Source organism: Amphiura filiformis, chromosome 2 (assembly GCF_039555335.1).
Source record: "Amphiura filiformis chromosome 2, Afil_fr2py, whole genome shotgun sequence".
Classification (NCBI taxonomy): domain Eukaryota; kingdom Metazoa; phylum Echinodermata; class Ophiuroidea; order Amphilepidida; family Amphiuridae; genus Amphiura; species Amphiura filiformis.
This window is the reverse complement of record NC_092629.1, coordinates 59810111-59880165: the sequence shown is the minus strand read 5'-3', so window position 1 is coordinate 59880165 and position 70055 is coordinate 59810111. Positions and strand designations below refer to the sequence as shown.

Here is a 70055-nt window from a genome sequence, read left to right as displayed (position 1 = left end):
AGACAATTTATGCAACCCTTTGAATAGGTTGACATCGAGCATAGTTAATTGATTCTCATACAACCCTAGCTCAGTGAGATTGCCTAACCCATCAAATATAACAGGTTCCAATGCTTTGATTTGATTTGTATGCAGGTATAATATAGACAATTTATGCAACCCTTTGAATAGGTTGACATTGAGCACAGTCAACTGATTCTCATACAACGATAACTCAGAGATATTGCCTAGCCCATCAAATATACCAGGTTCTAATGCTTTGATATGATTTGTATGCAGGTATAATATAGACAATTTATGCAACCCTTTGAATAGGTTGATATTGAGCACAGTCAACTGATTCTCATACAACCGTAGCTCAGTAAGATTGCCTAACCCATCAAATATACCAGGTTGTAATGTGTTAATTTGATTTTTGTACTGTGGCAATATAGACAATTTATGCAACCCATTGAATAGGGTGGCATTGAGCACAGTCAACTGATTCTCATACAACCATAGCTCAGTGAGATTGCCTAACCCATAAAATATACCAGGTTGCAATGCTTTGATATGATTTGTATGCAGGTATAATATAGACAATTTATGCAGCCCTCTGAATAGGTTGACATCGAGCACACTTAACTGGTTTTCATACAACCATAGCTCAGTGAGATTGCCTAACCCATCAAATATACCAGGTTCCAATGCTTTGATTTGATTTTTAGCCAGTGACAATAAAGACAATGTATGCAACCCTTTCAATATGGTGCCTTTCAGCACAGTCAACTGATTCTCATGCAACCATAGGTCAATGAGATTGCCTAGCCCATCAAACATACCAGGTTGTAATGTTTTAATTTGATTTTTGTGCAGTGGCAATATAGAACATTTATGCAACCCTTTGAATAGGGTGGCATTGAGCACAGTCAACTGGTTTTTATACAACTCTAGTTTAGTAAGATTGCCTAACCCATCAAATATACCAGGTGGCAATGCTTTGATTTGATTTGTATGCACTGACAATATAGACAATTTGTGCAACCCTTTAAACAGGGTGGCATTGAGCACAGTCAAATGATTCTCATACAACCATAGCTCAGTGAGATTGCCTAACCCATCAAATATACCAGGTTGTAATGTGTTAATTTGATTTTTGTACAGTGGCAATATAGACAATTTATGCAACCCTTTGAATAGGGTGGCATTGAGCACAGTCAACTTGTTTTTATACAACTCTAGCTTAGTAAGATTGCCTAACCCATCCAATATACCAGGTTCCAATGCTTTGATTTGATTTGTATGCAGGTATAATATAGACAATTTATGCAACCCTTTGAATAGGTTGACATCGAGCATAGTTAACTGATTCTCATACAACCCTAGCTCAGTGAGATTGCCTAACCCATCAAATATAACAGGTTCCAATGCTTTGATTTGATTTGTATGCAGGTATAATATAGACAATTTATGCAACCCTTTGAATAGGTTGACATTGAGCACAGTCAACTGATTCTCATACAACGATAACTCAGAGATATTGCCTAGCCCATCAAATATACCAGGTTCTAATGCTTTGATATGATTTGTATGCAGGTATAATATAGACAATTTATGCAACCCTTTGAATAGGTTGATATTGAGCACAGTCAACTGATTCTCATACAACCGTAGCTCAGTAAGATTGCCTAACCCATCAAATATACCAGGTTGAAATGTGTTAATTTGATTTTTGTCAAACTTAACTTAACTGTTATTTGAGCACAGTCAACTGATTCTCATACAACCATAGCTCAGTGAGATTGCCTAACCCATAAAATATACCAGGTTGCAATGCTTTGATATGATTTGTATGCAGGTATAATATAGACAATTTATGCAGCCCTCTGAATAGGTTGACATCGAGCACACTTAACTGGTTTTCATACAACCATAGCTCAGTGAGATTGCCTAACCCATCAAATATACCAGGTTCCAATGCTTTGATTTGATTTTTAGCCAGTGACAATAAAGACAATGTATGCAACCCTTTCAATATGATGCCTTTCAGCACAGTCAACTGATTCTCATGCAACCATAGGTCAATGAGATTGCCTAGCCCATCAAACATACCAGGTTGTAATGTTTTAATTTGATTTTGTGCAGTGGCAATATAGAACATTTATGCAACCCTTTGAATAGGGTGGCATTGAGCACAGTCAACTGGTTTTTATACAACTCTAGCTTAGTAAGATTGCCTAACCCATCAAATATACCAGGTGGCAATGATTTGATTTGATTTGTATGCACTGACAATATAGACAATTTGTGCAACCCTTTAAACAGGGTGGCATTGAGCACAGTCAAATGATTCTCATACAACCATAGCTCAGTGAGATTGCCTAACCCATCAAATATACCAGGTTCCAATGCTTTGATTTGATTTGTATGCAGTGACAATATGGACAATTTATGCAGCCCTTTGAATAGGTTGACATTGAGCACAGTCAACTGATTCTCATACAACCATAGCTCAGTAAGATTGCCTAACCCATCAAATATACCAGGTTGTAATGTTTTGATTTGATTTGTACGCAGTGACAATATAGACAATAATTATAGACAATATATGCAGCCCTTTGAATAGGTTGACTTTGAGCACAGTCAGCTGATTCTCATGCAACCATAGCTCAGTGAGATTGCCTAACCCATCAAATATACCAGGTTGTAATGCTTTGATTTGATTTGTACGCAGTGCTAATAAAGACAATTTACGCAGCCCTTTTAATAGGGTGACATTGAGCACAGTCAACTGATTCTCATACAACCATAGCTCAGTAAGATTGCCTAACCCATCAAATATACCAGGTTCCAATGCTTTGATTTGATTTGTATGCAGTGACAATATAGACAGCTTATGCAAATTGCTGAATATGGTGACATCAAGCTCAGCTATATCATTTTCATGCAAATATAATGTTGATAAATTTGGAAGATCTCCAAACAAATCAGGGTGTAGACATTTTAATTGGTTTGAACTCAGTTTCAGTTTGGACAGTTTGCTTAATCCCATGAATATGTTTCGTGGCAAATTGGTCAACATATTACTATCGAGGGACAGTTCTGTCACGTTTTTGAGACTGGCAAAGACATCAGAATGTAAATCTTGAAGGCGGTTAGAACTCAATTTCAGGACAGATAAATGACCAAGTTGGTCAAATATACCGGAATTGATGTCCAGTAAGTAATTTTTATCGAGCCATAGACCCTTCAAATTGAACAGACTATCAAATACTCCTGATTGTAATGTCGTTAGTTGGTTTTTTTGTAGGTCTAAGAATGACAGTTGGTTTAAAGTTTGAAATACATCCTTGCTAAGTACAGATAATCTATTTCCAAGTAGACTTAGGAAACGCACATTTTGAAGAAATTTGAGCGCAGAAATATGTTCAATTGAACTCAGCTGATTTTCTTTTAAATTCAATACTTTCAAATTCCATAATGGACAAAACATCTTATATGTTAGAGTATCCAATAAATTTCCTCCCAAATAAAGCTGCTGCAAAGAATTGAGACCTAAAAAGGCATCACTTGACACATTTTGCAGTCTGTTTTTTGAGAGATCTAGCACTTGTAATCCCTCAAGACCTGTAAATGTTCCATTTTGAATGGTTGTCATTTTGTTATTCGGGAGAAGTAGATACGTGTATTGGGACATACCTGCAAAGGATCCAGGGGAGATACTCAATATATCCCTTCCTGAACCATATAGAACAGAAGGTAAGGGCCATGATGCGTCTATTTCATCATGAATGAGGAACGCACTTACACTATCATGTGAATATGGACAGTTACTGTAATATTTCTTGAAACGAATATGGATTGAGCAATCTGCAGCTGAAGATAGGTAGGGCAATCCAGCAATGTAGACATACGCGGGTTGCGACAATATGGACGTTGATGCATCTGTATCAAGAGTTTTGATGTAACTATTTGAATGCATTTCATTCAGAGCTTCGTTATAATAACTTACAAGTACAGCAAACCGCATGATCTCATCTCAGCTTTCCAAATCAGTACATTGTTTTAGGCTAGAGTTTGATAGAGTTACGTTACAATTCATCCCACCTACATTATCTACTACATTTACATACGATAATTTAACCACTGCCGATGCCGTAATAGTTATCTCTAGATTATGACTGGTGAATTGGGCACTACAAGGTTCTTCTGGCTGTCTGGTGAATACCACTATATCCGTATCCCAGCATTCGTCTTCAGAACTCATCTTGATGAGCAAGTATTGGTATGCGGACCAGTTCGATACTTTAAGGACATCAAGATGTATTCCGTTTCCAGGCGGTGCGGTGACGTTAAGGTAGCAGGGTTCAGTACCATCGGTTAAAAGGAATGCTGGAGAAGAGGTGCCTAAGTCAAGATGAACTTCGCTTTCACAAGAAATGGTAGAGTTCTGCGTTTCATCGTGGCTATTCCTAAAGGATTATGAGAGCAGGAAACGTATTACGTTTGAAACTTCTCTACTTTAACCCGCATTGAACTCAATGGAAACGCCGATACCAACCGAACTTGTACAATACAAAGCTATATTTTATAGGCTGTGACACATACTGGCTGACCATATGAAACGTCGAGAAAATCGAGCCGGTTCAATTGTAAAATCAGAATAGCGCAAAAATCGGAAGATCTGAACATTATAGATGGACCTTCAGTATAAAGTCACACAATATTCAGCTAGCCGAATTTACCAGAGCCGGTCAACTGATATTTCCTAAGCCGTCATGTACGGTGAGCCAGTCCGAGTCTTGCCCTCTCTCTTTCATATCTAAATGTAGATTTGGAAGTATCAGAAATATAAGGTATATGGGAATATCCGAATATAATAAATATTTAAAATTGCGCACATACAAGTAGAATGATTTTGACAAAAGTCTAGCTTGGTGATAATCCCGGTTCCGGCATTCCTGTATCCGCGGGTACTCATGCTCGTCGGCGATCTTTGAAAACACCCCTTTTGCATCTGATTTCACGAAGTTTTCAGGATAAATACACCCCTACTTTTAACGATTTCCCGAATTGTTTAGCCTTCACTAATGCCCGCTAAAACGCGAACGATATTTCTAATATACCGTACCCCTTTCTGACGGAAACGCGTATAGGGTATATAATGCACGGCACTGAAGAATAATGAAACTGAGATGATTTATATACATGCATGTGATTCGTAAATGAAGATCACCTTTTTTCCATTGAGAACAAGTGATATGAAAAATTGCCCTTTTTGGTGTTTCGCGAATCGCTTTTTCTTTTTCCGAAAATACTCCTAATTTCGTAAAATTTTCGACGAGCATGAGTACCCGCGGATACACGGAGTGCCGGAACCGGGGTGATAATTAACCGCATATTATATTGAAATAAAATTACAACATTTTTATTCATTTCCAGAAATAACAGGTGATTCTGGTTTTATTACTGGAAATCAACAAAGAACGTATGAAATTATAATATTAATTGTTAAAACAAAACACTCACGCGCGCCCATCTCAACAAATACACAGTTTACAATTATAAAGCCATAACGTACGATCTTATAATATGAAATTAATTTTTTGTTTTCAAACCTGATATGGAATCAGCCAAATTCGTCAACAGATCTATTTCGACATAAAGTCGTATTACTTCATTAAAAGTCCTCCATAGAACCTCACGTTAAACGGTCAAAATAGCCAGTGGAGTTTTTTTCACTTTACCCCATTATTTCGGCTTAGAATGGGCAGGAAAAAGCCCAGTAATTTATAGTGCGCTACGCACAGGCTAAACGCCTAGATGTTGATCCACAGGCATCAGCACTGGCGCTGACCACTACGACTCCACATCATTTTGTATACCATTTAAAGCCATATTGTAACATTTCTATAAAAATAGATTCGAATTTTCCATAAAATTTTAGTTTTTATTATCAGATATGTCCCATTTTAACTTTGAGCCGAACAAGTGCGGTAAAGCAAAGAAAATTGGAATTGGAATTTACCGGGGAATTTACTACAAGCGCCAATGCGTGTTACTCGTAATAAGATACGATCCATTGATGCGTGTGTATTACCGTCCCGTACGCCGTGTACGTAATAGAGAGATTGCGATTTCCAAACGTACGTATCGAGCGTACGTGGAATCTATTTTCACTCTCATGTGACGGGAGTTTGAATAGATTCCACGTACGTTCGATGCTACGTTTGTAAATCGCAATCTTTCTACTGTGTTATGAACATCGCATACGTGTTCGACTAATATTTCCATCACCGTCTTATTGAGACGGTTTATTCAAAATATCGGATTTTGACAAAACTACGGCACCTAAAGTCTTGATTTGTACAAGGTATCCTTGTTTACTAAAGTACTTTGCAATCGTGTAAAAACCAGAATTCAAATTAAAAGAGCGTACACCCTAGACATTCCACAAATAACCTTCGCAACCAGGATCAGCTCCCCGAGTTTCGTACGGGTTACAACGAGGCATTTAGCAGTAAGTTCCTTGCATGGGAATTTTAAGCTAACTCAATTGACCCCGAAAGTTATTACTAATATTAATTTACGATTTGGGGTAAAGAATAACCAAATCAAAACCGATATCGTACATTATGGCTTTAACTAAAAGAATGACAAAACAAACAATGTATTGCAGCAATTAGTGAGAGAATGAATGATACGCAGCGAGCTCCAACTCGCTAAATTGATAAGTCAAAACTTAAAGCACTCCCAAGCATGATAAAATGCCATCCGTGACGCTAAATGGTAGAGTACATAGAAAATGATTTTTAAGAAGGACAAAATAAAGAAGAATAAAAAACCAATATAAATAAATTTAGATTGAGAAAATAGAAAAGAATAATATAAGAAGGAAAAAACAATAGAAGAATGAAATAAAGAATTAAAGAAAGAATCAGCGGGAAAGAAAGAAAGAAAGAAAGAAAGAAAGAAAGAAAGAAAAAAAGAAAGAAAGAAAAAAAAAGAAAGAAAAAAAAAGAAAGAAAAGAAAGAAAGAAAGAAAGAAAAAAAAAAGAAAAAAAGAAAAAAGAAAAAGAAAGAAAGAAAAGAAAAAAGAAAAGAAAAGAAAAGAAAAGAAAAGAAAAGAAAAGAAAAGAAAAGAAAAGAAAAGAAAAGAAATAAATAAATAAAGGAAGATTGATACAAGCAAGGAAACGAAAGATAATGAAGCTAAACGTTCCAGTGGAAAATAAAATGAAACTATCAGAATGAAAAATGAAGGTAAAAAAGAAAAATGCAAAGAAAGAAAAAAAAGAAAGAACGAAAGGAGAAAGACAAAATGAAACAAAAAAGGAAAAAAAGAGAGTATACAATAAGCAAACAACCAAGCAAGCCAAAAAAGTACAGAAACGAAGGAAAATAATAAAATTAATAAAGAAGAAAGAACAAAAAATGAAAGAAACAAAGAAAGAAAGAAACAAAGAATGAAAGAAAAGGAAAGAAAGAAGAAAAAAGAAAAGAAAAGAAAAAAGAAAAGAAATGAAAGAAAGAAATAAGGAAAGAAGGAAAGAAAGAAAAGAAAAGAAAAGAAAAGAAAGAAAGAACAAAAGAAAGAAAAAGGAAAAGAAAAGAAAGAAAGAAAGCAAGAAAGAAAGAAAAGAAAGACAAACAGACAGACAGACAGAAAGAAAGAAAGGAAAGAAAGAAAAAAGAAAAGAAAGAAGGAATGAAGGAAGGAAAGAAGGAAAGAAATGAAAAGAAAAAAAGAACGAAAAATGGAAAGAAAGAAAGAAAGAATGAAGGAAAGAAAAGAAACGAAAAGAAAAAAAAAGAAAGAAAGAAAGAAAATTAAGAAATAAAGGAAGAACGAAAGGAGAAAGAAAAAAGGAAACAAAAACGGAAAGAAAAGAGAGTATACAATAAGCAAACAACCAAGCAAGCCAAAAAAGTACAGAAACGAAGGAAAATAATAAAATTAATAAAGAAGAAAGAACAAAAAAATGAAAGAAACAAAGAAACAAAGAAAGAAACAAAGAATGAAAGAAAAGGAAAGAAAGAAGAAAAAAGAAAAGAAAAGAAAAGAAATGAAAGAAAGAAATAAGGAAAGAAGGAAAGAAAGAAAAGAAAAGAATGAAAGAACAAAAGAAAGAAAAAGGAAAAGAAAAGAAAGAAAGAAAGAAAAGAAAGACAAACAGACAGAAAGAAAGAAAGGAAAGAAAGAAAAAAGAAAAGAAAGAAGGAATGAAGGAAGAAAAGAAGGAAAGAAAGAAAGAAATGAAAAGAAAAAAGAACGAAAAATGGAAAGAAAGAAAGAAAGAATGAAGGAAAGAAAAGAAAAGAAAAGAAAAGAAAAGAAAAGAAAAGAAAAGAAAAAAGAAAGAAGGAAGAAAGAAAGAAAGAAAGAAAGAAAGAAAGAAAGAAAGAAAGAAAGAAAGAAAGAAAGAAAGAAAGAAAGAAAGAAAGAAAGAAAAAGAAAGAAAGAAAGAAAGAAAGAAAGAAAATGAAAAGAAAGGAAAAAAACCGAAACTAAGAAAGCCAACAGAACATATCGATTGAACAAACAAAGAATATAACCAGCACATGACTCCTCCAGAACTAAGATCGCTACAAAATTGAATACAAAAATATAGGCCTACTCACCCAGAAAGTGCGAAAGCAGTATCCGATCTTAAAGTAGACTGAAGAAAAAACACAACTAAAAGATCCAAAAACAGCAGCGTAAATTCGCTGATTCTACCGCCTTTCCGCGTCATTTTGAGTTATCTCTTATAGGCCAGAGTCTCATACAAGTGTGGCGTTCTGAAATTTAAAATAATCATCAAAATTAAAAACCTATTTTGTTGATACATTAATACGTTAAACATTTTCCGTTAAATATGATTTCAACGAAACTCATCTCGGTTTAACATTGACTAAAGTGATTAAAATTAAAATGGAGCAGCGATTAATAATATGAGCTACATCTGACTAAAGTGATTAAAATTAAAATGGAGCAGCGATTCATAATATGAGCTACATCTGACTAAAGTGATTAAAATTAAAATGGAGCAGCGATTAATAATATGAGCCACAGCCGTTTTCGCCAAACGTTTGTCAAACAATTGCCGAGCACAAACGTTTGTCAAACATTTTCGTAAACGCCCGTAAACGTTTGGCAAACGTTTTGATCGCTAAATGTTTGTCAAACGTTTGGCGAAAGCGGCTATGATACTGATTAGTATTCTGTAGAGTAGACAATATAATTTCTTTCGGCATGCATACTACATATGTACTATATCATGATATGGCGATTATATTATAAATACACTATGAGGATTAAGAGTTACTTATTACGAGTTTATGCATATATTTTGTGGAAACATGTTTTTGAAATACATGTTTAATGGGCCGCTGACATTACATTATTTTCAATAAAATGTGGTGAAAAATGGAGTACCACCGAGCTAGCTTTATTATCAAAATAGTGAAAAAATTATTTCTTAAAACAATCACACTTTCGTAAAAGAATGTGCTATTCCCATGATCTACAAATTTTATAAATAAGATTCAAAACGATACAAACTTATTATTGCCAGGAGCAAGTAAACAAAATGAGGGAAATGTTTTAATTTTAACAGGTATTAGTCATTTGATTTAGTTTGAAAGCATTTAATTGAACAAATTATATGAAAACATCCAATGAGTCAGTATTATACATCAGGTTGTAAAAAGAAAACTTTACTTACACAAGATCAGTGAAGTTGTAGAACAGGTCTACAGCAACTAAGGCAGAATCCACTCCTGTTTTGCAGTGTAGAAGCACAGATGGTAGAAGTTAGACTAAAATTATTCAGAATTATTGCATATTATACCAAGACATGCAGACGTACAGAGAGCTGTATACAGAATGAATCTAAGCAATTAAAAAAACCCTTTTATTCATGTTGATTGTTTTCTCATCCTCCTTACGCCGTTCGTATAAACACCTCGGTTGGTAATACATGTTATTTTTACCAATTCCGTGGGATGCGATCATCGAGATACCTGGATGCCATAGTGCCTGGATGCCTGGAAAATTGAGTAGGCCTATTGGGCTATTCCATTAAAAATCCACACTACCCCTGTGGAAGATTTAGTCTTCCACAGTGGGAGTATGGGTTTCAAATAGAATAGACAATTGGGTAACTTTAACTTAAAATACCCACCCCAGTTGTGAAAGATATATGTTATCAAGACAAGGGGGTGGTAGAGGTTTCAAAGTGATTAATTCTGACTAATTACATTTGCAAAACTTAGGCCTACTCCCGATATTTTCAAAATCTTCAACAGGGGTAGTGTTGATTTCAACTGGAATAGCCCAATTCTTATTTGTCTTCCTCCATTAGGAATCATGCGCACTAATTATAATGACCTGACTGTGATGGGCGTGTCTGATTATATACTGGTAGTTCGAAATGAAAGAAAGAAAGAAAGAAAGAAAGAAAGAAAGAAAGAAAGAAAGAAAGAAAGAAAGAAAGAAAGAAAGAAAGAAAGAAAGAAAGAAAGAAAGAAGAAAGAAAGAAAGAAAGAAAGAAAGAAAGAAAGAAAGAAAGAAAGAAAGAAAGAAAGAAAGACAGAAAGAAAGAAAGAAAGAAAGAAAGAAAGACAGAAAGAAAGAAAGAAAGAAAGAAAAAAAAAAAAAAAGAAAGAAAAAAAAAAGAAAGAAAGAAAGAAAGAAAGAAAGAAAGAAAGAAAGAAAGAAAAGAAAGAAAAAAAGAAAGAAAGAAAGAAAGAAAGAAAGAAAGAAAGAAAGAAAGAAAGAAAGAAAGAAAGAAAGAAAGAAAGAAAGAAAGAAAGAAAGAAAGAAAGAAAGAAAGAAAGAAAGAAAGAAAGAAAGAAAGAAAGAAAGAAAGAAAGAAAGAAAGAAAGAAAGAAAGAAAGAAAGAAAGAAAGAAAGACACAGAAAAAGTTTATACATGTGCCAGGTTTTGGGGTACATCACCGGCGTGTCTAGGATCTGTTCCTGCGGGGGGCTCAGAGGGGCTTTCAGAGTTATGCGGGGTCTTAATGATTTTACAAGATTTTTAACAAAATGCGGGGGCTTCAGCCCCCAAAGCATCCCCGGACACGCTACTGAACATGCCAGAAATGGGTGTGGGAAAGGTTATTGTCATACAATGGCCATTTTATTGACTAAAATTGTGCAAAAAATCCCGCCAAAACTTATTTTTCTCACCCAAATTGCGCAACCACCTACTTCCACCTATTCTGTAAAATGATGTAGGCGATATGGTATACATATTAGTAGTTTGTGTGTGACTAAAGAGTCGTATTTTGAATTGACCAATCATACTGCAGTTACTGTCCGTTTTCCTATACACAATACACAGTGCTCTCACCATTGACGCGTGACCCCTACAAATGATGTATGTTGGGAGAATGGACACTTGCCTAGTTAACATCACTGTGTGAAAAATAACCAGCCAATATTTTATTTATTCTCCAAAACTTCTAGCAAATATATTTCTCTAACATGACCTAAAATTACAGCTAGGTTAGATGTTCAGAAATGGTCGTACTTTTGTAAAATATGAGTGAGGGCAAGGCATAGCTAGCCAACTCCCCGTGTTATTTGAATGGAGATTTGACCGAAAATATTGGTATCGGACCGCTCACTTCTGAAGGATGAAACAAAAAAACCGGTAAAAGCTACATTTAAATTATTCTAAATAGGTTCTAGAAAATAAAGTTTTGTAACATGTCCTAAATTTTTAGCTAATTTAGGTGTTTGGAGAGGGTCGTACTTTTGTGTTTTAGGAAGGACATGTAAACGACAGATAACACCAAAAATATGAAGAAATTATTTCTAAACCGTGTTAAGTCAAAAATCATTATGTTGCTCATTTTCAAGAATGCTGGTTTACAAAAAGCACGACATTGTCTGATTTCGTGAACAAAGCCACACATAACATTGTTTCCTTTCGTTTCCTTTATAATCGGTTACCCAACTGAAGCTATGAATACCAGCTTTATTGCGATATCGCACATGAAAACAGTCACTTGTGCACAACCAGAGAAGATCCGATTTAATCAGTTGAGCTGTTTCAATGAGTGTTATCTTGGTTTAATAGCTTTTAATGGGGTTAAGTCCTGCAAAGGTCGAGATGAATTCTACTGTAGACATGACTGCATCATGTTCGATTCCACTTCACTCCGCTTATATGAGAAGGTTAACTAGTTATTTCCTCCTCACGCTACAAATGTATAAGTTTGATAACGGATTTTTTTGTTTATACATTAAAAACAAAATGGTAACCTGACTATATTTCCTCATATCGCGTGGAGTACTATGACATGTTGTTTGCTTTAACCTACTTGCTTTTTTGCAAGGCGGGGGGAGGGGGGGGGGCTTGAATATAGTTTGCATTTGCGTTCGAAAGGCCCTCACGGTTACTTGATGGGCTCATTTATTATTTTTTCTAACAAAACATTATAATGTTCAATTCTAGACATGATTTAATAGAGATATCACACTAATAAACTGTATACGCATATATTTTGTAGCAATTTTTAACATAGATTTTCGTTTCTATATCAAATTATTCATCCTTTTCTGCTTTTTTGTGGTTATTTTAATTCTATAAACTGTACATTTGTGTGCAAATTGAGGACGCTATTTACATATATTTAAAATTTAAATTAGCCAAATAATATGAGTTATCAGTGTATACCTTACATTAAATACATTTCATGATACAAAATTCCCTTGACATTTGCTAGTCTGTTTGCTGATGTTCTAATTTTTTTTACAAGAGTCTGCCCCTTGTAAAGATGTAAACACGTTCAACATTGAACATTGTTCAACTTTTAAAATGACTCAGTTTTACATGCCATCAAACAACCGTGCCCTTGATAGAGGGTTTCCTATTAAAAAGAATTAGGTACGATGAGTCTTTTCCGACGCTTTTTGAGAAAAAAATACCCATTTCCTTAACTATACTAAAATTCGCCAAAGTGACACCACACGCATCTTGGTTATTATTTTTTTAAATTCAAATAATTATGTGAGAATTGTAAATTTACATGACCATATTTGGAATCAGCATGAAAAATGCATTGAAATGAGTACAAACTCTATGAAGTCTATATTGCTACCACGAAGAGTATTAAATTATGTAGGTCTAGCTTTCTATTTCAGTTGCGTATCCAGGGGTAGCTGCCCCCTGTGGAACATCTTTGTCAAATTGTTGACCACTTTCGTCAACCCCTCGAAATCCCAAGGGCCTGTTTAATGGACCCATATTTATAGCTGACAAAAAATAATTCGTACCTTTTTCATGTCCCGGGGGGCACTTCAATTTAAAATGGATATAGGTGTAGGGCTGGCGCTTTCGCACTAAGGGGCATTCGGTGAGAGCAACATGTAAAAAATATGGGGTCATTGGGTGAGAGCATGATTTTGGCATTCGGTGAGAGCAAAATGTAAAAAATATGGGGTCATTGGGTGAGAACATGACCTTTTTATAAATGGAATCTTTGGGTGAGAACCAAAACAGCGCCACAAAAACCTCGAAAATCAAATTTCTAGTTCTAAATGGCTTCAAATTTCTTTATTTTTTCAAAATGAGTAACAAAATCAGTGATAAATGAAAGTTGCTGTTCAAATTGAACTTGTAAGAGTCTTTGGGTGACAGATCAAATAGAAAAATAGGGGGTCTTCGGGTGACAGAGCGCTGAGCGAGCATGTGTCACCTCCAAAGTTGGAGTGCCCCCCCCCCCCGGGTTTCATGTTTCCTATAGTCCTTTGCAATAAGCATTAAAACTTTCAGCCAATAATGTTTTTCAATACCTCTTTTAAAACGTTTAATGCAATTTTGACTGGGGAGTTTAATATCCTTAAAAAATGACAAGTTATGACACCGTTTTTAGTGGAATACTGCAAGTTTCATTCCACGTGTTGTCCCATTTTTAACACCAACGGCGCGTTACTTTTTGTACGAACCATCCCTGTGCCAGGTACGAGTAGACGAAGCCCGGGCATACAACACCCTTGGATTATTTCCCTGGATTGCAATCAAATATCCCCAACACCTACATGAAGCTGTTGTTACAATAATCAGAATTAATACTCTCAAAAATAAAACAGGGATTTTTGCAAGATTTTGTTACATTAATGAAAACACATTGATTCAATCTGACATAGACACTATTATGTTTGTATACCAATGATACATTAATATTGTGCTATACGTGGCGTACGTTTGGCGGTGTATTATTGGCTGAAAGTTTTAATACAGTTGGAAAGAAATAACAAATATTTCAAGCCAATTTATCTGGGTAAGGTCAAACTAGTCCTTCAAGAATGACCTCGGCTATGTGGGGGGGGCTCGGACAAGCCGAGCATGTTCGGCGAAGCCGAACAACGAGGCCGAAGGCCGAGTTTTGCCTCAATACTAGTATACCGTAGAAACCCGTCTATACGGAATAGAAGCGACTGTGATGATAGCATATTTCACGCTAGCGCCCTCCACAATATTATATCATTATGGAATTTGAGCAAATCATTTACCGACACAAGCAGGTATACAATGTATTATTTTATCTTTATTTCGCATCTCACGAGCATAGCTCACTTGGCAAGGCATAAGACTTTGGTTCTTTAGATCGGAAGATGGTGAGTTCGAGCCTCATCACGGTCACACAAACTTTTATAAACAAAATATTGTTCAAACTTTTCATTTATATTTTCTTGCATTTTCTAAAGACTCCTTTCGTGATCATTTTTTTTCATATTTAGTTTAATTTATTCTATTGTTTTTCTTTCATTGTTTTTTTTTTTTTTTTTTTTCTTGTTTAATTTTATTTTTTCTTTATTTTTCTTTGATTCATATAATATTGGCAGGATAAGGAGAGGAGGGAACTAAAGAACCATTCAGTGATTTTCTCATCCGGACGATCGAAAAAATCATCAAAATTCACCTTTGTCATTGTCATAGATGTGGTACCATAGCCTGCTAGTGGTTCAGCAGAAAACCGTGTGACACATAATATACATTTGGCTACATTTTATTATACGATAAATACGAATTTATTAAGGGCTGGGGTATGAACGTTTGGACAGTATTTATTTTGGGACATTAGAGCACATCAGACATATCGAATTGCATTCTGAATGCGAAGAATGTCATTCTGATATCAAATAATTTTGATTTTTGAAATTCGCAATTTAATACACATTTTATGGCAAATCATTAAAATTGATATTTTTGATATTTAACAGTACTTGAAGTAAACTTTATAAATCTGATGATTTATACTTAAAGTGTATGTAGGTGGGATGAAAAGCCGACGGTCAATTGAAAATTTTGACCTTTCATATTGAAGATATGGATTTTTCTCCCAAAACACCAAAACAAATTAGGTCTTTTTGGGAAAAAAATCCATATCTTCAATATGAAAGGTCAAAATTTTCAATTGACCGTCGGCTTTTCCTCCCAGCTACATACACTTTAAGAATATATCATTCGATTTATATAATTTACTTCGAGGACTGTTATATATCAAAAATTTGAAAAATATCAAATTTTTATAATTTGTCATAAAATAGGTATTATATTGTGATTTTAAAAAAATGAAAATTATTTGATATCATAAAGACATGCTTCGTATTCAGAATGCAATTCGATAGGTCTGAGGTGCTCTCATGTCCCACAAAAAATACTGTCGAAACGCAATAAACGCTCATTTTGGATCCCTTAAACATGGTAACAAATATTCTCTAGCAGATCGGTTATACGATGGAACTGGTAGGCATAGGCCTATTATAAATTCGGGATATTAAATATCTTCCTGACGAGACAGATCTGCGCATGTGGTCAAAGACGATTCATTACTAGCCACAGACCGTCCGCTGGAATTAGTTGAATCGCTATGGCTGTTGGTCGGACCTCTCATCTCTCCACATCGATTGTGACCTATCCCCGACATTGCCCTTATGAACTCACATCCTCCTGTTTTATTCCAATACGCTGGCGAAGTTACGTAATAATCGGATTAACTACCATAGCAATAGGTGAAAACAATTTTTGAATATACCGCGTTATACACTGATACGTTCAGGCGGTACCTCTTCATTGAACCATATCATGCTGCACCTGTAAGATCTTTGAAAAGACCAGTATTGTATTCAATCTATGATTGCAGACATACACAGTACAGGTGATGAGTGTAACCTGCTTGTAGCGCAGCGCGATATGTTCAAAATTGTTTTCACCTATTGCTATGGTAATTAATCCGATTAATTACGCAACTTCACCAGCGTATAATGGCCGAATAAATTCTGACCATCACTTGGCTTGTTGGATTCGTCTATACTACAATTCGCTGTCGAAGTGACGTAATAATCGCAATAACTACCATCAAGCAGATTGCACCAATCACCCGCGTATGTCACCAAACATAGATTGAATACCACTCTTTTCATAAATACTAATCTTACATGGCGAGTGATTAGCATTTCTTTGACAACTATGGTTTAATAGGTCTGTCACACTACGACGGACTGGATCAACGTACATCACCGAATACAACAATATTTTATTCGGTGGAAAAATCACCAGTCCGGCAGAAGATTCGGTGGGATTTTGGGTCCGATTCCCGTTCGTCTCTCTATGCGTTGTGGCCGCTAATAATCCTGCAGGCGTCTTATATCCGATCGTTCAACGTCCGACAAATGACCGGATTTGGGGTCCGATTCCCGTTCGTTTCTTTATGCGTTGTGGCCGCTAATAATCCTGCAGGCGTCTTATTTTCGATCGTTCAACGTCCGACAAATGACCGGATTTGGGGGTCAACGGCCGACAAATGTCCGGATTTGGGGGTCCGATTCCCGTTCGTCTCTCTAAGCGTTGTGGCCGCTAATAATCCTGCAGGCGTTTTATATTCAATCGTTCAACGTCCGACAAATGACCGGCGAATCCGTGGCATGTGGCACCAACAGGGGCGTCCACCCTATCAGAAAAGTGGGGAGGAGGGGGGGTTTGAGAGGGTTTTGACCCCTTAGAGGCAGTGACGTAGCAAGCACTTTTTCAGAAGGTGAACAAAGTGGGGAAAGACAACTTTTAAGGGGGAAAACTTTGACGAAAATGTCCAAATATTGGCTAATAAGTACAAAAGGGCTATAAATCTGATATATCAGGGCAACCAGCGTCTGGGGGCAATAGAGGTGAGAAACCTTTGGACAATGAAGGCCCAATTGAAGCCATTTGTCATTTTTTGGATCAATTTTAGCACTATTATTGGGTACTATTTTAGTTTGAAACAGCCGCAAATTGGTGAAACGAAAGCCTAATTGAAGCCATTGAAAAGTTTTCACCATTATTGTATAATATAAACAATTGTTTTAAAAATAACACGTGGATGTCCATAGCAGAAGCAAAAAGGAAGACTTGTCCATTTAAAAAAATGAAGGTCCAACTGAAGCCATTTGCATGGGGACTGTAGGGCCTATTTACATTATTAGGCCTAGGCCTATTGTATAAAATTTAGTTTTAAAAATGGAAAATTTGGAAAATTGTTTTTGGTGCATCATTTTTACACTATTATTGCCTTAAACAAAAAGCAAAGAAGGCCCGAACTGAATTTGCAAAATTTAAAATGTTACACTGATCCACTGACACTTAGATATAAGACTTCAGACTCGTAATTTCAGGTAAAGCATGCATGGATTGATATGTTAAAGTCAGTAATAGACCTAAGTCTTTGGTGACAAAATGTCACGGGCCCTACATATCGACGGGCCGGTAGTAATTTTCACAGGCTTTTGGGCCAAGGAACCACATTTAAGCACTGCCTATAATAATCACAGGCCTATACTTAGGCTTACTATAGGCCTATACTATCCTGGGCCTACTCAATAACGTACAATTTAACCTTTTCCATGTTTTCTCTTCTTTTTTCTTTCTTGTCAATCACTAAAACTGGTAGGAATTTGATATTGCGTCCTCTACCCTTCAGAAAGTGCCCCTCCCTCAATAGTACTTACATGCACAGGCCTACTTAATTACGTGCAATTTAACTTTTTCTCTTCTCTTCTCTCTTCAATTTTTCTCACTTTCTTTTCTTTTTTCTCTCCTTTCCCCCTTTTTTCTACTTGTCAGTCACTAAAGTACTGGGGGAAATATGATATTGCGTCACACACCCTTCAGAAAGCCCCCCCCCCTCCATGATCGATGCACATGTTCACCATAGGCCTACATCCGGCACAAGCGCCTGCGAAACCTTGCAAACACCTGCGGTATATAAACGAAAGAATAACGAACAAACCCAGGGTATATATACAGAACAGTACGAACACACATCGGACAACTTCCGAACATGTGTACTCGGCACACTCCGTTTCAAGTTTTGTGCATGCACAAAACTTGAAACGTATTGTCGACGGACTAAACAAACATCACCTAACACGAAACGCATTTGGCGGATAATAGCAGGACATGTGAAGAACATAAAACGAATATTGACGAACACTAACGGATTTGCTAAAATACCATCCGTTTCTTATACGGAAGACCGATCCGGTGTAGTGTGACACTAACACGGTCTGGGTCAACGGACATCACCGAATGCAAAAATATGCTATCCGGTGGTGAAGGCCTCACAGGAACGTATTTGCAACGAACACGGGCCGAGTGCAACGAACAAAGAACGAACATGAACGAAAGGAGAGCGAACAAACTCCGGCAATATGCAGCACCATACGAACACACATCGGATTAATACCGAACATGTGTATTCGGTACACTCCGTTTCAAGTTTTGTGCATGCACAAAACTTGCCGACGGACTTAACGAACATCACCTAACACGAAACGCATTTGGCGGATGATAGCAGGACATAAAAAGAACATAAAACGATCATTGACGAACAACAACGGATTTACTAAAATACCATCCGTTTCTTGTACGGAAGACCTATTCGGTGTAGTGTGACAGACCTATAATGCATAGGTGCCACGTGAACGATGAAGTGCAGGGCTATATATTCGAAATTGTATTCATCAATTGCTATGGTAGTTAATCCGATTAATTACGTCACATCGACAGCGAATAGCCTATAGTATGGGTTCAAGTGGAACAAAAAATAGTGTATGTCCATTGCTAGCTATGGTAATTAATCATGTTAGTGTTTACATCACTACTTCGGTGAAGACAAGAGAAGTGTGCCTTCTCTACCAACGCCTGTGATATAACAGGTGCAAGCGAAACAAAATTGAATGACCAGAATAGTTTCCTTTGTCAGATGAATTGATTGAAGTTTTTGAAGACACTCTATTCTTGATGGGAAAATAGATTCAAATATGGAATAATTATTATTCCTCGTCTATTTTTTTTTATTGAAAAAACTGCAATTGTGGCAACAGAACAATATTTATTTTGATTTCATTTCAAGTAGAAACAAAATCGTGCTTAAGCCAAAAACGCACCCAACCTCAAGAATTGGGATGGCACAAAGGTGCAACATAGGTTTTTATTGCAAAGACGAGGACAGACAAGTAGTTACAACACATCTGTCTAACCGTGGGTTTCGCTATTATTTAGAATAAATGCTTTTACTAGTTTCTATAAAACCACAAAATTACTAAAAAAAACTATAAAAAAAAATATTAAAAAAAAACACGCACCTAAAATTAAAAGTAAAAAGGTAGATTTGAAGAAAGATAAAAAGAACATGTCAAAAGTTAAAATTAAACGAGAATGAAAAACGGAACCGGTGCCCGGACCATGCTCTCTTCAGCATGTCTTCAGTTCCAAAGTCTGACGCTCTATCAATTGAGCTATACGATCCTGATATACGAAACAGTCGTTATTATGTCAATACAATTGATTGGTGTTACAACATACTTAGATGGAATGCATATATTTGCTCAAACTCCAAATACAACAAGCAACCAATTTTATTGAGGGCGTTTCTTAGGTATATCCTTGTAGACGGGGTTTTACGGTATAGTACTAGTAGTTTTAAACTTCTCAAGCCGAGAGTCATTCTTGAAGGACTAGGTCAAACCTCTGAATCCCATTAAATTTTGTATTTCACATTGGTACTGCCGATCGATAATAAATATCAATGACAAGAAAAGAAAAGAAAAGAGAAAGAAGAAGAAGGAGAGAAAGGAGAAAAATGAAAAAATTAGAAGAAAGACGACGAAGAAGAAGAACAATGAAGCAACACTGCTTGGAATTCAATTTTTGATTAACTACGGTACCTGATATTGATGTGAGCATTGATACACTACCTGATATCGGCAACATAATGTGAATATTGTTAAACTACCTGATATCAGTAGGCACATTCTCCGATAAAGTGTTCAAAATGCCAAATATGTGTTGACACATAGTGTCAAGTCGTATTCAGACTTGTTTCTTCAGAAAGAAATAACTTTTATTAATGTAACTTATACTTAGGAGTTGCTTTTTAAAATGTGTGAGGCTAGAGGTTGTAACATGCCTAGAAAGTATAAAACAATAAAGCTGATTATGCATGTCCATTGTTTTTCTCCATGTCGCCAGCCAAGGTGTGTTCAGGATAACGTGTCCCTGCTCTCTAAACATGCGCGCACATAATGGATTATATGTACTTTTCATTAGCTGGTATCATGCCCTAATTATAAAGTATAAATCATCACAACACAGATTATTAAATTTTTCCAACAGGTCTTTCAGGCTATGTCGCCAATATTGTTCACAGATACGTTACCATATTTCTAATGGATAACAATCTGTGAAAATAATTGGCTAGATGAATGTTCTCATATGTGATGGATCAAGCAGGCTCCATAGTTATATTATATATATGGAACAAAACACAATGGTTTCAAAGTAAAAAAATCAGGTCTATTAATGGCAAAAAGTCTTGACGTTACGTTCATGCCTTCACAGATACGTTACCTAAATTCTACTCTCCTCGGAAAAAAACGCTGTGATAAATGAAGCCAAATACCATACCAGACTTTAGTACATTGGGTGATGACTGATCAAGTATGGGTATTAAGTCTGTCAGTTTTACACTTGCACGATTAAGACAAAGATGGAAAAGGGTTTCACAGATACGTTACCACTGATACGTTACCCCCAATACGTACAAGTAATATTGCTCAAAAATGAAATATTGTTGAAAAATCACCCATGCATTGTTTTGTGTTCTTAAACTATTAAAGTTTACGATTCTGAATGAATTTTATGAATTCTTTGTGGTTGGCATTTTGTCATTCCTGAGACCAAACTTGGACGCTTTAACGGAGAATGGGCCACTAGATATGGGCATTGATAATCTATACCTGTTATCAGGAGTAGCTGATCATATCGCCAGTCGATGTGGTCATTGACAATTTACCTGATATAGCCTATCAGCATTTAGATTATGCATTGATACACCACCTGATGATGTGATATCAGTAGAGGGGAATTGCACATGTTTTATTTCATTTTATTTATCATCTTCTAAATAATATAACGAGATTTGAAGAGTTGAAAACAATTTTGATGTATTACATTCCAAATTGCGTATGTTTTAGTATTATATCATTCTATACCATTTTTTTTATATTTCTTATGTGATCAAAACGCCCCTGAACAGTTCTTTAAAAGTGAAAATGAAACTTTTGAGTTAAAACTTGAATAAAACAAAAACATTATTTATCCACAGAATATCATTATGTTGCCCTTAAAATAGCTAAAAAACGACTCTTTAAAATAATTGAATTGTATTCATTGGATTCGAAAGAATTACATGTTCAATATTGTCATAACAGGACGTTTCCTCTGTATTGAGGAAATCTGTGTTAAATTCCAACATTGATTACATGGGCAAAATGAAAGAAAAACGAAGCAAAAATCATACGATGTTACACGTGTCCTTACAAGCCGACGACGGATGTCGGCTTGTTCTGTCTCTTCTCAATTCTTCTTCTTTTTCTTTCTTCTTTCCTCTGGCAACCGCAATCAACTGCATCTAGCTTCGCAAGGGATTGACAGATTTCAACCAAACTTGACCCAAAAGACCACTGGGCTAGGCCAAACCTTCCATTTGACTTTGACCTCGCTGTGACCTTTGACCTAGCTATAATGGTCAAAATGTGATTTCACAAAAATGCTACTCCTTCCACAAATTTCATGCGATGAGGACATGGTTATATCATGTGACTCGACTTTAGTCGGTGTCTATAGGGTGTGCTCAGATAAGGGGTCAAGGTCATTAAGGGGTCATTTCCGGTCAAAGTCTAAAAATATTCAAAAAATCACTGTCTTTACAAATTACATAGCAGAGAGTCGCCATTAGCACACATGCATCGCTACTAGCCAGGGTCTTTAGGATGCCTACAGTTTTGGGGTCAAAGGTCATTAAGGGGTTACTTCCGGTCAAAACCAAAATTATCAAAAATGTTCAAAAAATTTTGTCTCAAAATGTAGACAGACCAGAGTAATATAACCATCATACATGAATCAGTGTTACCTGATGTATGTATGGTATTTTATTTTGGGGTCAAAGGTCATTAAGGGTCACTTCCTGTTTTAGCTAAATAACTTTAAGAATTTTTATCTCGACAACTAAACATAGTAGAATTTTTAATTAAAATTGGAACAATGCATTTTGTCGGTGTATATAAGGTTTTTTTTTCATTGAGGTCAAAGGTCATTAAGGGGTCAAAAGGTCAATCAAAAATTTTCAAAAAATCAAAATCCATGTATAAGTTCCGATTAAGCTGAAATTCACCAGGAATATTTCTTATGACATCCTAAGCACAATGTAAGAGCAGTTGACCCCATCCGTAACCCAGGGGTCAAGTTATAGGGGTCAAATTGCGGCTTGTATTCAGCGTCTGTTGACTCTAGTTCTTTCTTCCTTATTGTTCTTGAAACAGATATCAAAGTTCTGGGTAAAAATCATATTTGGATATGAAGATTGTACAGATAACAAACAGGTGTTTCAGTGACATCTCATTACAGAATTAGGACCTGTCGATAGGTTGTAAGGGGATAGCCGGTTGCTTGATAAAATCACTGACCTCTATTTTTGTCATTTAACAGTCCTCGAAGTCAAATTTATAAATCTTATCAAATATACAGTATCTTTGATCTAATGATATAAGTGTAGGGTATGTAGCTGGGAGGAAAAGCCGTCGATCATTTGAACATTTTGACCTTTCGTATTAGAGATACAGATTTTTCCCCCTAAAACACCTGAAAAAATGTAGGTCTTTTTGGGAAAAAAATGTGTATCTTGAATAAGAAATGTCAAAATTTTCAAATGATCATCGCCGTTTCCTCCCAGCTACATAGGCCTACAGTTTAAGTACATATCATCAGATTTATCAATTTTACTTCGAGGACTGTTAAATATGAAAAATAAAAAAATTTCAATGTTTAATAATTTGCCATAAAGTTCGTATTGTATCGCCAATTTCAAAAATTATTTCTCGTATTCAGAATACAATTCGATATGTTTGATGTGCTGTCATGTCCCACAAAAATACTGTGCAAACGTTGCTATCCGAGCCTTTAAGGTTGGTCTGAACCCTGGAATTATGGAAACTTTCGGGCCTCATAACTGCTAAATTGTTGGTCTAAAGTATATAAAAGTATACATATTTAGAATGGCAAAGACTTGATAAGTTCATCTGTGAGGTCAAATTTGGGCCAAAATGCTAATTTTTGGCCCCAAATCCCCAAAAAACTGTTTTTGGCCCACTTTTTTTTTTAATAATTATTTTTAAAAACTAGATAAAAATATCTAGGAGCAGGTTTTTTATTTTTTTGAATTTTGACCAACTTCAACAAAAATATTTGAAATTTGGGCGAAAATCGGGCTTTTTATGATTTTTTGAAAATTCAGCATTTTTGATTATTTTTGGTACAAATTTCGAAAGTTGGTCGAAATTCAAAAAAATGAAAAACGGCTCCTAGATATTTTCATTTAGTTTTTAAAAATTAATAAAAAGAAAATTTTGGCCCAAGAATTTTTTTGGTAGGATGCATGAAAAAGAAGTGGGCCAAAAAACATTTTTTTTGGGATTTTTGGCCAAAAATGAGTATTTTGGCCCAAATTTGACCTCACAGATGAACTTATAAAGACTTTGCCATTCTAAATAGGTACACTTTTATATACTTTAGACCAACAATTTAGCAGTTATGAGGCCCGAAAGATTCCATAATTCCAGGGTTCAGACCAACCTTAAATAATTAAAATTAATTACAATCAGCAAAATTACATTATACAACTACACATCCCCCTCAATATCCAAATATACTGCGCCAAAAAAGTATCCTTACACTTGGAAAAATAATCACAATTTCAAAACTGAACCACATTGGGGTAAATTCTTTTTAATAGATGCACTATCTAATCCTGCATATTATGACACCTAATTGAATCCAATGTAACCTCATAAACTAAAGTTTAAAATGGTATGCTTAGCCTGAGTCGCTCGGCCCATCTCGAACAAAATCGCCATGCGTAGTAGTTGAACAACGAGAGGATTCGCCGTACTATCACGGCAATTTTGACACGAAGATACAGGGATGATGACGCTGTGCGGGTCCCAGTCGATGATACGGGTACGGGTCCGAAGTCAAAGTAGGGCATGAGTACGGGTACGGGTCCGAAGCCATGGGTACGAGTACAGGTACAGAAATTGAGATTCGAGTAGGCCTACGTGTACGAGTACGGGCACTACAAGTCTGTAAATTTAGTAGCACAAAATTATTTTGTTTTTGGAGAACACGTAAAAAAACGACATCCTAATATATTTCTTCCTCTTTTTTACTGCACAAGGTCTCATTATATCGGTAGAAATCGATGAAAACCAACTGGGTTTACTGTGCAGCAGGCGAGCAGTGTGAGTAACATGACACCACTGCTTTGCTACACTGTAAATACAGTGTTTAGACATTAAACACGAAATCTAAACACCGATCTCGTCCCCATTTTGTAATGTTTAGGTCAATTTTATGTTTCGGGCACTCCTGTTTAGAGTCTAAACATGTTTAGATTGACAAGCATTTAGGATTGAAACAGATAATGTGTTTAGCCTTATGATGCGTTTAGATTGATTTGTGTTTTGGATTTAAACATGTTTACATACTGTGCATTTTGTATCTTCAGTCAAAATGGAAAATCATTTCATTAATTTGCTCGAAAAAGGATGGTCATCTATGGAAGAGGTATGGAGAGAGACAAGCAGAGTATTTGGGGAAGATGTTGAATCATGTTGGAGAGGTATTGAAAGGTAAGACGGCTTACTTATTGTTATTTTGATGATTTCATATGAACGCACACGTACCCGGGACTCGCCATTACATGATTATGATCATGATGAGTAAGCTTAACAAATAACAATCATCTTAATCTTCGCTGTTGCGTTCAGCCTACAAAGTGTGTAGCAGTTTCAGCTTTGCAGAAATAATTTCTTAACACGAACATTGCACGTACAGGGTGTCCCAAAAAAAAAAGAGGCCCCACATTGCGTCCTCTTTTTCTCCTATTTCTGAAACGTTGATCAAATATATTTTGGTATGTAAAGAAACCCTAAATCGTTAGCTTTAATAAACCAAAACAATTCTTTCAATCGGCTCACAATTTTTGAAGATATGCTCTCTTTAAGAAATGTACCCGTTTTTCACTCTGTCCACGGATGAGGTTTGGCTACATCAAAGATTTAAACGAAACACACGGTTAATGACATGGATAGATAATAGCATTAGTCTTGGGAAAGCATTCACTATAAGCGAGGATCACCAGCTAGCTTCAAACATCTTCGCAACCCCGTATTACTGCTGCATTCGCAACCCGGGGGGTACTCAGTACAAATGGCCATACGGAGACGTGCCGCAAACATGGGTCGCATTTTCGGCCGCTTGGTATATCAATGACCCCTTATTTTTTCCGTTTTTGTGGTATACGCATGGGTAGTAAGTTGAAATTGGTATTGAAATGGGGTCTAAATCAGATTTTGGTATATCAATGGGTCGAAAATCTTGCATGAATTTTACGAAAATAATTGTCTGGTCGTGTCCAAATAAGGTACATCGCTATCCAAATAAGGCAAATCAGAACCATAAATTCAGAGCTGGGCAAATCAATTGATAGTCCGATTAGCAAACGTTGAGTTGTCATTGCAAACAGATGGCGACACTCTTCCGGTGTAGTATATGCGATCCCAGCACTACTTCTGTTTACCCCGGCCAGTTTTGATAAATCACTGAAATATTATCGGTATCGAAGTTGCAACAACAATTTTTTCATCGCTGTTTTTAAAGTCAGTTTTGCCTCTCGGAACTCGGGATCGCAAAATTGAAGTAAAGTAACTGCCGATTTTTTAATGCATCAAATCATATAAATAGGTTTTTCAACAATCGGGTAAGTTTTAGTGTAAAGTTGAGTTTTATTTTTGGTGCCGAATTCAGCTGACATGACACGCGACAGCACTGCCAAGATCATACACGATCGATATGCATGGGTCAAATTGATGTTGTTTTGGTTCGATAATTCAATGATAATTGCAATGGCATTGAACAGAAATGCATGAATATTAAATTCTTTTAAAATTTCAATAAATCATGAGTGGAAAGAAAAAAGGTACCGTACAAAAAAAATATAAATAAAAAATTCATGTTCAAAATTTCTATTTATTTAATTTTTTTTTTTTTTTATTTTTTCGTTCTTCTTTCACCATGCAGGGTACAAATATTACTATTGCTCACACAATTTTTTTTTCACAGACATCTTCCGTCAATCGACTGCCTTGCATGAACCAACGGTCATGATGAGCGGGGGGGACACTGGCTGCGCCACTGTTTTCGTGGTTTTTGTATGTTGTTAAATAAAATCTAAATAAGTGCAAGAATCATCTTTTCCTACACAATACTTGTTACGAACTAGGCTAGATATTGGCCCCTACAAGACAAACGAACATAAATTATGAAACTGAGAAAACAAAACAACAATAAATATATTTTGGATTTGTATTCATTACAAATCAAAATAAGGGGTGGTGCAACAATTATGTGTACCCCGGGGTGGTGAATTCTCAAAATGTTCTGCCAAAAATTGCCCCCCCTTTGCAGGCTTTGGCCTGCCAAAAAAACTTTTCCCCCCTATAATTCACCACCCGGTGGTACACATAATTATTGCACTACCCCTAACAAACAAAATAATTAATAAATGATAGACCCTTGATAAATTGAATAAAAAATACAAAATACAGTAAATAAGAAATATGATATGAAAATTTGTTACGGTATTCTAAACGTATACCGGGTAGTGGTATATGGATGGGTCAGTATATGGGGTTGGTATATCAATGGGTGGTATTTTTGTCTTTTCAACTGGTATAGTCATGGGTGTCTATTCTATGTTGGTATATGCATCGGTAGTAAAAATCAGGTTTGAAGTGGTATAGCCATGGGTCCTACTTCAAAATCTTCGGAGGCACACCCCTACCCAAAAATTTTTGAGTACCCCCCCGGGATTCGCAAGTATCCGGCGCACAAGGCCTTAAGGATGGTACGCAACGCAATTAATGCAATGAGAACTAATTCTGAAACCTGTATTCGTCACGGAGGCAACCAGGTAGAGGGCAGAGCAGCACAGTAAACTCACTTCAAAAGAACCAAACACAAACTAAACAGCCCTTTTCAGGGCTACCTTTTATTCCAAAAAGAGAAATGACTTATGTTGTCAATAAAAAGAAAGCAAGAAACGAGAAAAACATAAGTAATTGCAAGTATAGCAAAAGAAGTCCCATCCCACATCAATTTCGCCCAAATTAATGACACTTAACAAAATCCATAACCCATAAGCCCACCGGTAAAGCGCATTCCCTTAAATAAAGTTGTTATTTTATAAAGTTATCAGCGAGGAATGTTTTATATTCATGCATGGTATATGCACTTTTCAATCTTTGAAGTAGCCAAACCTCCTCCGTGGACAGAGTGAAAAACGGATACATTTCTTTAAAAGGACATATCTTCAAAAGTTATGAGCCGATTGAAATAATTGTTTTGGTTTATTAAAGCTAACGATTGAAGGTTTCTTTACATACCAAAATATATTTGATCAACTTTTCAGAAATAGGAGAAAAAGAGGGCGCAATGTGGGGCCTCTTTTTTTTTGGACACCCTGTATGACGCAATGGACGAAACCATGAAGCGAAGATTAAGAAGATGATTGTTATTTGTTAAGCTTAAACATCATGATCATAATCATGTAATGGCGAGTCCCGGTACGTGTGCGTTCATATGAAATCATGAAAATAACAATACATAAGCCGTCTTACCTTTCAATACCTCTCCAACATCTTCCCAAATACTCTGCTTGTCTCTCTCCATACCTCTTCCATAGATGACCTTTCTTTTCCGAGCAAATTAATGAAAGGATTTTCCATTTTGACTGAGGATACAAAATGCGTATTGCTTCCTTCTCGGCTACGGCACAAAAGATCGAATTTTGTCAAAATCGTCTGCGAGCTGCGTCTGATTGACCAATCGAAATTATTCTTTTATGTCACGTACGACAAAAACGCGGTATTTAAATCATGGACGTGTTTAAATCCTAAACATGTAACTGGAAGTGTTACTCTTCGAAGCGGGTGTCCTACAGTTTGACGAGCATCTTTTGAATAGGCGTCAAAACTGTAAACATGTTTTCTACTAAACGTTTAGCTAATTTGTGTTTACATTTTTTTCATGTATTCACGATGCATTTAAATCCTAAACATGTAACTGGAAGTGTCAAACTTCGAAACACGTAAATATTTACCAACTGTTTAGAACTTCAAATGTTTGCAATCTAAACATGTAGAGGAAAGATGCATCACAGATTTAAACACAAAAAATACTTGTGCTTAGACTTTAAACGTGTTTAGTTTACTGGCAAGTGTTTAAATCCTAAGCACTGTATTTACAGTTTATGCTGCATAGAAATGCATGGTTAAATTTGAATTTGTACAGTTATATTTACATAAAAAACGCTGTAAAGATGCTGGTCGATTTCACATTTTATGTATCTACAGAAGGTGTGAATTATCCTTTAAACACACATCACTTTTGTTATGAAATCGACCAAGTAATAATGACACACGCACAATTCTAAACAACATCTTTTGCACAGAGTTCAATGGGATTTGAAAAGTAAAGTGGCAGTTGTAACTCTAGTGATAACACTTTCGCAGTGCGTGATGGGGCTTCCTTAAATCATCCTCTGGTTCTATTCTACGTACGGTACATACTAATATCGAATGGGTGCAATCTTTTGGCAACCGTACAAGGGATGCGTGTCTATGCAAGACACTCAAACGCAAGTCATGTTTTCATTCAAGACACTTCAGTCTCGACAAGTCTTTGAAGCCAGTTTTGAGATATGACTTGCTGGAGGACATGTCTTTTTGTCTCCTGGAATAAGTTCACCAGGATTGTTAGATATCAAGTCCAAAAATTTACTCGCGTTTTAGACGTTCAATCTTCCGTAATGCGACGAACCAGCAACACTCCTACTCAGTCCTTTTTAGTTGGTGGTATACATGATTTAGTGAATATGTTCCTTCATCACTGGAGATAAGAGTAGGACTGTTGCATTACTGATGAAATCTTCCGATCGGAGGATGAAACCGGGGGTGAAACGTCTAAAACGTGAGTTAAAGCCATATTATAACATTTTCAAACAAAATAGATTAGCATTTCTTTGCCATAAAATGTTAGCTTTTACTGTCAGATATATCCCTTTTATTTTTGAGCCGAACAACTACGGCAAAGCAAAGCAAATTGGAATTTACTACTAGCGCACATGTCGCCAATACGTACCACTCCTTCGGTCATGTTGTGGTACGACCCTTTGTTGTGTATATCACCGTCCCGCACGCCGTGTACGTACTGTGTGTTATGAACATCGTGTATGCGTTCGACTAATAATTCCATCGTAATAATAAAGCGCCGGTTCCGGCGTCTTATTCAAAATCTCGGATTTTGACAAAACTACAGGACCTAGAGTCTTGATTTTTGCAGGGTATATTGGTTTAATAAAGTACAATTTAATCGTGTAAAAAGGGAATTTTAACAATTCAGTAGAGCGTCTTCCTCAGCAAATGTTATAATATGGCTTTACTTATTGGACTTGTAAAACATAATTTAGCAATAGCATGTCTTTGTGTCTTAGCTTGTGTTTTTAGATTGTTTCTCTTTCCTTTGATTTCTTTTATTGACCCTTAAATATGGTGTCAAGACACCAGGTTTACATGTATAAATGGTAACGTGATAACTGTACGGTGTATTAATTGGTGGATATGTCCGAAAACAGTTAGCATGATTAGGCATAACCCAGCAAACACAAAACGTTTTCGACATCATTCGCAAAAGGTTATAAAAGGCTGTCAGAAAACGTTTAAATGTTGGGTTATATAATGGGTACATTAATGGTATAAAACGTTTTCATAGCATTAAATAACATTTGTTGGTAATTTACTGCACAGCAAACACAAATGTTTTACAGAAAACATTTAAATGTCGGGTTATATAAAGGGTATAAAAACGTTTTAATAACATTCCAAAAACATTTTTGAAAACTTGGTACAAATCATTCTAAACAGAATGATATTTTGGGGTTGAAAAAATATTTTGCAAAAAATGTTTGCCCAAAATATTTACAATAACGTTTTTAAAATGTTTTCACGACCTTTATATAACCCGACATTTAAATGTTATTAAAACGTTTTGTAAAAAACATTGTAAGAACATTTCTGTTTTTGCTGGGTGCAAATATTTTAACACAATGTTATTTAAGTGTTGACACAATATTTGGCCAAAAATGTTTGCAAAAATAGTTTACAATGACATTTCCAAAACATTTTTAAAATATTGTTGTAGTGTGTTTTCATACAAAACGTTTTAAACGATTTCATGACCTTTATATAACCCGACATTTTAATGTTATTAAAACGTTTTTACCTAAACCAAAACCTAAAATATAACTTATTTAAAACGTTTTTGTGTTTGCTGGGAATGTAATGTTTGTTTTCGCCTATTGCACGGTACCGCCATGACAGGAAGGACAGCCTCGAACTGGCATGACATGAAAGGAAGAATTACATAACTTTACGCAATGTTATATGACTGGTTCAATTCTCATTCATGCATGCTGCAAGATCGAGGCTCTCCTCGCACATGGCGGAACCACAATGGGTGAACACCGTTTTACACATTTCCCACTTGCATTTTATAAACTTTCATTGTTGTTACAATTCATTCAAAGAAGAAAATTACATCCAAACGGCTACTTCTCATCATATCACACCCAAATTCCCATTGGGAGCTTTTTCAAAAGGAATTTCTATTTTATAAAACTTTACAGACGCGCGCTCTTCCAGTAATTCGCATGCGCTAATGGAAACTATTTAAATGGAACGTATCCAAACAAAGATATGTCTTTCCCGTATCTCCAATTTAAACCCTCAACTTCAGACCGTGTTAACTCTGAATAATACTTTCGTAGAATGTCATCACCAGATGACCCAGTCGAATGATCCGATTTCTCTAAAACTATTTTCTGTAAATCATTTCTCTTCAAAGTACGTAATATTTGTTTCGCATCAAAATCAAAAGTTTCAAATTTCCCGATAGCATCGTACTGAACGCGACAAGGAAAACACAGATCAGTCATTGGTTGCCAATGTTCCGACCCTTGTAAGTCAAACCTCGCTCGTTTGGAGCCTAAAATCGCACAAATTCTCTGAACGAGACGTTAAATCCACTTGAAGGCATATCTTTGAAGTTAGTCAGAGTATGGTTGCTAAATTGGAAGTGGATCACATTTCCTAAATTGACAGACCAATTTCTTCTGCCTCGCCTCTCAGAGAGAGCAAATTTCTCTCTATATCCTGATAGAATTCTACTCATGGGATTACGAACAAATATAAACTTCGAATAATTCTGCAGCCTAAACAACGCTTCCTCCTCTGAATACTTAGCTAAGTTAGTCTTCTTCTTATGAGCAAAAAGTCTCGCTTCATCCTCGTTCTTAACCATGCCGTTGAGATAAAGGAAAGCTTTTTTCCAGTTCGTACAAGCAGCTTTAGGTACGTAACAGTAAAGAGTTCTGTATTCGTCGGAGACCAGTATATGACGTAAATGTGCATGGTGCACCTTCAGCCATTGTGACAATGGTGTAGTACTAGGTGAAAGGGACCGGCAAGTTTCCCGCATTGTGTGCACACGATTTGCTTGCTCTTTTTCCCACTTTACAATACTGCTCATGTCATCCTGCAGAGTAAAAGATACCAAACTGCAATAAGTAAAATAGCACATTATGTTTAACACAAATTGTAGTTGTTAAGGGATTGTAAAGAGGACGTGAACCTGGTTTGGATTCCTTTCCGTCGTTATATCTTTTCAGTTTCTGTTTCCGTATCCGTAATAGTTTTTGTAAGTCATTGTTATTCTGAAGTGGTAGTCTCCCAGGTATGACCAATCTTTTATTCTAGCCTTTTTGTTAGTTACTGAAAATTTGAAGCTCGTGAATTTCAGTTTTCGTTTTGGTAAGTTATATTGATTTTTTACATAAAACCTTGAGATGAAAAATCTAGACAAAAGAAGAGTCTAAATTTTACGGTCCTAAATTCGCTAAATTGTACGGCTTCAATTGACTTGTGTTTGGTGTATATGCACTTACGCCTAGACGTAAGTGGCTCGTAAAAAAGTTTGCATTGAAATATATACTAACCATGTTGCCAAGTTATAAGCATATTGGCGATGAAACGAGCGTCTAAAAATATCTCCCAATGAGGCGCGTTGGTGATTTGGTAATCATGTTTTAATTGAAATGCAATTAATTTGCATTGGAGCAAAGATAATGTATTCTATTCATGAATTGTTGGGCCTATGCAAGACTTACAATGTAAACTTACTATGGCAAGGTTTTATCTTTTCAGTTACAGTAAACTTACTAAGGCCTGTTTTATCTTTTTCAGTTCTATGTTACTACTGGTGATTTAAATAATCAAATATTGAAATGCAATACACAAAAGAATTTGCAAAGCAAAGATAATGTATTCTATTCATGCGCTAATCTGATAATTGGTTGGGCCTATATATGCAAGACTCGGTTTATTTTAAATGTTTATTTTGCAGAGCTTATTTTCAGTCATGGATCATACTGATAAATTTCGCGAGGGAGGGAGGAGGGAGGAGATACTTAAGTTGAGACTGAACAAGCGAGAGTAAGTCTATTGTTCAGATACGAAAACGCAAGGGATTTAGTAAGTTTACTGTAACATGACTTCATTGTTAACTTTTGAAGTACCAATCAGCTTATTTCAAAAGAGGCAGTTGCTTATGTCAATAAAAGCGGGAGAGATAACACTGCTGTTTTTAATGGCCTAGCGCCCTTCGTCTTTGATGCATGCCAAAGAATTTAGAATGACAAAGTCCACTTTTTTCTGTAAAAACGTTGCAAATAAGCTCTAAAATCACAAAAGGCCCGCTTATGAGCATATCGCACCCCAATGCACTTGTGCAGGGCCACAGTGTCGCCCTTCCCTCGTATCAATGTCTATCTCCCTATTTTGCTTCCTCCTCCCCCCCCCCTCCATGATCAGTCTCCCCACTCCCTCCCCGGTCCCTCGGTCCCTACTCTCTACTCTCGAGTTTTTCTCTTTCTAGTCTTTCCGTTTCTCCCTCTCCTTTCTTTCTTCCTCACCCCCTCCCACTCTCGCTTGTTCAGTCTCAACTTAAGTATCTCTCTCCCTCCCTCCCCCTCGCGAAATTTATGACTGAAAATAAGCTCTGCAAAAATAAACATTTAAAATGAACCCGAGTTTTGCATATAGGCCCAACCAATTATCAGATTAGCTTGCCATGAATAGAATAAATTATCTTTGCTCCAATGCAATTCTTTTGTATTGCATTTCAATATAAAACATGTTTACTAAATCACCACTTGTACGCGCCTCATTGGGAGATATTTGACTATTTTAGACGCTCGTTTCATCGCCAATATGAAAGACTTTTGCTTATAACTTGGCAACATGGTTAGTATATATTTCAATGCAAGACTTTTTACGAATCACTTACGTCTAGGCGTAAGTGCATATACACCAAACACATGTCAATTGAAGCCGTACAATTTACCGCGAATTTAGGACCGTAAAATTTAGACTCTTCTTTTGTCTAGATTGGCACCCAACCGCACATCTCAAGGTTTTATGTAAAAAATCAATATAACTTACTAAAACGAAAACTGAAATTCACGAGCTTCAAATTTTCAGTAACTAACAAAAGGCTAGAATAAAAGATTGGTCATACCTGGGAGACTACCACTTCAGAATAACAATGACTTACAAAAACTATTACGGATACGGAAACAGAAACTGAAAAGATAAAACGACGGTAAATCCCTTGCGTTTTCGTATCTGAACAATAGACTTACGGAAACTGAAAAGATAAAACGAGCCATAGGGTGTGTGCCTGTAAGAGACACGGCCATCAGAATAGGACTAGCTCAGATTGCGCGCCAGATATTGCAAGTTTTCCCAGCCTTAAAAAAATAGGCAGAGCTGGGATTTGAAACAGGGCAGCCAGCGCACATAAACGTTGAAAAAAAAAACCAGTGCATCTGGCCGGATTCGAACCGGCAACCTTCGTATTACTAGCATGACGCTCTGCCAATTGAGCCACAGAAGCACACTAGGGAAGCGAGGATTGGGAAAATCTACTATTAGGTTCTAATGGTCATGATGGTGTTCGTTTGTTATTAGATATACGGTATGTAATTTCCATGCAATTTGCTGTAAGATGAATGAAGGTTGATATGATTATTATGATAATATGAAATGAAATAATATGGGTTTCATGTCACTTTTAATTGTTTATTAGATATTCTTAGTAGCAGTTTAGTTGGCGTGCCGACATCAGTGGTGAATCGGGTAGTGGTGGTGCTTGTTGTACAGGCGGTGGTGGTGTGATCGAATGTGTTAATTAGAGTGATGGGTGGTGGTGGTGGTTACGACTGCGTGGTGGAAGTGGTAACAGGTAAAGTTCATCTTACCATGTCATATTTGAAAGCACCGTAGCGGATTCGTTGATCTTTAGTATGAGCATCTGGACACGTGAAATGAAAAATATCAAAAGGAATGTATTCATAATAATAAATTGCCCATTCAGTAATTCCAACAACCATTTGCAAAGAAAGTTAGGCTAAGTAAACGTTACTGCGCACGCTCGAGCAGTTCAACGTGCGCAATGATGATCTACGCATTCTACGTGTCTTTGTAACGGCTTATGGGATTACGACCAGTTACGTCAAATGATGAATTGGTATATATTTATTCACGAACACAGGCTCAACACCTCCAACATGTCAAACCAAACTGGAGACCATTGCAATTGACAGTGACACAAGTGGTTCAAGTCTATAGCTCAGCCTCCGCACAGAGGCAGTGAGGAGTTAACTTAATGTGGGTCTGGGCCTACTTGTGGCCATGCCATGGGCGTCAATCCCGGGAAGGGGCGGGGAGGCATGTCCCCTCCACATTTTGCGCAGTTGTCCTCGTAAGCCTGACCGGTTAAAAGCTTTGCCTACACTGATGTCTAACCCCTGGAATCTGGTACGCCAGCGACAGAAAAGAAAACGCAAAATAGTAATGAACTGCAAACTGCAATTGCTTTGAACATTCTACACGTTTAACAAATATTTTACCCAAGAATTGTGTAAAAAACTGTCCACCAAATGCCTTCATTTGGCGCTCATTTGGTAAAATGTTCAAACGACCGAAGGGCCAATCCTCCTTAGACATCCCCTTGCGACGAGATGCCCGCTTCGTGGTCATTTTCACACACCTTGTGTCATCATGGTCATATTGGATATATTTAACAAATCAGTGTGTTTACCTACCGGTATTACAACACGTGGGTGACCTAACGTTTGCCCTATGAACTCTAGCCTCCTGCAAGATGGCGCTTGTTGTCTAGACCTACGTGTTCTTGAATCGTGACGTAATTCCAGTTACCCTTCCCATAATTCAAAGTTCCTTGCCATAATGTACTGAGCATGTTTGTTCACTTGCATTTTGGTACAACTGCTTTCTTTAGGTGACGACAGAGTTACCAAACAGTTAGTCGGCAGTTGATAATCAAAGTGTATTGAAGTCGTGATTGAAGTGGGCATGTTTGTCCTTTACAGTAATACTTACCTAGTTCATTAATGTTAAGGAGCAACAAAAACAAAAAATAGAACACCGCACACATCCCCGCAACAATAATGAGCTTCTTCGCCCGACGGATAAACATCTGAAATAAAGACGACAATAATCAAAAATAAGAGACATCTAAACAAAGGTGTTATAATTTTTGAAAGTTAGTTTGAAACGGAAATTAATTACCTGACATTTTTTAAATTATTGTTGTTAACAGTATGAATTTGACCTGTATACAGAAAGGCAACGATATGGATCCACATAAATGACTAGAGTTGGTTCTCTTCTGTAGTTTTCTCCCGTGGTAAAGGATAGGGCACATTATGTGTGTACGTTAGTTGACTTTGTGTATTTCCTATAGTCCAGACATGTGGGAGATAATGAGATCCACTCAGTGCAACCATTCCCTCAGGATCAATTATTATTATTTTGCGGGAGCACGTGTGGCCGAGTGGATAAGGCGCCAGACTCATAATCCATAGGTTGCGAGTTCGAGTCCCGCTCGTGCCAACGTGTTGTGTCCTTGGGCAAGGCACTTTATCCTCATTGCCTACTGGGGGATGGGGTTGGGTTGGATTGGATGTTTGTTTCAAAGTTGCAATATTGATGGGAAATTAATTCAGATACGATTTTTAGTTTCCCCTCCCATAATTAATTTAACTTCTCTGGGGTCCATTTCACTCAACTTTACGAAGCTTCGTAAGTCTCGAAATCGTCCATAACTTACGACTATATCATAACCGTTTTCATTTCACTAAACTTACTTACGAATGGTAATAGGGATTTAGGTACCGTTCACAAACACTTGTTGGGGGGGGGGGGGGGGATGCAAAATGGGGGGAGGGTTAAAAGTTTAGTGAAATGGACCCTTGGTATAATAGCCGTACCGTAATAGTTGGAATGAGAGTATGACGCTAAATAAGTACTAGATATATCTCGATGTTCATTGGCTGAAAACATCATCATCATCAGCCTACAACATGTTTCATCGTGACCTTTGACATGGCTTCCTATAGTAATAGTTAGAATGAGAATTGGAGAAAAATTAGACAAAAATAACTTATTGAATTTATTATTTTAATTCTTATTCTTAAATATTTAAAGATAATTTTATCGATGTTAAAAATAAAAACAAATAAATTCTTGCTATCTGTTACTTTTAAATTTATACTACTTATTATTTTCATTGCGGTGAATGTTTTCCATATGTAAATGATGTCAACTTTACAAAATGCGAATTAATTATGGTTTGGTATGTATTATTTAGCGTACAGGGCAGGACAGTAACCAATCACGCCGCGCCATTGCCCTGACGTCAGACGCAAATTAGTCTTTTTAAATTCGGTCTTGAATTATAGAATAATATTATTGCATGAAATCAAGATTTGCTACAAAATGTCTTACTGCAGGTCCAGTAATAGCAGTAAAATTGCCTGAAAATTGTGTTTTAAAATATTAATACAGTACTCACCCCTTTGGTTGTCCACAATGAATGCATTGTAGCTAAGTGTCCTTTAATAGTATCTGCAAAATTTATACAAAATTGATATGATGATAATAATGATGATAATAATAATGATGATAATAATAATCCCAGAAAGTGAGAACTGAGGAGGTATAGGCGGACGCGAAACGAATTATTTTTTTTATTTGGCCTAATAGTTCATGTTATATTATATCCAACCCCCGGGTATCAAATGCAGGCCTACTATATACCAGCGCCTAGACTTCTCCGTAGTCCACTTCCCCATTGTGCATACTCTGGCTATTGCATTTAAGCTTTAATTCTGATAATTTATATTAATTTATGCACAATTGATAGATTTCCAAATCTGATATTTTCAATCACCATACTCCCTCTGTTTGTTAGCTTCCCATGATATTTTACTCGGGCTTTCGCGATCAATAAACTGGTAGTTTCTAAAATCAGAATCGTTCAGTCAGGAGGGGGGGGTCAGGGGAAGTGACGGGGATGTGCGGACAGCAGTTCGAAACTAGGGGTCTTTGAGAGGCATACATTACAGCAGTGGACGCCGTTCACCAGTATTTCTAAAAGGCTGCTAGAATAACGAAACTTTTAATGATATTTTCTTGCACATGCTGAGGAAGCCTGATTACCTTTTTAAAATAGCCGAGTGGGAGGGTTTTCAATGAAATATTTTTGTGTAAAAACTAAAGCATCATAATATATAAAACATATCTGAATATCAACTGTACATCATATATGACGATTCGTGATACCCAATGGTGCTACAGTTTATGTGGTTTAGAAAGCAGAGAATTTTATTTCAATTTTATATACGCCAAAATATTTTCTGAATTTAGTGGAAATTAACAATGAATTGATGGTGAAAGTTTTATGTAATATTTACGTAGGTCCCCACTAAAAATTACTGTTTCGTCTTTATGGGAATCTAATTACCAATACCTGGAAGAAACTTTTGGGGACCTACGTGGAATTCTCCTATAAATTGCTAAAATCCAGACCGTGTATACATGAAAAATGGTAGGCTCCATTATACTGACATATGTATATATATAGGAGTAGTAAATGCAGCCGCGCGGCGAGTCAAAATCGATATAATGTATTGTGCAATGTGCATGTATGAGAGGCCCATTTATTGTCGGATTTCTGTATGTAGAACACGCAGTTATTAACAATTGAGCGCTATTATTAATACACATTCATGTTTTTAAGCAAATAAAATATGGTACGTTTTCTGTCTTTGCTTGTCACGTGGTAAGCCTATGTTGAAATTGCGATTTATATAATTATGTTCAAAAAAGTTTCAAGATGGATACCAACAAGTCATGTGGCCGAGCGGTCTAAGCTCATTCAGAATTCACGATAGCGTGCGGCGTGAGTTCGAGCCCCACCTCTGCCAAACTAAATTTCCCTTAAAAAATCATATTAGGCCCTTCACAATGGATTCCGAGTTAACTGTTCAAGATTTTAAAAATAGGGCGAGATGACTTTTAATTATTAACTAGGCGGTTACCCGTATTTGGCGGTTCTCGGCTGGGCGCGATTACATGGCTGATAGTAACTACCCACCAAGTTTCATGCCCATCCGACAATTTTTACTTATTTGACCTCATATGATCCCTGGTGACCCCTAAATGACCTTCCCAAAATTTGGCTCGAAATGGTGACTGTACCAGCCAAGTTTCATGCCAATTCGACAGTTTTACTAAATTGACCCCTGATGACCCCGAAATGACCTTCCAAAAATTTGGCTGTAAATGTTGACTGTACCCACCAAGTATCATGCCCATACGACGGTATTTACCGGTACTAATTTGACCTCAACTGATCCTGGATGACCCCGAAATAACCTTTCAAAAATTTGGCTCTAAAGGTTGACTGTGCCCACCAAGTTTCATGCCCATGCGACATTTTTTAGTAATTTAACCTCAGATGACCCCTGGGTGACCCCGGATGATCCCAAAATGACCTTCCAAAAATTTGACTCTAAATTAAATGTTGACTGTACTCACCAAGTTTCATGCCCATACGACAGTTTTAAAAGTTATTTGACCTCAGATGACCCCTGGGTGACCCCGAAATGACCTTCAAAATATTTGGTTCTAAATGTTCACTGTACCCACCAAGTTTCATGCCCATGCGACAGTTTTTGCTAATTTGACCTCAGATGACCCCTAGATGACCTTGGGTGACCCACTAACCAATATAAACTTGTTCTGTATGGGGTCAAGCTGCACCACCCACCCACAAAGTTTGAGGAACGTGCGACCCCTTGTATCCGAGAAAATAGACGGACAGACACCCTCCCCCCGACAGATAGACAGATCGACAGATACAATTATTTTATTACTATGCTTACTTTTACACATAGTATAAGGTGCAGTTATGCTGTTTGTTTATTTATCATTATTGTTGATATTATTGTTAGAAAGTAGTAAGTAAAAGTCATTAAAAGTACTTTTAAAGGACATAATGCAAAATATAAGTAAAATAATTAAATATTTTGCAATTTTCAAATTTTGCACGCGGGCGGTTAACAGTGAAGAGCCTTTATGTTAGGGAAATGTGGCTGTGAGAATTTATGTATGACAAAGAGCGGGGCATGTCCCCGGGACCGGCATAGTCTGAACCAGGACCAAGGATACAAGGTTATTTAGGCTAATCCTAAACATGCAAGCACAACGCATATTAAAGCCATATTATAACATTTGCTGAGGAGGACGCCCTCACTGATTTTTTAAAATTAATTTTTTACACGATTATATTGTACTTTATTAAACCAATATACCCTGAAAAAATCAAGACTCTAGGTGCTGTAGTTTTGTCAAAATCCGAGATTTTGAATAAAACGCCTGAATCAGCGTTTTATTATTACGATGGAATTATTAGTCGAACGCATGTTCATAACACACAGTACATACACGGCGTGCGCGACGGTGATCTACACAACAAAGGGCCGTACCATAACATGACCGAAGGAGTGGTACGTATTGGCGACATATGCGCTGGTAGTAAATTCCAATTTTCTTTGCTCTGCCGTAGTTGTTCGGCTCAAAAATAAAAGGGGATATATCTGACAGTAAAAACTAACATTTTATGGCAAAGAAATGCTAATCTATTTTGTATGAAAATGTTATAATATGGTTTTAATTCGTCTATGAACGGAAACATGTACAGACAAAAAGAACAAGGGTCATAAGGATAATTTGGTATAGGCCTTATACCACAGATACTTGTGTGGTTAATATACCCACGTCATATAATCTTGATATCGCGTCTTCTTGAAGGGGATGTTACTCTAAAATAACATCAAACTGTGAATTATATGTCAGATTACATTTTGGTTAACATGGTAAAAAGTCGGCAATATACTAGTAGGGGCCTACAGTAATGTACTAGTATTCAACATGTTTTTACGCTCAGGAAAAAAACGGTGATTAAAAGCCGTCGGAGCATCCTACAGCGTGCACTCGTTGTTGTACTTGCTTTCATTGTGTCAAATTAAAGCAATAATGTGTGATATCAGATCTAAAAAGAATTTTAGTAGATTCTAATTAATTTTGCATGTTTGAACGTGTTCCTATAAACGTTTTCTTACATCTTTAGGGCGTAATTGAGAAACGGCGGTGCCCAAAACATCTACATGTCTGTACCAAAAATATTCCCCCCCCCAATAATTCACAACCCTGGGAGCTCCTAGGGTATACAATATTTTGTACCACATATATCTGCTCGGGAACAATGTAAATTGATATTAATATTTTAATTTCTTTGCCAAAAAGCTCCAAAGGATCACCCATTTTGATTAAAATTGTGCTTTTCGAGAGATTTTTAGGTTTATTAAAATGACGTGGATGAGCCAGGAAAACAGGAATGCGTTTCAAACCAGACTTCACCAACCAACTTTGGTTTAGCATAATACACATCATGCATGTTATAATACTCGGCTATACTGGCACTACCAGTATGTAGATATTTATTCAATCTTGTACACACGTGTCATACTATTTTGGAAATCTATGCGGAAAAAAACTACCCAAATACTTTGGAAAAGAGCATGGAAATTTGTACTTACATAATGTCATAAGTTAAAACATCACAACAGGTTTGATAAGGGCCTTTAAATACCAAAGGTGTTACTTTTTCAGAGCCATATGCCTAGGTTTATAGAATGATGATCCAGCCGCTGAAATACAACATGCTTTTGTGTATAGCATAACATGGTGTAGGTTCGCAGATAGCTTGTGTTTCAACCTTCTCCCTACATGCCAGCACCACAAAGCCACGTTCAATCACAGATTCTCAACACACTGGTTTAATTCAGGGTCAAATTTCGTAAATACACGACGGATTTACGCAGGTGCTATATAAGCTTATATATATGGAACTTATTAGTAACTTGGGGGTCAGCTGTAGGCCTAAACATGATATAAAAGGGCCTAGGGTAGGGACGCACCATATTTGACTTTTTTTGATAAAAATAAATCTTCACCCCACAACAAAGAAATTAAACTTTCTCCACTCCAGGCCGGGGGGCACTCCACATAGTTCGAAACTGCTTCCAATAAATGAGAAAAATGACCAAAAAATTTCCTAGGAAAATAGAGTTAATATAGGCCTATGCTTTTCTATGGGGTTGACCCATAATTTTCATGTCAAAAGGGGGCCCTGAAAATTTTGAGGTCTGAAAAATAAATTGCGATAAATAATATTTTTTTTGTATCAGCGCCCCCAACAAGTGTTTGTGAACGGTCCCTCGTGACCAACACTTGGTGCAAAAAACTTCAACAACTTACCCCGGGCAACTTACGCAACGTTGAACGTCCCTATAGGTATATGGGGTGGTGCAACAATTATGTACCCCCGGGGTGGTAAATTCTCAACATGGTCTGCAAAAAATTGCGAGTCCTCCTCTGGTCGTGCCAATAATCTTTGCCCCCTTCCCTTTCAACGCGACAAAAAAGAAAATTGCCCGCCCCCTATAAAAAAAAAAAATCTTCCCCCCTGCCAGATTTTGGGAAACCTAAATTAAAAACCCAAATCTTTTAAAATCACATTCGATTTTTTATTTAAAAAATGAGAGGTACAGGCTTAATTTTGATTAGAAAATGCCTTTTTGAGTGATTTATGCTATATTTTGACTCCACTTCTTACTCAAAGAAATATCCGAATAATCACGTGACGTGACGTGACAAACCGTATACTACTTTTTTTACTACGTTCGGAACAGCATATCAGAGATTAGGAATAATAACTCAAATGAATATCATTTTCTTTTCAATAAAAAGGACAACTTTATTTTTACAAATGGAAACTGACAAATAGTTACACACAAAGAATATACACAATCATGACAATGTAAACAAGATATTCCTGAAAAAATTGGTGTCAGTTCCCATTTACAATGTAATTATTATTTGAATGTAATGTTAAAGATGGTTCCGAAAAAGCAATTCGACAAATAAAAAAATAGGCAAATGTCCCAGCAAACACAAAACGTTTTCGACATCATTCGCAAAAGGTCATAAAAGGTTGTCAGAAAACGTTTAAATGTCGGGTTATATAAAGGAGTATAAAACGTTTTCATAACCTTAAAAAACATTTTTTGATAATCTACTGCTCAGCAAACAAAAATGTTTTACAGAAAACGTTTAAATATCGGGTTATATAAAGGGTATAAAAACGTTTTAATAACATTCCAAAAACATTCTTGAAAACTTGATACAAAACATTCTAAACATAATGTTTTTTGGGGGTTGAAAAATATTTTGCGAAAATTGTTTGCCCAAAATATTTTCAATAACGTTTTAAAAACGTTTTCATGACCTTTATATAACCCGACATTTAAATGTTATTAAAAGGTTTTGGAAAAAACATTTTAAGAACATTTCTGTGTTTGCTTGGTTCAAATATTTTAACATAATGTTATTTAAGGGCTGGGGTATGAACGTTTGGACAGTATTTATTGTGGGACATTAGAGCACATCAGACATATCGAATTGCATTCTGAATACGAAGAATGTCATTCTGATATCAAATAATTTTGATTTTTGAAATTCGCAATTTAATACACATTTTATGGCAAATCATTAAAATTGATATTTTTGATATTCAACAGTACTTGAAGTAAACTTTATAAATCTGATGATTTATACTTAAAGTGTATGTAGGTGGGATGAAAAGCCGACGATCAATTGAAAATGTTGACCTTTCTTATTGAAGATATGGATTTTTTTCCCAAAACACCAACAAAAATTAGGTCTTTTTGGGAAAAAAATCCATATCTTCAATATGAAATGTCAAAATTTTCAATTGATCGTCGGCTTTTCCTCCCAGCTACATACACTTTAAGAATATGTCATTAGATTTGTATAATTTACTTCGAGTACTGTTATATATCAAAAATTTGAAAAATATCAAATTTTTATAATTTGTCATAAAATTTGTATTATATTGTGATTTTCAAAAATGAAAATTATTTGATATCAGAAAGACATGCTTCGTATTCAGAATGCAATTCGATAAGTCTGAGGTGCTCTCATGTCCCACAAAAAATACTGTCGAAACGCAATAAACGCTCATTTTAGATCCCTTAAGTATTGACACAATATTTGGCAAAAATGTTTGCAAAAATAGTTTACAATAACATTTTTGAAAACATTTAAAAATATTGTTGTAGTGTGTTTTCATACAAAACGTTTTAAAACGTTATCATGACCTTTATATAACCCGACATTTTAATGTTATCAAAACGTTTTTACCTAAACCAAAAGCCAAAATGTAACTTATTTAAAACGTTTTAAAAACGTTTTTGTGTTTGCTGGGGTGGTGACTAATTTGCATATCTTGCGACAAAAATTGCATCGGATCTTACGACTGCCGCTTACCACAACCTCATCAAGTTACATCCCTATACGTCTCACCAGTTCGAAATGGCAAAAAAAACCACACAAAAACAATTTTTAAGTTAAATATGCAAATTAGCTACCTAATTTGCGCCAAAAATTGCATCAAGTCTTAGGGCAGCCACTTACCACCACCCTACCAAGTTATACCCCCAGAGGTGTATTCAGTACACCTCACCAGCTCCGTGAAACTGCCCGGGGTGAAACTGCCGCTTACCACAACCTCATCAAGTTATATCCCTATACGCCTCACCAGTTCTTCGAAATGGCAAAAAAAACCCTATTTTTAAGTTAAATATGCAAATTAGCTACTTAATTTGCATATTTTGCGCCAAAATTGCATCAAGTCTTAGGGAGTGTTCAGAAATACTTTGGGGGGCTGGAAAATATTTTTTTCATGTCGAAAATTTTTAACCCCCCTCTGCGCGAACCCAAAACTTTTTTGCCCCCCCCTCTTAATGGACCTAAAACTTTTTTGACCCCCCCTCATATAGGTTCAAAACTATTTTGACCCCCCCCCCCCATCATAATGTACCATTCTACTAATTCAATTCTACTACCATTCAAATGGCATTAATGATACTGAAATTTGTATTCAAGTGTAATGAAATTGTACGCATGTCATTGATATAAAATATGTGGAATTGTGGAAATGTTTTTTAGTAGCACGCTAAAATTTTTGCCATTTGGAAGCTAAACGATTGAAATTTGATGTAAAAGTGGATTGCATACGCGCGAAGCGCGCAAAAATTTGTACTTTGGGGGCAAAAAATGGCCAAATATGAGCTTAATTTGGTCAGAAACACACATACAAGCGTCAACATTGGGGGATGATTGAATGTGCCATCCCCCCGGGATCTACGCCTATGTTTACTGGGACTTTTTGTTGCGGCGAAGCGCGCAAAAACAAGACTATTTTAGCCCAAAATACAGGGGCGTAGCCAGTTTTCTTGGTCGGGGGATGAATAAAATTTCGGGGGCACAGACGAGAAAATAAATTGCAGTAAGTGCAAATACATATACCGGTTTGTTTTTCAGAGAGACTGTACATGTATTTGAGCTTCAAAAAAGGCTTTATTGGGACAAAACGCGTACAAAAATGGTGTATTTCGCCCATGATGGGATGAAAATGCCTTTATTGTGACAATGTGCGCACACAGCGTGCAAACATTTTGTATTTTACACTATTTTGGCCCATGATCGGGTTGAATTTATATGGAAAAGGGTCGATCTCCTTGCTCCTTTTCTTTGCCCTCCAGATTTTCTCTTTCATTTTTTGTCAGAGGGGTACTTTTCTCTTTCATTTTTTGTCAGGGGCCCTTTCGCCCCCTGTCTACACTACTGCCGAAATGCTGTGTTTTGCTATTAAATTGATGGGCCAGTTCGCATGATCGTGAAGCGCAAAATTTTGCAATTTTACCCTATTTGGGCCCAAAACATGGTGCTTTTCGATGTGCTAAAAAGTTGCACATGGCAATTATTGCTTTATTTTTTCTTCTTTAAGGATTTTTAGGGGATGTCCCCAAAAAAAAAACCCCAGTTCTCCAAGCTTCTTCCGCCTATAATTGTAATGCATCATGATTTAGTTGTATATATCAGTGATAATAAATGAATAATCTGTACTACATGAAACATTATTGTAAAAATTGTCAACACTAAAGAAGAGCAAAGATATTGCAGCTTTTAGTGATTTAAAGAGCTGACCAGAAAGAACTGACACAAACCTGAAAATTAAGTTATAGACGACAATTTTTAACACTGGATCAAATGTACTTTTGTTCTGGTTTAATATGGGAACGTTTGCGCGCGCAGCGTGCGAAAAAATTTTACACCCCCCCCCCTACGTGCCGAAAAACTTTTTAACCCCCCCTGTTCATACACCCAAAACTTCTTTAACCCCCCTATTCAGAACTCCTAAAAATTTTGACCCCCCCTACATATTTTCCAGCCCCCCCCACCAGAGTATTTCTGAACACTCCCTTAGGGCAGCCACTTACCACCACCCTACCAAGTTAAACCCTAGTTAAACCCAGATACACCTCACCAGCTCCGAGAAACTAACCTGGAAGCCAAAGGCATTTAAAAACAAAGTTCACACAATACAAATGTATAAGACCCCATTATAGCATAAGGCAATTTATAAGTCATTTTAAATGATTTTAAATGTGACGTATACAATTTGTCTATAACACAGGGAGATATAAAATGTAGGGATTTGGGTACTTTTTGTTCAATTTTCACAGAAATTGAAGGATTTTGACCTTTGTTTTTGTTTGTCTGTTTACCCTGGGTCGCTGAAACAAAGAATTATATTAATTAAATCACCTAATTTATAATTAATAAAGGACAAAGAAGGATAAAAGCAAAAGTATGCTTCATTTAGTTAAAACAATAGTAACATCCCTGTTGTGTACAAAATATAACTCTATACGACAATGCAAATCAGGATCAATTCGTGGACTATTAAAGTGCACAGGGAAATGTTGAGTATGTAAATTAAATGGTACAGCCAAAATGCCAATGGGTATGTAATTTAACTAGAACAGCCTTAAATTGATATCGATATTAACATTGACGTCACAGATTCGATTTGTCACGTGATCGTCAAACCTGTACTAAAGGTGTCAGTTCTGCAGGAACTGACACAAAAACAACAGATAACACTTATCCCCAGCAAGATTTTGGTATCAGGTGAAAGCCATAAGGTGTTCCAAATCGGTATATTGCCGTTTTGCCGGAGAAATCATCACAAACAGGCCCGTACGCAGGGGGGTGCGGGGTACGACGCACCCCCCAAATTAGGAAAAGTATACAAGAAGTCCAAAAATTTCAGAATTTGCGAGCGTAGCGAGCCAAAAAATCAGGGTTTTTACGCTTTTTTGGACAAAAAAGGTCAAAATTTTATGAAGAAAGTCCACTTTTCACAAAATTTGGAAAAAAGGGTCCACTTTTTCAAAATCAGCAACCCCCAAATGAAATCCTGCGTACGGGCCTGATCACAAAACTGTTGATTAACTGTGGTATACCAGCATGCACGTTTGAGACCAATTCGACGGTTTTTGATAATGTCAGTATGTTAATAAAAAATAAAATCTCTCATTTGATATCAATTTATTATATGATCATGATTATCATAAATTAAAACATTTGTAGACTACCATGACTAGTAGCAGTACGACGGCAACTTGGTGACCTCTTTTGTTCGATAGAAAATTTTTACGGGTTGGTGAACACGGGTTACGTAACTAAATGTTGAAAATTTGGCCGGCAGACATGTTTTAGCGAAATAGCTCCCAGAAATAGGAGACACGGGTCGTTTTGTGCTTAAATTACGAAATTACGTACCATGATCACGGATAAGACCCGGGGGTACTCAAGTTTGGTTTTGGTAGGGACGTGCCGCTGAGATTTTGGAAATGGACCCATAAATATACCAATTTTTCGATTTCGGCTAGATTATGGAAAAATTGGGCTGTTTTCCGTAAAAATTGAGAAAATTGTGAAGGACCCATACATATACCAAAATAGGCTTTGAAAAAGGGGTCATTGATATACCAGAAGGCTGAAAATGCTATCCATGTTTGCGGCACGTCCCCGTATGGTCATTTGTACTGAGTACCCCCCCCCCCTCGGAAAATAAAGAAGCTTGAACATATGTCCAAAGTAGCCGGGAACTTGAGAAAATTGCATTTCACGATCACCAAAATGGTTTTATCTACAACAGTTAGTAACCGTCGATCGTATGCTTTTCTGTAATGATGGATATTCAGCCGCGGATCCAGAGAGAAAAAAATACGGGGGGTGCAAAATACATGAGATTTCTAGAGGGCGACGAACTATATGGCCGCGAAGCGTCATCATGGCGTCATAGCTTGCGCGACGCAGGGGGTGTGTGAGGGGATGTGCCCCCTCAGAAGTGAGAAACTTTTGCAAAATTAAGACCAAATTGAAGCCATTTGGTGGACCATTTTGACACTATTATTGTGTAAAATTTGAGTTTGAAAGAGCGGAAAATTTGTGAAATGACCATAACGGCTATTTCCTATTCGTGGACAAGTTTTCAATATTATAATATAACGGCTCATTTCCTATTCGTGGACAAGTTTTCAATCATTATAATTGTATAAATTTAATTGCTTGCGCGACGCAGGGGGTGTCTGAGGGGATGTGCCCCCCTCAGAAGTGAGAAACTTTTGCAAAATGAAGACCTAATTGATGCCATTTGGTGGACCATTTTGACATTATTATTGTGTGAAATTTGAGTTTTAAAGAGCGGAAAATTTGTGAAATGACCATGCCGGCTCATTTCCTATTCGTGGACAAGTTTTCAATATTATAATTGTATAAATTTAATTGCTTGCGCGACGCAGGGGGTGTCTGAGGGGGATGTGCCCCCTCAGACGTGAGAAACTTTTGCAAAATGAAGACCTAATTGAAGCCATTTGGTGGACCATTTTGACACTATATTGTGTGTGAAATTTGAGTTTTAAAGAGCGGAAAATTTGTGAAATGACCATGCCGGCTCATTTCACATTCGTGGACAAGTTTTCAATATTATTGTATAAATTCAATTGCTTTAAACATAAAGTTCCGGGTATCCAAAGCATAAAGAAAAGGACAACTTCTTTATACATACGCAGGGGGTGTCTAAGTTGGAAAATTGTGCAAAACAGAAGGTCCAGTTGAAGCCATTTGGTGGACGATTTTGACACTATTAAAGTATTATTGTGTAAAATTTTAGTTAGATAAAGTTCGGAAATGTGTGAAAATGAAGGCCCAATCGAAGCCATTCGTGGAACATTATCATTATTCATTATTACTGTAGGCCTAATCATTATTATTCAGTTATTACTTAAAACAATATAGGCCTAAAGTGTACGGGTGTCCGAACAAAAGCAAAAACGGCCAGTTGTTTACGCATACGTAGGTGTGTCTGAGGGGAAAATTTTGCAAAATGAAGGACTCAATTACGCGCAATTTAACCTTTCTCTTCTCTTTTCTCGCCTTTCTCTTCTCTTTTCTCCTTTTCTCTTTCTCTCCTTTCCCTTTTCTCGTTTTTACGGGGGGCCCATCTTTCCTACTTTTGCTATTTTTACGGGGGCGCGCGCCCTCCGCTCCCCTGGATCCGCACCTGATATTAGCTAACGTGAGCTTGTATTAAATTTTCAGCGAACATGATTGGTGGAATAATCGAACGAGTCGTAGGTTGGAAAGGTGTCGCAATCGTGCGTGTCAAGTGTCACTAGCAAAATAGCAGCCGGCCTTGTCCATTATATCGAATAATAATCGTCAGAATCGTCCAGTTGACTCCAGTGATATTTATTTATTCAAGCAAAATACTGCATTGACTTACAAAATATTGAAGTCAATATAAAAATTAATATCACCTCATTTGACTGAACTTTTAAAAATAATTATTATTGTTGATATGCAAAAGATACGAGTATGGAGTATGGTACAGCAGGTTGTGATGGTCTAGTGTTATCGCCGTATAGTTTGAAATGCGATAGGTTGAAGGTTCGAATCCTACAGCATTTTGATTTTTTTCTCTCTCTTGTTCTGTTAGGCCTGTGGTGTATGTGTGTAGGCCCGTCAGTATTAATCATTTGAAAATATTTCTATGCAACACGTTTGCAATGTTTTTCTTTATGCGTACATATTAAAAAAATGAGATAGCGTCATCCCAGCCATAATTTACGAATTTCAAACCTGATATTTTGGCATAATATTATTTGTAATTTTTACACCGTCCTTACACCCTACCCAGACATACATCTAATTGGAATCAGCGTTTCGTTGTCTAGAGCAACTTTAATTATCTTCAATAGAACAACATTAAGCGATCAAAATATAAAAAAAATGCTTTCTTTCATTTTACCTCATTATTTCTGCTTCAAATGATCAGAAACCCTTCCTGAAAGTTGTTTACTAACATCATAAATATTTTCATAATTTTCAAAAAAAACGCACGCGTAATTTCTTTCTGCAACCATAATGGGAAGCAATACAGGGTGTATCAAAATGATTGGTACCGAAGACTTCTCATTTTTTGCCGAATTATTTTACTATTTTTGTACCAGTTTGGGGTAAATTGTTTAAATATTTGTAATTATAGTAGTTTTATCTTCTCTAAGAATTTTAGATAATAAAGATAGCACATTCTATTCAGATGTTACATGATTCTAAAGGAAAGTAGGTGTTTAATCACTTTTCATCGTAACGCTGGATCAGTAACGCACCATTTTCAAAGCTCTATTTTACTGCAAATACCTTGTGAGGATGATATGTTGAAAATCACAGAAATGTTTAATATTTTCCTTGCCTATTTCTTCATTCATAATATATATAAATGTTATAATCAATATTTATTGCTTGAGAGTAATATTATTGACTTGAATAATTTAGGTGGGGTGAAAGAAGTTTGTGTATCAACACCATCCAGGGCGGTAATTTAAATTGTATTATTGAGATTACTAAGTAGATGGTGTGTCAGAATGGCTATAGACTGTAGACAGTGTAGGTTAGTATAGACCTGGTAAAAGTTATTGGAATGGCTCCATAGTATTCCACACTTCAGTGTGCATTCATAAGCTATGGAGAAGTGCAGAGAAGATTTAGGAGACAGTTTCTAAGAGCAAGGCGTATCCCATGCAAACATGCTATAACTTGCAATGCTTCAAAATTTGATATGGGCAGTTACAGAATGGACCCATTCCAGGTGTTAAAAGTTCTTTCAAGATAGGGCTTCACCTCACACTGCCAGAGTCGTAAGGCAGGGACTTCATGAATTATCTTTCTAAAAGCATGTGTAAAGCAATTTTATGTTATGTATACTGAGGCGAGATATTGAAGAGTATGTATGCAATAAATGGTTCAAGCAGTAAACCTATTCATCTTGTGTTGTGTAAGTCAAACCATGATTACGTCGATCTTCGTTTAAATGACAATAGCTCCCAGATGCATCAACCTATCAACTTCAGATTAATAGATCAACAAGTTAACATATGCCCCTTTCTATTTATAGTACAAAAACAATATTAATTAGCAATTATATATTTTTGATATATTTTTGAAAATGTCACATAGCCCGGTACCAATCATTTTGATACACCCTGTACGATAACACATAGTACAGGGTGTCCCAAAAGTAACTTAACATTGTAAACTGGCCATAACTTGCGTTGGGTCAATAGTGTTGTTACAAAAATTGTGCAGTATGTAGATAATTTTTTTAGAAATGTTATGATACCAAACATGCCTATGTGGTCATGACCCTTTGGCTTGAAATTAACGGATATCTACCGTACCGTAAAACCTACTATTATAAACGCAAAATAAGTCTCGTCATTTGAGACGTGATACACGATTTAACGTGTTATCGTTTTAAAATCTGTTTTGTTTAATTTTGCTTTGTTTGTTTGATTGTTTGTTTGTTGTTTGTTTTCAATGCGTAATCTTCATTTTGTGCTTTATCTGGAATTCTGGATTTTATATGGAAACTGCTTAAGATCTTTTCTGAGGATTCGATGAACAGTTGTACGCGGTACGTTGTTCTCCATTGAAAGTCGACGTACTGATAGTCTTGGGCTTTTCGCCACCGCTCTTCGTATGACATCGATGTTTGTAGCCGATCTTCCTGTTCTTCCTGAGGTAGATCATGAACAGATCCCGTTGATAGGAATTTCTGCACTAGTTGCTGGATTGTATTTCAGCCGGGTGCATAATTTACATTAAAATGTTCCTTAAACTTTGCTTGAGTGAGTTTGTCCGACTTTGTCTCGGCAAAGAACCATACGATCTGAATCCGTTGATCTATAGGAAATTCATCTTCACTTCAACTGTTTTAAAGTAAAGTTTAATATTGTCAATATATCCTAATTATAATTTATAATCAGCAGTCATGCTTATGCTAGGCCGTGTAATCCATGAATGTTCATACCTAAATGTAGCGTGTGCAGTGAGTGAACCAACTCTTTCGTTCAGGGAAACACATCATTCATGTGCTTGAACAAAGAACATATGAGCTTGCTTTTGTGGGTTTGATACACACATATGTACAGTCGCACAGTAAGGTCAAGGAGTCATCAATAATGCTGTTTTTGGTATCAGAATAATTCTACAAGATCAATCTATGTGAATATGTTATCCATTTTGGTATGAAGTAGGAAATATTTGAGATAGGGCAAATTCACAATATTAAGTTACTTTTGGGACACGCTGTACATACATGTAAGTATATGCCTATGAGGCTAGATATAACACGAGTTTATTACCATTATTATTTCCTCTTACTTAATAAAATAAAAAGAAATTGCTAGAATAAAAATTCTACAACGGTTTACCTGGGGTTCGAACCCACAATCTATTTATCCATAGTCTAATGCCTATACGACTGTGCCATGAGCCGATGTGCCAGAGATGTGTTTGTTTATCATACTTATTGATTACGGAATAAAGTGCATACACACAATATACTATTACTACTGTCTGCTCAATTAGCTTAGATTCTTGTATTTTTAAGATATTTGAAAAAATTAAAAGTCATCAAAGAAAAGTGTTAGCACAGCCTTAGACCCAATATGATTTTAACTTTTCAAATTCCAAAGTTCAATTTAAAACCCCATTTCTTTTCAATTTTGCCTCATTTTAGGCAGTTACTTGGGTCCACCAAAAGGGTTCGCGACCTTTTCACAAATCGAGTGGGACGGTCCATATTAAATTTAGCAAAACAATCTGTCCACCAATCTGTTCCGCCATTTCAATAGTAATACCGTTCCGGTTTAATATTGGATAGGTTCTATAGGTGATGATGGTCCACCGGTTTTTGTTGCACGAAATTATATGCGCGATTACGTTTTATGCATAAAATTATGCTGAGCATTATTTTTTTTCCCAAAACAATGACATTAAAATTATGGATTTTGTTCTCATTTCAATGGTTTACAATGTATTGAGTTTTGTTTAACATGTATATGTTTAATACGATCATTCCTTTCCAAGAATATTAGCATTCGCTTGACATTTTCAGATACAGTGACTAGAAGAATTGTTTTCTGTAACCTCATTGTTTTAAATAATATTTTCTTGTACAACAGTTCTTTTGTTTCCAAATGTCCTTCACAAAGTTTGTATTCAACAAACAAAACGAAATAAAAAACTGAAAATAAATGTGTAGTTTTATAATAGGCCTAGACCTACATGTACACCTTCACAGACCCATTCACACAATAAATAAATAAATAAATAAACAAATAAACAAACAAACAAACAAACAACCCCTTAAGGTCATCTTCACATTTTTATAATAACGTAATGTTTCAACAGTGGGGTTTCAACACAAATTAGGCTTACTGACAAATATAGCTATTTAGCTGGACAATACTTCCTGATGCGGATGGTCGAATAAATCATGGACCTATTAAAGATGGAGAAGCAATAGATTATGTAACGCATCAGTGTTCACTTGTGCCGATTTGAAATCTGACAAGCTATTCATCGAAAGGTACCTTTTGTTTGGGACAAAGGGCTTCCGCCATTAAATCGGTAAGCTGGCCCGACAGTGTATTAACGCTTTACCTAGCAGCCTACTGCATACTGTCAATAAGTGATCAAACGAAAGTCGCGTGAAAGCGCCTATTGGAACGAAAAGTACCTATTGTTACCATAAAACCCAAGGGTGTGATTGAGTAGCCGTAAGCACAAAAGGCACACATTAGCCGCTGATGTACAGTTCGTTGTCACCCTACTGAATTTAGGTGCTTCATTTAAATAAATTGAATGCGCTTGCTGAATGATTACACAATAAGGCTGCCATGTCTGCATGTCTATAGTACTGTATAATGGCACAGTGGTATAATGGTAATAGCTACGTATACATGTAAGATATAATAAGTATACCGGTATAGGCCTATATAAATTGTTTCACAAATTGACATTTTATTTTATTTTAAGAAGGAGAATGTCATAAACAGTGGCGTACTGAGGGGGGGGGGGCAGCTCTTCTGTGAGAAGTCTTTGGGAGGGGATGTGGGAGGTAGAGGTGGAGGAGGGGATATGAATAATGAGAGGGGGACTGGAGGAAGAGAGAAAGAAGAAGAAAAGAAGAGAAATAAATAAATAGATGTAAATAAATAGAAAGGTAAGGAAAATGATAGGAATGAGAGGGGACAACAAGTAACAGGGGATGGAGAAGGGAAGGGTGATAAGAAGAGGGAGTGATACTCTAGCAAGGAAAGAATAAGTACAGAGAAAGGAAAAGAAAGGAATGACAAATAAAATTAATGTAGGCCTTATGATAATTATTATAGAAACTAAACACAGCCCCCCCCCACATAGGCCTAACACTAACAGCACTATATAGGCAGCCATTCGATGATGTCAATGCCTTTATGAGCGTGTTTATAGAGAGCCAGATTATGCGGTATTTAGCTGGACTGCCACGCAGTCTATATTTGTTTATGTTTTACTAACCATTGCAAATCTAGACTACGCGGTAGTTTAGCTAAATAACGGGAAGATTGTCTCACTACACGCTCTATGCGTTACGTATTTAAAACGCCCAGTCAGATGTATTTTACACCTGCCAAGCACAAGTCACCCAATTTCGAAAATTGGACGTTGAATGTACACTCTCATGAATATTGATTGGCAACATTTTCCAATATGTCAGCGCTCTAATCGGAAACAATAGAACAAAAGACCCGGCAGAGCGTTGATATTCGTCTGCAACTATGAGCCAATGCCGGTCGTATGCGTGGGGGTGGGGTGATTGTATGGCCAATCAGTCACACCCTTGGGTTTAATCAGGACAATAGGTACCTCTCAGTCAAGTGGGCGCTTTCACATGACATTCTTTTGATCACTTATTGACAGTAGCCTGCCTGGTAAAGCGTCAATACGCTGTCAGGTCAGTTACCGATTTAATGGCGGAACTCTTTTGTCTTGAACAAAAGGTACCTCTCGATGAATAGCTTGGCGGATTTTCAAATCGGCACAAAGTTACAATGCGTTATGTAATCCATTGCGCCTCCACGAATATGATACCTCCGTGGTTGCAGATATGTGATGCGATCAAGCAAAATCAGTCGGAACTCGCAAATATTGATTTTGAGATATAGCCAAACAAAGGAAATATTTCCTTTTGTTTCCTATTGTTTTGGAAACACTTTGATTGCTCATACCAGGAAAGTTGAAAAAGATTCAACTTTCTTGCTCATATCTTTGGAACGGGTTATTCAATTTCAATGGGGTTTCCTGTAAAATGCAGCCACGATCCAGCTATGTAAATGCTTTTTACTATCCGATAAGAAGCTCAAAATTTCATATTTCCGAGTTCCGACTGATTTTGCTTGATCGCATCACATATAACCATTTTGGTGATCGTGACATGCATTTTTTTTTCATTTTTTAGGCTATTCGCGCAAAATAAACATTCATTTTCTCCACAATAATTGGACTTTTACACGTTACTGTTTGCCTTATACTCATGTTTCATATCTTATCTATGGGCTCAATATGGAAATGAAGGGAGAAACGACTCGTGTATTCCATTTTTTTGCTGTTTTCTGAAAAACCGTACTTGCCACCTGATTTTCAACATTACGTTACGTAACAGCAGAGGTCACCCCGGTAAAAATTACCGGAAGCTAAGTTGCTGTCGTACTGTATCACGCTGTATAAATGTTAGTAATTCCATAAGGAATTAGTCACATTTACAAGGAACATGAGCTAACATGTACGTGTTCTTTTTCCACGAATGTTTAATATAGGCCTACGTAAATTTTAAAGAGTTGATTTTCCAAATGTATCAGGTCACTACATGCTAAAACACGTTTTAAGTATAGGAGGCGTTGCATACGATTAACACAATAACGTTTATAGAGGTTTTTGTGATAAAAATATAAAAACTCCAACACGTTTATATCACCAATATAAACATGTTAAAGTGTTAATCCTTCTATAAAATGTGTTATAGTGTGAATCGTACCGTATGCAACGCCTAGCGCCTCCTATACTTTTACGTGTAGAATAAATATTTTTAGGGGGATGTCATGTCCCCAATGGAAAAAAATAGGGGCGGGGGGGGGGGGCATGTATCCCGGTTCTCCAAGCCTCCTCCGCGTATAAGAGTAATGCAACATTATTGTAAAAATTGTCAACACAGAAGAAGAGCAAAGATATTGCAGCTTTTTATTGATTTAAAGAGCAGACAAGAAGGAACTGACACAAAAGACAAGTTTTAACACTTCATAATTATATAGACTATATTGAAATTTTTCTATAAAAACTGTTCAATCTGATGAGTGACAAAGGAACTGCCAATGAATTTAATTATTATTTTCTGTTGGCAATGATCTAGCATAGAAATCCGGGACAGAAATTTGATGTTATCAATGGATGTACTTGTAGTGATGATGAAAAGGATCTGGTTAATACTTGCACTCATGCTTGTAGCATGTGTGTAGTAATAATGATTTTTTAAGTCCATGTAATGCAGAATTATCGGTATATGTACAAAATGTAGTAATTATTATAGTTATGATAATGTGCTAATGTTATTCAGCATAGTTTTAATTTCGATATAATCACATGTGATTATGGTCCTGTGTCACAACCTGGGGTACCTTTGTTTTACATAGTAAATAAATGAAATGTTTCAAACATTTTACCTGCACGTCTCATTTGAAGTTCATCCTCCTGAGCATTTTGACATCTTTTTTTTATGGAAATCGGTTAAAAAATGAGAGAGTGCGGGCAAAAACAGTCACAAAGTAGGTGGGATTTAATCCCACCTCTTTTTTCCACATGTACAATCATTCTGAGCAAGTATTAGTCTTTTAAATGACCTTCTGTATTAATTTACTTGGTTTAGATGTCTGGGAGTTCATTTAGAATTTTTTTTACTAAATTCAAATTTTTAATGGGGGTTTCAGATAAAATTTACGATACGAATCCCTCCCCCTAATCCTTTTTGCGTGCATGTATAAAATGTTCGCACACAGTGACGCGCAAACGTTAGTGTCGCGCTGCGACCTAGTCTCGGTCCCAGCCGATTTGTGCTCCTTCGTCACTAAACAAACCGTCTGGCGACAACCTCATAGTACGTCTTTCCTGATTGGCTGAATTAACTCAGTAAAATATTGGGTTGCCAAATAAGGCAAGTTGGTGGACAGCCATGCGGTGATATGAATCCCCGTATTAATCAACACAATGTATGCGATAACGCGTTGCGCGCGAGTCGCTGACATGAAAGGCGATATCAGACGATTGGCGCCTTAAGCTAGCGTACATTTTGCGTTTGCGGTATCTACAAACATGACAAAGTATGATGTTTGTGTCACTTACACGAGTCACGCCCTAATTCATCAGCCATAGCCAATTGAAAACCTTTTTATTTGGAAATTCATTAACCGACCCTGAAACAATCAGCAATCATCATTTCGGGGTTGTCGCCAGACGGTTTGTTTAGTGACGGAGGAACACAAACCGGCTGGGACCGAGACAAGCTGCGACCTACATGACAAGAAGATTTTCATATATAAAGTATGCGCGTGGAAAATATCTATACTAATAAAATTATGAGCTCTGTCTGTCTGTCCGGCAATGCGTTTCGCCGCGCTTCGACGCATCAATCCATGTTTATGGGGAGGTTTGAAAGGTCATCGGAGGTCAAGGTCAAAGGTCAAAATTTCAACTTTGTCCGATCGGGCCCAAACTTGGTAGGTGGAATCCTTGATACGAGGCGAGTATATGCCCGAAATAAAATTGAGGTCAACCGAGGTCAAAGGTTGTTACGGAGAGGTCAAATTTCAAACTTTGTCCGATCGGGCTCAAACTTGGTGGCTGGAATCCTTGATACGAGGGGAATATATGCCCGAAATAAAATCGAGGTCAAACCAAGTCAAAGGTCATTACGGAGGGGTCAAATTTCAAACTTTGTCTGATCTGCCTCAAACTTGGTGGGTGGAATCCTTGATGCGAGGGGAATATATGCCCGAAATGAAATTGAGGTCAACCGAGGTCAAAGGTCATTATGGAAGGGTTAAATTTCAAACTTTGTCCGATCGGGCACAAACTTGGTGGGTGGAGTCCTTGCTACGAGGGGAATATATGCGCAAAATACCATTGAGGTCAACCGAGGTCAAAGGTCATTACGGAGGGGGTCAAATTTCAAACTTTGTCCGATCGGGCACAGACTTGGTGGGTGGAATCCTTGATACAAGGACTTAAACATGGTATAACGAATTCTCAATATGACAGGAACAGGAAGATTTCACCACTCCCTGTGAGGAATGCAATGTCTTCCCAGCATTCATAGCTGAAAATGAGTTCTAAATTTCAAACGGATGTATCGAATAAAACTGAGGTCATCAAAGGTCAAAGGGGATCAAGCCAAGGTCATCTAGGGTCAGAGGTCATATGGGGTTATTGGGGGTCAAACAGCATCACTATCTGATGCTGGTGGTGCTCTCACGTACAGCTACAGTGCCCTCACAGCTGCAGGTACTCTAGTATATTAAAAAAAATAATATTTATTTTTCAATGTTCAGACGTTTTGCTTTGTCATCATTTGGAACTTTATATAGAGGCACAACAGCTTTTTGTTTATTTCGTGCACTCGTCAATATGTTCACTCAGTTTGATTTGGCGAGTGCTTGGATCCCGAATTTGTTGTTTATGAACTCTAATGCGAGAACAAAGTTTGTTTCCTATTTGTCCAATATAATTTTGCACGGGAGCACGGTGGCCGAGCGGAACGGGCTAGGACTCATAATCTGAAGGTTGCGGGTTCGAGCCCAATCGACGCCATCGTGTTGTGCCCTTGAGTAAGGCATTTTATCTCGATTACTCCTCTCCACCCAGGTGTGAAATGGGGAGCTGTTATGAATACTGTCCATTGAGCGCCGCCCAAAGGTATGAGCATGCCTTGGGCATTGTATGGCAGCTGACATATTCTAATGACGGCAGAATAAATGTAAAGCGCTTTGGTACTTGTTCACATGTGAAAGGCGCTGTATAAATACCAACATTTATTTATAAAGATAAACGCTGTGGGACGTGCGGGCACATTATTGAATGTTCCAACTTCACTTTCAAAAACGGCATGTCTTTTGAAATAAAGAAAAGTATGAATTGTAAAAGTACAAATCTTGTTTATGTTATGTTTATGGTTGTAATGATAATTATATTGGACAAACAGGGGACATAATGGGTGACATATGCATGTTATATTCAAAATGTGCGACTGGTAATCTCACCAGGCCTTTTTTACTTGTTTTCCCCATTGGCAAATTTTTCCCAACATTGGTGACATGAATAAAGTTTTAGATATGAGTTATAATTATTTTGTGTGCTCGGTTTTGATTTTCGGCCTTTGGTTGTTTATTTGTTGTTTTTGTTTATTTCGCCTTAAATGGGAAATTCGATTTATGTTGGTGACAAGTATATCTCGTGTAGCAGACATGTGATTATCAATGTAAACTATGTAATCCAAACATATCAATTTATGAGCACAAAATTTAAGCAAAAGACAGCGACTATCATATTACCGAGTAAGAAAAATAATTATAATGAATTGTGATAATTTTTATATGAATCGCCACAAAAGGCGTGCGATATTTAATTTTTCTGATAATATGTTCAATGTGTGATGGTGCATTTTTGTTTTTGTGTCAAGGTCTTGACAAAAGGTATGAATATAAAATACAAATTATGGCAAAGAAATATATTTTATGAGGGAAGTGTTATTGAATTCAATGTCTGTGTGTAACATGATATGTATTGAATGATAGAGTAAGAGTGATCAATTACTGGGTGTTTTCTTGGTAGTAATAAAATATGAATGATGACAGGGAATACATTATATGATCAAAATGTAATATGTAATGGGTACTAGTATATAAAAGTATACTCGGGGAGCTAAGACCACTTACTGTGCACCCCCACAGGACCAAACCAAGCCAAATTTTTTAGGTTCCTAAGATGACCCTAAAACATAATCAGGATATTCCCAAAAATAGGTCAAGGTCAATAGGCCTCAATGTTAGGGCCTACTTGACCTATTTTGCTGTGTTACCTAGGTAACGAAGCATCCAAGATATTACAATCCTATCCTTATTTAATTTGTTTGACCAAAACGAACAATTTGACACCTCTTTTGGCAAAATTGGAGCACTTTGTTTTCGACCCCTATAGAGGCAAAAACGTGACCTTTGACCTTTTTGGTTACAACTCAAGAACAATACGTCCTAGTTAGGTCAAACTATACATTTTCTGAATCCTTGTGACTAGGGGAATACATTGGAATAGTTTTTAACACAATTTGAGCATGTTTATAATTTTGACCCTATGCAAAGTTCGATGACCTTTTACCCCCCTTGGGGCCAGTTTATATTTTTGGGAACATCCTGATTATGTTTTGGGGTCATCTCAGGAACCTAAAAGAGTTGGTTTGGTTGAGTCCTGGGGGGAGGGGTGCACAGAAAGTGGTCCTGGCTCCCCGAGTAGTAATAAATTGTAGTTTTTTTTGTCATTTTGCTTTTGGTTGCTAATACCAATGGTCTTGATAATGTCAAGTTCCCTGGCGATAAGCTGATCAATATTTAATCGCGTTTCAATTTAACGGAATTTATCATCTACATGCGAGGGATTATTTATCTTTGCCTGGTGAAATCTCAACCCAATTCTAACGACAGAGGTGTGCGACAGAGGTATGAACAATATCCACATCGATCATTTGATACGTACATGTATACCTGTTCGTGGTCGTTTGAAATAATATTGCCATTATTCGGAATTAAATATGGATTTCGAAGGAAGCCATCTTCAGTTGATATCAATAATTCTTTTGTCGTTTTGCAATGGTAGGTATTTCTTTATTTTCGTAAAATGCATGATACATTTGTTTTCGTCTGGCACTACCAACATTGTTTTTCATCGTTTTCTCAAATGTACCATGAGAATTATTTTATTATACCCGCATGCAGGGTATATTCTTATCACGTGGTTTCTTATATGTATATTGTTATTCTGTGGTTTCTGCTCCTCCGGGGGGTGTCACTCACATATAGCTACTCATGCTTGTTAATCAATCCCAAAACTGGACCCCAAGTGTCGTAATCAGTGCCGGTTAATTTGCTACCCTAAACGGCGTAACTCTACATATTTGAAACCTTTAATGGCGTGATTAACCAAAATCACCTCCTAAATGGCGTTTTAACCAACACTGTAACCTAAATGGCGTATTATCCGATATTTTGTGTAAACGACTGAATAAAAGTGTTAATCATTACACAAATAAACGATAAGTATGCCGAATTCGACACCCAACTTTACCGTAAAGTTGAGCCAAATTACTGGGTAAAAGACGACTTGCCACGATCGGCCGCCTTCCATAAAGAACTACAATTACTACCTAATAACATGCACTACTTTAATCATCTAATTATTTGGTTTTTTGGTTGAAAATTCAACTACCGCGAAAACGTGTTTTCGCGATAAAGGAAATTACCTTGTTTTGTTACATAATATTTGCACGATCGGATTTTTTTGCAAGTCAACCTCTTCTACAGTTCTTGTCGTATCGCTGATCAAATATCTGTGCATGAAATAGCGATGGGGTGTGCCGACACTATGCATCATGTTGCAGCGATTTTAGTAATTGTGTGTATTTAATGAATGAAAGGTTATTAAACAAGATATTCCTGAAAAAAATTGGTGTCAGTTCAATCGGACACGGTTATTATTATTATTCAATTTGCGTGAGATAACAAATATACTTTTAATAAATGGAAATACATGTATTGCAGAATTTGTATTGAAGGATGGTTTGCATTCATTTCTTTTTTATGAGGGATTTTCAACTGAAATGTTTATACTTTATTTTATCTGAAAATAGGCTAGTATTAAATTACAACATTCAACTATCGTCAAAATTGCAGCTCAGTCGGACAGTTTGTTGTTGAGTGAGATACTTGAACATGTTGAACGAGAAATAAGATAGCAAAAAGAATACCTTTGAGCCAGAACAAGATGCGATGGCTTAGTGGACAGATAGTGCAAAAGGTTGAGAGTTCGATTCCCATGCTATCTTTACCCGGTATCCTTATCGATGATTTGGAATTTTTCAGTTCGTTTTTCTTCTTTTTCCCCCTCTCCCCTTTGTCTTTAATATTATAGGCCTAATGAATGTCAGCTTGAAGGCCCACTTTTTCATGATTTATTTCTTGTTGCTAAATATTTCATATTTAGGCCTAATCCTACATTCGATTTGATATCTTTAAAAAAAATTGCATTCCAGTTCAATAGCTTTCAATATGAAATAAAGCATATCAAAGTTAAGTAATTTTTAAAAGTTCAAGAATATATATCAAATAAAGGAACGTCAACACAGATTTTCACGATTTTTTTTTCATTTGACTAGACCCCTCCCCTATCGACTACATATTTTATAAGCTTTTATGCATACATATCAAATCATGAGATTCACGAATTTCAAACCTAATATTTTGGCATATTTGTAATTTTTACACAATGTCCAACTTACATCTCGGATTACACCTAATTGGAATCAGCCAAGTTCGTTGTCTAGATAGAGCAACTAACTTTGGTGTCTTATTAAGACATTAAATCCCCCATAGAACACCACAGTTAAGCGGTCAAGCTATTAATTGTTTTCTTTCATTTTATCTCGCTACTTCTGCTTCAAATGTAACAGAAAACCTTCCTGACAGTTATTTACTAATATTATAAATATTGTTATAATTTTTGGAATAACAAAACTTCAAATTTGCCCGAAATCGTATATTATGGCTTTAATAAAAATGTGAAAACTAGGATTTAAAAAAATGAGTTAAAATCAAATCAAAGAGAGGTGCTAGTGGGGTTCGAACCAAGATCGAACTTCAAAACATTTACCACTAAGCCATACCAGTGATTTTATAGATGCGGTAATAATAGCAATGTTATTCCCACTCAGTGGCTTACTCGTGTATTATATTTCTGGAATGAATTAACACCGTCCAAATAATGTAACACAAACCTTTATGCTGACTTTAAAATTGTTTGAACGTTGGGAGTATTAATTTCAATGTAAATAACCAACAATGGACAATTGACAATGAAAGTTTCTTTGCAGGAAAAACATCGGCCGTACAATATATGGCGTGACAGTAGTCACGCACAAAGATAAACATTTCAACATGTTCAATATACGACTAGGAATATACCCCAACCAAAATTCATGAAATTTTCAGGCAAGCTAACTTAAGTTATTATATAACATGACACTCATTTTTTATTTAGGCGCTTTTTCTTGCTTGATGATATGAAAATTTTTGTGTTCGTGACATGCAATTTTTTTCATTTTCTGAGCTACTTTGGACATGTTCAAGCTTCTTTATTTTCTATTTAATTCAACTTTTACACGTTATTTTACATCAGTCCTCGACATACGCCAGAGTTTTTAGAATGCTGCTAAAATAAGAACATTTTTAATGCTAATTTCATTGCACATTCTAGGGAAACGCGGTTACCTTTTTGAAATCGCCGAGTGGGAGGGTTTTCAATGAAATATTTTTGTGTTAAAACTGAAGCATCCTATGTATAAAAGAATATATGAATATTAATTGCACATCATATATAACGATTCGTGATACCCAATCGTGCTAAAATTTATTTGGTTTAGGAGGCAGAGAATTTTATTTCAATTTTATATACGCCAAAATATTTTCTGAATTTAGTCAAAATTAACACTCAATTGATGGTGAAAATTTTATGTAAATTTTACATAGGTCCCGACTAAAGATTACTGTTTCGTCTTTATGGGAATCTAATCTCTTAATATCTGAAAGAAACTTTTGGGACCTATGTGGACTTTTCCTGTAAATTGCATATTTGCAAAAATTCAGACCATCTTACAAGAAAAATGGTAGGCTGACTGGGCTCCATACCTCGCAACCGACGCGATGTACTGCAGAGCACGTGGCCGAAATCAAAATCGATTTATGTATTATGTATGTATCATAGGACCCTCGTATTAATTGTCTGTATGCGCTTGAGAATTCAACAATAAATAATGGTAGCTCTATTATAATACACATTAATGTTTTGAACAGTTAAAATTCCAAAATATGGTACGTTTTCTGTCTTTGCTTGTCACGTGGTATGTTGAAGTAATGAAGTTGCGATTATTATGTTTAAATTTTCACGGTGACACCAACAAGTCCTTGTGGCCGAGAGGTCTAAGCGCTGGTGATATGTCGATACTGTATACATGATAGCGGTACAGTGAAGCGTGGGTTCGAGCCCCGGCGCCCCCGGCGCCTCTGCCGAACTAAATTTCCTTTTTTTAAATTTCATATTATGTTAGGGAAATGTGGCTGGGAGAATGTATGTATAGCGAAGAGTGGTGTGACGTTATAGACGAATCCAAATTCACGCATTCCTACACCTGACTAGCAGCCTTTAGTTGGGTACCCGTCGGCTACAATGCACCCACAATGTGAAATGATTCGGCCTTGGCGGAAATTTTAAACTGCATTCCATCACCCGATTTACACCTTCCGCGAAAACGCAGGAAGACAAAAGAATGATTGGTATTACACGCAAATCGATAGAGAAAAAATTATTTGTGCACATTTCAAATCACATTATTAAGTATTATTGAGTATCGATGCGCGTGTAACACCTTTATTTTGACTAACTAAAAAATATTGTCACGTGTTCCTATGTAATAGCATGGTAATATTCGTATTGCGCGGACTTGGATGTCGACCTTTTCCCATGATACATCACGATTACATCGCAAACCGCTGGCGGCGCCCTTATTGTGAATAGCGAGAATTCCAGCGTGCAAATTGATCAACCATGGCGGTCTCATACACCATATCAAACGCTACAAATGGATGTACTTGCGAACAAAAGGACTATGTATTAATAGATGCGACGGGATTACCTGCGGAATTATCTCTATTGTATATATTATTCTATTAACCCTCATCGTCCTTGCATCTTCTTTAGGTGTTAGGCGGCTTTTATTTGCACAACGGGCGCTCAAAACACCAGGTTGGTGCTAGTGGGGACCCGAAAATGGCCGACCAAATCCTGACCATGACGGGGCTCGTTGGATTCGTCTATTTGTTGCTTTACACAAATGTTTGATATCTTATCTGTGGTCAAGGTACATAAATGGAGCAATATACGACCCGTGTCTTCCATTTCTGGAGCTATTTTGATAAAAACGCGTTTGTCGGCTAAAATTTCAACATTGTGTTACGTAACCCGTGTTCACCAACCCGTATAAATTTTCTGCCGAACAAAAGAGGTCACGAAGTTGCCGTCGTGATAATTTACTAATCTAATCCTGTAATATAGACCAGGTGATCATTGTTTACATGGTTTGTTATGGTTGGGATTAGTGTCCGATCTCTGTAAATGAAGAATCGATCAGGGCGCTAGCTTTATTGTCCTATGAGATGTAGTGCGAACTGCCCAAGCTGATTGTTCATTTAGTATCATAATCTATAGGGAAAGATGAACACTATTCAAAATATCAATAGACAAGAAGAAAGAGATTTAGAGATTTGTAATTGAGTAGTTAGATGAATAGGCATGATTTAAGGGCTGGGGTATGAGCGACCTTGAAGTACCGGTATCTGGAGAGGGGAAGCAATGAGTTACCCCAAATCACAGCGGCAGGTAGTGACTGGGCCGCCGAGTGCTAATATATATTTATTTTGGAAGGTTCGTGTTTGTTTTAAATTTTGGGGCGTTTTTCCAAAATTTGATATTTTTAGTGATATTTCAAAGCGACATGCCAAAGACAACTCTTTGGGCACATAGTTTGTTATTGTTATTGCAGTTCTTTTCCACATACCTACGTTAACATTCGATTGGGTGATTTACTAATATTATATATTTTATGACTGCAATTTGGCGTTTTCAATGCGTTTTACACGTATCATGAAATTAACGCAAATATCTAGTCACGCTGCTTTTAGAATTTTTACCTGATCGTCGGCTTTTGCAGGCAACAGAATGCAGATCGGCTCACGATAGATGTCGTATTCCTCTATGTGGTTCACTTATTGATAACATGAGTTTGTATTCCTTGTAACAACACACACATTGCCGTCTGGTAACCGGGTCTGGTACTGATTTTGGGACAGCCATAGACTTCAGCGCCGTATCAAATCTCATAAAAACCACACGACTGACGACTACGTGTTTATGTTTCCCGCACGAAAGCTTGTGTCTACATCTATTACTATACTTCTTTGGAAACGTTGACCTTTGACCATTCTTTGTATAACGCCCTGATATGACCTTGATATGTTCGCTTGATTGGGTACGTTATAGCATCCATTTCATTGAGTTGTTAGGACTTGGTCAGTAGATAATACTATACAGGGATACAATAGTTTAACATGGTGTGTGAGCATGGTGAAAGACTCATTATTGATTAGGCGCGGACATATTAAAGGCACAGGTCCTTTGCGTGTATAGCAGAAAATTATAATAGAATGTGTGAATAGAATGTTTGGAATTTTGCAACTAAAATACTAACTGCATTCTGCATTATGTATTTATTTATTTATTTATTTAGGCCTATGCCTATTTATTTATTTATTTATTGACTTATTTATTTATTTTATTTATTTGGTATATTAGTTAGTAGGCCTAGTTTAATAGTAATATTCCATGATAGGCCTACGTCGGTTTATTATTGATTGTTGATAACTTGACAACTTGATTAATTGATCGATTGAGAGTCATTTCACATTATATTCCTAGTTTATAGGCCAATTTGAATAGCATCGTACATTAGATAAATAGACCTATCAGTATTGATTTATTCTATTCAGCAATATCAAGGATTACTATCAAACTTCTCATAGCTAATTGTCAGTTGGCTCAGTGGTAACGCAGTAGGTTTTACAACACGGAGGTCCCGGGTTCGATTCCCACCTCTGCCTATTTTTTGCAAGGCTGAGAAAAAAATGAAATTTCTGGACTGCAAACTTATTTGGCGCGCGATCTGAGCTGATTTTGATTTTGATTTTTTTCAAAACCGTTTTTTTGGGCATATTTGTAATACTTACACATGTTCTAACTTAAATATATGAGCAAACTGTCAAATTCGTCCTATTTGTAGTAAAACGGGACGATTTTCTATTGGTCCGACATAAAGTCATAATTTTTTTAGATTATGACTTTATGTCGGCCACGATCGCAAACCGTAGTCTCGTACAAAACTAGCTTGGTTACGCTCCCTCCACATGTGGAGGGAGCGTAACCAAACTGGCGCGTAGGAGACTAACTCTGAGGCCGCACTCGCTGCCCTAATCCAAATAGTGCGAGATGTTTCGAGTGATAGGGGTGAAGTTTATGGTGTTGTTTCTTTGCAAATTCCCAATGTTTTTCGCGTCCAAATGTATTGGGAACTTTCATAATGATTGCATATTATCATTTTAGAAGAAAAAAAGAAAAATCTAAAAATTTAAAACGATCGTACAATAAGGCTTTAACAGAAGGTTCTTTCCAAAACCCACTTGTAATGATAACATACTAAAATAAAAACAACAGATAATAACCACTAACATCATCATCATGGTCGCCGTTGCAATGCACATCATGGCCAACATCAATTCAATTACTTTTGAGGTCGTCGCTAATTCCTTCCACAGACATTATTGAAAAAATGGTTATCAATATAGTCAACATACATAATAGACTGTATCTATTTTGGAAATAATAATGCTTGTAAGTTTAAGGGATAGGAAAGCAACGTTTGCACAGTATTTTTGTGGGACCTGAAGCACATCAGGCACACCAATACATTTCTGTTATATACCTCCCTGCTTTGTTTGGTTACAGCATATGCTTATCAAAACCAAACGGTTGCTGTAAGAAGACTACACCACCACCTGTTTGCTGATTACAGCAATGAATTTCGTCCTGTTCACAACAGCTCCACTACAACCAAAGTCATCATGCGATTGAAATTTCGAAGTCTTCTAACTATGGTAAAATATTCTTAAAAACATACATAAAATTATATTATCAAGATCATTAATTACAAAGAGATTAGACGCAAAGAGTATCTGCTCCGCCACGTTTGCGTGTCGCTCATGGGACCAAATAATGTACTTGTAGTACCTCTGCATTATTTCGCCATGCGCATATTGACCAAAGAATTATTAAAGTGCGTACTTGTTTTGGGTGTATACTATATACATGAGAGATGCGTTGTGCGAATAACGCGCGGTAACTGCAGTGGTATCAAAGAGAGCGGTAAAAATTCGCGTAAAGTCTGGAGTCATCTAAGACACATTGTACCTGGTAAAAATAAGTCTAATAATATAAATAATATCAAAACCAACGATGGTGTAAGTTCCGATCCTGAAGTTATTGCAAATAACCTTAATGAGTACTTCGCAAACATAGGCCCAACTCTAGCTCAGAATATACAAAATGGTCACGATAATGATGATAATGTTGTAACTAGTAATAGTAAGTGTGAACAGAGTGTACACACTATACCTAACAGTGTGGATAGTCACAAGTTCTCTTTCCAGCTTGTAAGTCATGAATATGTCCGTAAATATATTGAGACATTAAGTGAAAGTAAAGCAACTGGGAATGATAACATTTCGGCAAGGTTACTTAAGAAAGCAGGCGTTGCAATTATTGATCCTATCACGCACATCATCAATCTGTCTCTGAAGACCGGCATTTTTCCGAAAAGCTGGAAGAAAGCAAGAGTAAATCCTATTTACAAAGGTGCAGGTGAAAAACGGATCCTGGTAACTACAGGCCAATTGCCATTCTCCCAGTACTTTCAAAAATTGGTGAACGTGCAGTATTTGACCAGCTTTATGATCATATTAAGGGAAAACTGTACAGTTGTCAGTCAGGATTTAGGCCGGGATACAGTACTGAGACTTCTTTACTTAATGTCACCGATGACTGGTTCGATGCAATAGATAAGGGCAACGTCATAGGACTTGTTATGTTGGACCTTAAAAAAGCCTTCGACACTATGCACCATGAAACTTTAATTAATAAATTGAAATTGTATGATCTCGATGATGAATGTATAGCGTGGTTTAAAAATTACCTCTTAAATAGGTCACACAGTGTATCTATTAATGGTATCTCATCAAAACAAGCAGACTGTGTCTGTGGAATTCCACAAGGTCAATTCTTGGACCATTATTGTTCATTATATACATCAATGATCTCCCGAATGTAGTATCTTTTAGAACTAAAGTAAGTATGTATGCAGATGACACTGCCTTATACACTGTCTGTAAAGATGTAAATGACTTAAATTGTACCCTTAATACTGATTTGAAAAATGTATCTAATTGGCTTATACGTAACAAACTGAGTCTCAATGTACGCAAAACAGAACTTCTTGTAATGGGTTCTAAGCAGAGACTATGTAGGATTAACGATGAGAACATAAATGTTCATATTAATGGAACCAAGCTCACTCGTGTTAAAAAAATGT

General features: G+C 36.5%; 1 protein-coding gene and 1 long non-coding RNA gene across 2 annotated transcripts in view; one reads left to right on the top strand and one right to left on the bottom strand.

Moving 5' to 3' along the window:
* Positions 1-31545: 31545 nt before the first annotated feature.
* On the bottom strand, positions 31546-41924 carry LOC140146476 (carbohydrate sulfotransferase 14-like). Its single transcript, XM_072168337.1, has 6 exons — positions 41713-41924; positions 37623-37675; positions 37039-37161; positions 36149-36245; positions 35005-35057; positions 31546-32222 (listed from the first exon to the last, which is right to left on the bottom strand). The coding sequence occupies exons 4-6, from the start codon at positions 36243-36245 to the stop codon at positions 31674-31676; spliced, it is 699 nt and encodes a 232-aa protein (XP_072024438.1). The 5' UTR covers positions 37039-37161; positions 37623-37675; positions 41713-41924; the 3' UTR covers positions 31546-31673.
* Positions 41925-68433: 26509 nt separating this feature from the next.
* Positions 68434-70055, top strand: part of LOC140136436 (uncharacterized) — a 9822-nt gene continuing 8200 nt past the window's right edge. The window contains exon 1 of the long non-coding RNA XR_011856658.1: positions 68434-68565. This is a non-coding gene — a long non-coding RNA (uncharacterized lncRNA). The remainder of the gene's footprint in view (positions 68566-70055) is intronic.

Excerpts from the sequence above, each read along its gene's own strand:
- LOC140146476 (XM_072168337.1), bottom strand. The coding sequence starts at position 36,245 with ATGTTTATCCGTCGGGCGAAGAAGCTCATTATTGTTGCGGGGATGTGT. Across the intron at positions 35,058-36,148 it reads CCTTAACATTAATGAACTAG|ATGCTCATACTAAAGATCAA; the intron begins GTAAGTATTACT and ends TCACGTGTCCAG. Across the intron at positions 32,223-35,004 it reads GTGCTTTCAAATATGACATG|GATGACATGAGCAGTATTGT; the intron begins GTAAGATGAACT and ends TTTACTCTGCAG.